The sequence below is a fragment of the Carassius carassius genome, chromosome 9, assembly GCF_963082965.1.
Source record: "Carassius carassius chromosome 9, fCarCar2.1, whole genome shotgun sequence".
In the NCBI taxonomy this organism is placed as follows: domain Eukaryota; kingdom Metazoa; phylum Chordata; class Actinopteri; order Cypriniformes; family Cyprinidae; genus Carassius; species Carassius carassius.
Genome location: NC_081763.1, coordinates 12,024,821 through 12,080,049, shown reverse-complemented (window position 1 = coordinate 12,080,049; position 55,229 = coordinate 12,024,821). Strand labels below are relative to the sequence as shown.

General features: G+C 38.2%; 4 protein-coding genes and 1 pseudogene across 4 annotated transcripts; 3 read left to right on the top strand and 2 right to left on the bottom strand.

Moving 5' to 3' along the window:
- Positions 1-7,859: 7,859 nt before the first annotated feature.
- On the top strand, positions 7,860-10,620 carry LOC132148961 (somatotropin-1). The gene is made up of 5 exons (XM_059557798.1): positions 7,860-7,908; positions 8,219-8,358; positions 8,561-8,677; positions 9,475-9,636; positions 9,742-10,620. Exons 1-5 carry the CDS (start codon positions 7,899-7,901, stop codon positions 9,943-9,945), a joined length of 633 nt encoding a protein of 210 aa, XP_059413781.1. The 5' UTR covers positions 7,860-7,898; the 3' UTR covers positions 9,946-10,620.
- A 401-nt stretch (positions 10,621-11,021) lies between these two features.
- Positions 11,022-13,279, top strand: LOC132148561 (RAD52 motif-containing protein 1-like; annotated as a pseudogene).
- Positions 13,280-15,703: 2,424 nt separating this feature from the next.
- Positions 15,704-17,247, top strand: ifnphi3 (interferon phi 3). The gene is made up of 5 exons (XM_059557253.1): positions 15,704-15,908; positions 16,002-16,088; positions 16,169-16,315; positions 16,866-16,961; positions 17,056-17,247. Exons 1-5 carry the CDS (start codon positions 15,783-15,785, stop codon positions 17,146-17,148), a joined length of 549 nt encoding a protein of 182 aa, XP_059413236.1. The 5' UTR covers positions 15,704-15,782; the 3' UTR covers positions 17,149-17,247.
- A 5,981-nt stretch (positions 17,248-23,228) lies between these two features.
- ifnphi2 (interferon phi 2) lies at positions 23,229-24,351 on the bottom strand. Its single transcript, XM_059557252.1, has 5 exons — positions 24,115-24,351; positions 23,933-24,019; positions 23,644-23,790; positions 23,451-23,549; positions 23,229-23,334 (listed from the first exon to the last, which is right to left on the bottom strand). The coding sequence occupies exons 1-5, from the start codon at positions 24,241-24,243 to the stop codon at positions 23,248-23,250; spliced, it is 549 nt and encodes a 182-aa protein (XP_059413235.1). The 5' UTR covers positions 24,244-24,351; the 3' UTR covers positions 23,229-23,247.
- An 8,901-nt stretch (positions 24,352-33,252) lies between these two features.
- LOC132148558 (interferon a3-like) lies at positions 33,253-39,452 on the bottom strand. The gene is made up of 4 exons (XM_059557251.1): positions 39,218-39,452; positions 38,804-38,872; positions 34,783-34,932; positions 33,253-33,348 (listed from the first exon to the last, which is right to left on the bottom strand). Exons 1-4 carry the CDS (start codon positions 39,344-39,346, stop codon positions 33,253-33,255), a joined length of 444 nt encoding a protein of 147 aa, XP_059413234.1. The 5' UTR covers positions 39,347-39,452.
- Positions 39,453-55,229: the final 15,777 nt, after the last annotated feature.

Here is a 55,229-nt window from a genome sequence, read left to right as displayed (position 1 = left end):
AATGCAAACCAAGAGAAAAGGGTGGAGAGCAGAGAGATGGAGGATTACTTGGACAAATGCAACCTGTACATAATTCAGTTTGTTCATGCAGTAATAATGTGACAGAGATGAAAATGAGAATGCACAAGCTGACAATTTCCATATTTGCATAATAACTGAATTCTAGTATTTACAGAGGCCAAATGCTTTCAGAAAAACATTTTCATTTATAATTTTTTTAATTAAACTGTATGTGACAAATTAATAACAATATTAATCAAAATGTATTTAATGTTATGCAATGATCAAAATCTTGATGATTATTTAATTTTCTAATTAAATCAAATTGTGGAATTTTTGTTTAATCATTTTTAGATGTTGTTTAATGTTCTTCTTACCGGCACTCTTTTAAGTGCACTGAATGTATTGACAATTTGACACCTCACAGTATCTGCCACTTGCTGAATGCATGTAATAGATCTTGAAACATTTGTAAATGTTATTGTATATTCTTTCTCTGTTTACATGACTGAAATAAACTTTTGTCTTTGAGTCTTTTTTTTAATGTTCTAACAATATATCACGCAATTAATAAATGGTAAATTGAACTGTTACATTATCAAAACTGAATATTAAAAATAGCTATATTTTAAAGAGGTCATATGATGTTCCTAAAAATAACATTATTTGGTGTATTTGGTGTAATGCAATGTTTATGTGGTTTAAGGTTCCAAAAACACATTATTTTCCACATACTGTATGTACATCATTGTTGCTCCTCTGTGCCCCAGCTTACTGAAATGTGTCGATTTTTACAAAGCTCATTGGTCTAAAAAACGCGGTGTGTTCTGATTGGCCAGCTATCCAGTGTGTTTTGATTGGCCGAATAACTCAAGCCGGTAATGGAAATGTTACGCCCCTTACCATACTGTGATGCCGTGTGTGCCTGATAGGTAGGATAAAATGTCAGAACACTGGCTCGATGACACAAAACCAATAAAAGCCATTAAAAACAAGGCATTTGTTGCATCCAGTTGGGACATAATAACTGACTATATTGACTTATACTGTCTTTTTATGCATTGCCTTACATATCGCACTGCATACACATAAAACTATGTTTGCATTTGTGATCGGATGAATATCTGAATATTTGTGTTGGACTGTTCTGGAACAGTGTTGTATACAACTTAACCACTGATTTCTAGTTGTGTAACTTTGCTTTCACAACAAAACACAAAGTGTCTCCACAACATGGCTCCAGGGGCAACAGCGAGAATAAAAGATACACCTTCTTTCTTTGCATGAACATTTGGGTGGTGTTATGCAAATCGTTTCAGTTACGATTCGGTCAGCACTACGTAACCGTAACGGAGATGTTATGTCAGAAAGAGACTGATGAATGGGATCTTGCCCGAGATGAATGGAACGCCGCATACCTTGGTCTGTGGAATTTGCATCGCGAGCTCCACCCCGCAGAGCGGGTATATAAGGAGCAGCGCGAGCAACTCGCATTCAAGTCTTCCCTGAGGAGTCGAGCCAGTAACCCGGCCGTTGAGCGGAACAGCGATGTGGCAAGGGGACGTAACGAGGGTTACATACGTAACTGAGACTTCCATTTCAGTTGGTCACGTTCTATGTTACGTCACAAAAGAAACTGGAACCCAGTTGGCCTGAAGACCCAGTTGGGCGAGGTGTCTGAGCAGGCCCAGCGGCCAGCTGTGTGCCAGAGCGTCCGTGCCAAGGGTGCCCTCGGTGAGGGAGTACAACAACTGGCAGTGGGAATTTTCTGTAGAGGCAAACAGGTCTATCTGAGCGTCTTCGAAGCGTTCCCAAATCAGCTGAACCGACTGGGGGTGGAGTCTCCATTCCCTGGGGCGAGACTGCTGCTGTGAGAGCCGTGCTTGAGCAGCTTGGCCTGGTAAATTGAAGGGAGGCCATGGCGTGCAGGGCAGAAGCGGCCTGGGCCGCAGCTCTGTAAGCCTTGGCCACAAACGTGGATGAGAACCTACAGGCCTTGGAGGGCAGCTTGGGACCACCACACCAAGCGGAGGCACTCTGCGGACACAGTTGCATCGCAACAGAACGCTCCACTGGGGGAATCCCAGCATACCCCTTGGCCGGTCTGCCATCGAGGGCAGAGAAGGCGGAGGAAGTACCAGAATGGTTTCGGGCAGTTAAAGGTGTCTTTCACGAACTGGTCACTTCCTGGTGCACTTCTGGGGAGAAAGGAACCAGAGGGGGGTGCTGGCGGTCAGCATGAGCTGCCCCCAGGAACCAATCATCCAGCCTCGAGCGCTCGGGACAGGGTGGAGGATTCCATTCAAGCCCGATGCTCTCCGCTGCCCACTGCCTTGTGATGCGGCGATCGACATACGGTCCTCTTCCCGAGCCCCGAATGAGATGTCAGGAGCCTGAGAGGGTCCACCAAACTCATCCAGAAACTCAACCGGCTGCGGCGTTTGTGAGGGGGGTGTGGCCCGAGGAGGTTGGCTCATCGGGGAAGCCCACACAGTAACCCTCAGATCACCCTGGCCACCAGTCGAAGTAGCCCTCTTACGAGAAGAGGAGCTAGAATGGGGTGTGGCAGAGAGGACGCTACCTCTTAAGGTAATCAAGTCTCGATCTTAACGCCGAGATGGTCATGTCCCCGCAATGAGAGCATGGGTCATCCACAAATGGGTCATCCACAAACGCAGTCTCAGCGTGCTGAAAGCCCAGACACGTGACACAGCGATCGTGGCCGTCATGAGGAGCGATATATCGACCGCACCCAGAAACACACGGGCGAAATTACATCTTTAAAAAGACGCAGACTCAGCCCGTTCTCTTTTAGTCTCAGAGGAAATAGCTCTTTTAGGTGCTGAAGCGCTCAGGGGAACGCGGGAGCTGACGCAGGAAACCCAGACGAACCGCTGAATCGCGCCATCACACCAACACCAGTTGATTCGTCTTTAACCACTCCGATGAAAACAGCAAGCGAAGTGCTAGGCTCTGAAGCGAAAGCTTGAATGCGAGTTGCTCATGCTGCTCCTTATATACCGCTCTGTGGGGCGGAGCTCGCAGAGCATCACCAAACCTATACAAGGTACTCGGCGTACCATTGGCTCGTTTTGTAACCACTCGAAGGTGATTGGGCTCTCGGGCGAGATCCCATTCATCAGTCTCTTTCTGACGTAACGTAGAACGTGACCGACTGAAAGGGAACTTCCCACATAGTGAGGTATAGACATGTGGGGGTATTTTTAAATGAGATGTTTTAGGAAGGCGTGGCTAACTTTTATAAAGAATATCTCTTTGGATTTGAGACTGTAGTATTTGCAACTTTATAGATCTTCTTTACAAGAGATTGTAACACTCCAAAGAGAAAGGAACATTTAAAAATCGCATCATATAATTCCTTTAACTTCCAAACTGCTGTTTGCTTGTCACTTTTTCTGTTGCAAATTGTTCAGCTTATAGGGCAAACGAACGCCATCCTGTGTTCAAAATACTTTCTATTTATAGTATTGAGATGCCATTTAAACAGGTTTATTATATTAATTTTACAGTCCATCAGATTTAAAATATAATTTGGATGATTTTACCCCAGAATACACTTTAAAGACTAAAGTCAAAAGGCATAAATATCTGTTGAAATGAATAAACTGCATGTACTGTAGAAGTAAATAAGGCTTCAAGTACTTCAGACAAGGCATTAGTGACTCTCTAGCTCTCTCTCTCACTCACACACACACACACACACACACACACACACATTCAAACCTATACACATAGGCACACATGCCACTCACTGGACATCGTAGAACTACCTCGGCATCTCCTGGATCACAGCAGCCCAAGTGCCACGCATACAAATCAGGTCAGAGGTCAGCTGTGAAGCGTGACCTCAGGACAGGCGGTTCAGTGTGTTCACTCTGACGAGTGGAAGCCGCGTGGTGTTGCTATGCTCATTCATTCTCACTGCCATCTGAATGACACACTCTGTGTCGAGGGTTTATTACTGGAGAGAATATTCTTGAAATAAACCCTCATAATTTGCAATGTCACTGAAAGTAGATATTTTAAACCAATTTCAACTTGCATTTGTTTTGTTTCATGGTAACCAGTGAGACACACATATGGCATAAAGAAATCATTATAATCAAAATACATGTACACCGTATTAAACATTTACTTCCTTTAACTTTCTTTTTATTTCATTTATGTTTTGTCATCTTCTGTTGTTAACTATAACTTTTTAATAGTCAAAATCTGAATACATTGGTAGTTTCTTCTCTCTCTCTCTATCTCTATCTCTCTCTCTCTCGCTTTCTGTCGGGCTTTATTTATTTAAGGGCTGTTTATCAATAGAAAAAGGGGGCAGGACATTATTGTGATGAAAGGATTGACACACAACACAGGCCAGAACCGTATTAATCCAAACAAACACCATTGCGTCTGGAGGATATGCACTAACCGCTAAGTCACAGATCCGGTCTATATTAGGTAACTTTTCAGAATGAACATGTTGGAGGTGATTACTGATTACTGAATGCATTACTCAGTCCTCAGCACTTTTAGGATGCAAAAACCTTTGTTCAGGTCAAGTGTGCATGCAGCCTTTATGTAAGCTAAGGAAGCACTGGAGAAGCTCGTCCAGTCAACGAGTGGTGCCTCCAAAGCAAAGAAGCCGCAGCTGCCTGAAGAGATGCAACATGAGATGACTCAAAACTGTGATGAGTAGCCTGTGGAATCAGAGAGCGGGTGGGATGGAGTCAGTACATTCCAGGGTAGATGTGTAACATCGCCCCCTTTGAAACAAGAGTTGACGAGAAGTGGGAACAAGGTGGAGTTTGCTTTAAAGGAAGAGCACAGCTTATCCTGGTCCCCAAACCGTTTAAGGACACAGAAATACAGGTCGTGAGTTTGTGCAGAAAAGTTAACGCCAGGAGTGGATCAATGATGTCAAAAGTTCAAGACGAGTTTACAACGAAAGGGTCAAAGGTGAACATGCAGCAGGTGGCATAATGGTACCTTACATGTGCAATGACAATAAAGTTGAATCTAATCAGGGCCAGGTGCCTTCTCTTTGCCTAAAGGTTGTCAAGTGTATATTATGGTGCTAGTAACACCAATGCCGTCGGTTCAGTCTGACTTTTTCTACAGACTTTAATCTAGCGGCCAAGATTTTCATGCTTCCATTACACTATTTCATTTTTGTGTGTCTGATTGTGACAACGTCTTACTAAAAAAGCCAAAGTTTTAAAAAAGATACATAGTAAGTAGAGGGTGATATCCCATATCCGTTCTGTCGGCCAGAGGAGCGGAAGCGAGTCAGTAGACAGAGTTCTCTTTACAGAACTTGTCATATAAATGTGTCCAGTATGTAAAGCTGTCTACTTAGATATGTGATCGTAGCAGTATTGCGCCAACTCACCTTAACTTCAGATGGAACTATCTTCATTTTCTCCATTACAATCACTGATAGGATACTTCAAACTAATTGCAAACATTCTTTTAGAGCCCTTCAATGCTTTAATCAACATTTCAAGGTGTTCACAGTGCTATCCACCTTAGTTTTCAAAGCGGAAGTAAGCTATTTCTTGTGAATGTCAGAGACTTCCGATTCATTAATGGCTATTTTTGTTTCGGTAAAAAAACTTCTCAAACATGAAATTTCATTCAAGCTCGAAAAATGTACTGAATACAGCTTCTTTAGAAAATATCTTGAATTTAGTGGCGCCATGTTGTGGCTAGAAATGAAATGACAACCTATTCCCACACAAAACGCAGCACTATATAATATTTCTCTTACTATTCCTTATCAAGTTGGTATGTGGAGGAATGATAGTGTTCCTAGATCCACCCGACAAAGCTTTCTTCGAGGAGTTTTGGTTTTTTCACACTTGACTGACAGGTACCAAGTTCAGGCAGTAGAGTTCCCCGTATGAACAGCTGAGGCATCATGGGGGATTTTTCTCTGGCACCTGCTTCCATTCCGATTGTAACCACAGGGTGGAAGTAACTTACAGTCTTTAAATGTCTGTGGTGCCTCTCAGTTCTGTTCTCTCTCTGTAGATGTTTCTCTGGCAAGCTGATCTGAAGAGCTCAGTGTGGCCCAATGGAGCGGGTGTCTTATAAATCATTATCTTACCCATGAGGGAAAACACTTATATAGACATCTTATATGGAAAAAGAGTAATATTACATGAATATTGTGTGAATCTCACAAAGCGGTCATATCTTATACCCCAAAATCAAAAGAAAATGAATAAATTAAATAAATACAGTAGATAATAAAAATAGAAAATGTATGTAATATATATTCACACACACACATCTATTGGTGGTCAAAAGTTTGGATGTTTTTGGACATTTGTATTTTGCATGTTTTTGCAAAAAACAAAACAAAAAACGAATGTTATTGTAATTTAAGGTTAAGTTGGGTAGGTCATTTTCAGCTGTAAGTCCCATTAAGGGGGGTCTGGTTAACAGGTTAAAAGTATTATTTTACATTTCAGTATATTTAATGTAATTTATTCCTGTGATGGCAAAGCTGAATTTTCAGCATCATTACTCCAGTCACATGTTTCACAGGATGACAAAATCGTTCTGCTGATATGCTGATTTGCTGCTCAAGAAACTTATTATAATCCATTTTTAAAAACAGTTGTGCTGCTTAATATTTTTGTGGAAACTGTGATGCACTACCATTCAAAAGTATGTGGTAAAATATTGAAGAAAGAAAGAAATGGATACATATCTTTATCATACGTTAAATTGATTAAAATGACAGAAAAAAATATTTATAATTGTATAAAAATTATAATAAATTATATTCTTTGGAACTTTTTTTAATTAAATCATGAAAAAAAATCACAGTTTCCAGAAAAAATATTAAGCACCACAATTGTTTTTAACTGATTGTTAATAAGAAATGTTAAGTGAAAGAAAAAAAAAGTAAGTGGAAGGTATAATGTTAAAGGTATAATCAGCATAAACTGACATGATCAATTTTAACTATAATACTGTTTATATTTAAATAGACAGTGGGATTTTAAATGGCCCTAATTGTCAAGAACATAAGCTCCCAATGAAGAAAAATATTATGTTTTTCAACAGCATTCATTATCTTTAGGCAAATTATACTTTTTATTTCTTTTGATTTGTTAGTAAAATATGACCCAGATGTTTCTAATCTGTTATCGAACTAATAAATGTCCTTTACCGATAACCTAACGTGACAGGCGAAACAGCCATGAGGTTCAGATAAACAGATTGTATTCTGTTATTTCCCACAAGGGATTAAACTATGACATTTCACACCCCCAAGACTGCTGAATATTACACACAGGCCAACAGCTCCCGCATCCCCACAGTGACAGCAAACACGTATATGACCTGATTTCCTCTCATATATATTGAGAACATGTCCTTTTGGAAGAAGATGACACCATTTACCGGTGACGTGGCAATGCTACATGCTTCTTCTTATTGTATAGACTAGTGCTGTGCCAATGACAACCACCGGATTCAAATATAAAAGTGGTTTTTAAAACATTTTCAGAAAATAAGATAATAAGACTGCAATTTTCCAAATTTTCACATGGAGAGGAAACTTGCTGTTGTATTTCTTTCATATCAATATTATTTCTTTCAATAAATAAAATGATGACCTTTCTTTGTCTCCAACATCATCCCAGAGTCATGGAAATAGCCATACACATAAATGACCGGAACCACTGCACTGGTTCGTATACACGCAGCAATGCTTAATAAAACATAGTTCTCATGGAAACTCTCATGTTTCAACTCTCATGCATTAAGATGAATCAAAACATGTTCATGCCACATATAAATATCAGTACCTGAGCCAGAAAAGCAAACATTCACAAGCTTTTAACTTAGCCTGCAAGAGTTTGTCTACCCTGAGCGAAATGGCTAGAGGTATGTCTGTGATGCTTTCTGTTGCATGTTATTTGTAGTACTTAGGACATGGATATCTTATCTTATTTTTTAAATATCCCTATTTAGTTATATATTTAATTCATTTATTATATATGAATTATATCTATTTTTCTTACCTGTAAAAGTAATTTTATAGTTTTAATAGGATAACAAAATTGGATAAAAATGTTTTATTTCAATTTTTTTTCTTCAAAATCTTGATTCCATTGGTTATTTGGTAACTTTTTCAGGAGCTTTGAAACAAGACTGTTTCAGATGAAAAACAAATCTCAATCTTTTCCTCTCCTAGCATTAGTGCTGTTGTCGGTGGTGCTGGTTAGTTTGTTGGTGAACCAGGGGAGAGCATCAGACAACCAGCGGCTCTTCAATAATGCAGTCATTCGTGTGCAACACCTGCATCAGCTGGCTGCAAAAATGATTAACGACTTTGTAAGATTCTCATTCAAATCTATTCAGAACTAGTAGCTTTAAAAGTGAAATTTTAACTAACTAAACTGAAGCTTAGGACTTCGAAAACTCATCTGCGAACTTCTGTCAGATGCAATTATTTAGTTATTTGAGTGAGTTAAATGTATTATAAAGAATCAATTTTAAATACAACACTAAATACAGTTTGCCTTTTGTTATCAAGGAGGACAGCCTGTTGCCTGAGGAACGCAGACAGCTGAGTAAAATCTTCCCTCTGTCTTTCTGCAATTCTGACTACATTGAGGCGCCCACTGGAAAAGATGAAACACAGAAGAGCTCTGTGAGTAAACTATATCAATAAAAATTCAATCCCAACATGTTTTGTCCCAAGGGTTTTCGAATTGGAGGGTGCCGCAAAGGGGATTTTGAAAAGTCTGGAGAAAAACAGTATAAAAATATAAAAATACATAAAAATAATAATAAGATTTAACTAAGTACATTAATATGATTAAAATAAGTAATAACCAGTAGAATAAAGTAAAATAATAATAATAATAATAATATTAGAAAGTTGTTTAAATAAATGCATAAAAATACATATTGTACCACAGTGAGCAATAAAAGTAACAAAATATAAGTTAAAGATTTTCCAAATAATATTTTATACATATTTATAATATTAATTTTCCATGTGTTTGGGTCTTTATAAATATAAATATATAGCTGCCTTTTATATTTTAGGGTGAGATCCCTCTTATGAGGATGATCATATTTGGGGATTTGTGCAATCTGAAATATTGAAAACCCCTGTTTTTATTTAACTATATACAACTATAAAACAAACAGTATCAAACAAATTGAATCATACAATACATGCATGATGCAGGTGAAATATTTTAGTTGTTTTCACACAAGTGGATGATAATTTTATTCGTAAATGGCTTATAAATCAAAGAAATCGTTAAGAACATAGTTACCAACCACAGTAGATGCTTAGAGATGAACTGTTTCCATCACATTTTGCATATCATAGTTTGGGAAGCATTTGGAATTGATCAAATATGGGCAGCATAAACATAAAAAATAGCCAGTGGTCTGAAGCCTTCCATTTTATTATTTATTTTTTTCTCTCTTCAGATGTTGAAGCTTCTTCGCGTCTCTTTTCGCCTTATTGAGTCCTGGGAGTTCCCCAGCCAGACCCTGAGCGGGACCGTCTCAAACAGCCTGACCGTCGGCAACCCCAACCAGATCACTGAGAAGCTGGCCGACTTGAAAATGGGCATCAGTGTGCTCATCCAGGTGAGAAAGACAAGCAAGTGTCTAGTGCTCGTACCAGGAGGTGTGACAGCATCTTCACATTTTATTAGACAGCTATAAGATCATTTTACATTTGTTTCTGTACAGGGATGTCTCGATGGTCAACCAAACATGGATGATAACGACTCCCTGCCGCTGCCCTTTGAGGAATTCTACTTGACCATGGGGGATAACAACCTTAGAGAGAGCTTCCGTCTGCTGGCTTGCTTCAAGAAGGACATGCACAAGGTCGAGACCTACTTGAGGGTTGCAAATTGCAGGAGATCCTTGGATTCCAACTGCACCCTGTAGATGGCGCCGGTGTATAGCTAGTCAATACCTGGAACACGTTTGTGCTTTGCTGCAAATCTAAGACCAGTTTACAGTCTGGTCTTATATATGCAGGAAATGTCAACCAGGCATGCCTAGGTCTGTGTTTTCTTTTTCCCTCCTATATTTAAACCTCACCTATGTATTTATTCTTCTCATTGGGGAGTGCTCAGAAATTAAAGCCGTTCCTTTAAAACGTGAAAGGCTATAACACTTCACAGTGGTGCTAAGCAATTTCTGGCAATATTTTCAAATAATGTGGCCTAATTGACTTGAGTCAAAGTGCTGACAATGTGTTTAAAAAAGGGCTAACTATCAGTGTTACGTCTTAAATTGGATTGGTTCACTCTTCAGTGTATGTATGTAACATTTGTCTCATAGATTATGCTCTTATTATTAGCGCATTCGTATTCTTTTCAAGCGCTGTGTCTTTCTCCATTAAAGTTTTAAGTTGCATCCAATATTCTTTTTCCGTGTGGTTTAATTGTCCTGCCTGTCTTAACGTGCACACCTAAAAGTAAAAATTCAGATCAAAATCTGTTGCAGTTCCCTATCATGAGCTGTAATGCGTCCCAAAACAATGAGCAAGATAAAATTGACCGACAATTTTACTGATGCTATTAAGCTACAAACATTGGCACATTAAAACAACACATGCCAAAAAGATACATTTAAATAAATAATAAGAAAAATAAAAGAATTGTCGACGCAATGTTGCAGATCTCTACATATCAACCGGATGAGACAAGATTACATTTTTAAAATGTTTATAAATTATGTTGTTTTATTATTGTGGACGCTTTCAGAACGTTTGGAACGTGCTATTACGTCACCTAGGAAACTCCAGTTTGTTCAATCCTTTCAGAATCCTTCCACTGATCCAATCACAGCGCATTATGTAGTATGACGTCCAAGAGCGCGAAATGCGATTCTGTTTACGGAAGTCGCAGAGGGCAGTGTGATTATTCAGTTTTGTCTAGCGTTTTAAATTCAGTCATATATTTTATGAGGTAACCACAACGTTGCCGAGTTGAGGCTTTATTTAAAATTCATATCTCATGGATATTGAAGTCGATATAATCGAGTTTAAAGTCCCTCTCGAAAACAATAACACTTTTTTCTTTTGGGACATTCAGCCAACATTTTCAGAGGCTTAAATTTATGTAACTTAAGTGTATTGTGTTATTATTATTATTTTTATTAGATTTCATCGTACTGTTCCCTTTTATCTAACTAATGACCAATAATATGCCTTTAACTTGCTCTTCAAGTCAGCTTACGTTTAACCTTTGCCCAAAAATGTACACAAGCATAATGTTTGCATAACTCAGAGATTGGTCAGCTTTGGACTTTTAGGTATTTTTAGTGCAAAATCACCTGACTTCTTAGGAGTCCCTGTGGAGCATGTATTCAGTATTTGGAGCTCTTTAGCTGTTGAAGGTTTGTCACGGTGGCAGAACCTGGTGTTCTGTGCACTGGTGAAGTTCTGCTCATCGGCACTGGCCTCCAAAGCTCAGCAGGCCACTGATAAGCACTGCCTTTTCCTAAGTTCTCCTTAAAACATAGCCTAAAGTGTTACAGCTATAGATAAAGCTGCAATGTGATGTGCTACTTTTTAGATTTATTTTTAAGCAGGTTTGAGTTGAAAGTTGTTTTGCAAATATATTTCTTATTCTCTTTTTCAACCTCTCCTTCAGGTCCGATTGAGCACGGAGCAGAATCTGTCTTTCTATAGCACTAAACCTCTCAGCCTTTCCAAATGTCGCAACCTGGCTTATCACTATCTGGGCTTTAGCGGCTGGTCTACTCTCTTCATTTTTTTCCCTCAAGACAAACTTTGCATCTGTTCACGGCTGGTTTGTATTGTAAACCAAACATTAACATGTTTATTCATTTTTTTATTTCGGTTTTTTAAATAGCCATACATGACAACATGCATAAGCCGCAACATCTGCTAAAATGTTGAATTCTTTAGATCCAGAGGAAAAGCTGATAAAAAGAGAGACGCTAATGAAATGTGTCAAAGACAAAGCTGTGGTGGCTGCATTTGAAAAGGTGCTTCTCATGATCTTGGGTAAATACTTCCAACAGCCTACTGTACACAGCCATCACACAACACATTGCAATCCGTAGTTATATCCATTTCATGTCATTAATTTCTTATAGGAAATGGGAAAGTAGCGATTGTGATCAAGTACGATCCAGATGAGATCCTTCCAGAGGAAAAGTCAGAAGGAGTCATAAAAGTAAGTGTTCCTTAAAGATCTTTGAACATCCTGATCAATAATGTATTGAATTTATTCCATTTGGAAAAAAGTAAATGTATAAAAAAATCTGGTCATCAGCTCATAAGGTTATTGTTTTTCAGGGTCAGTAATGTTATTAACCATTGCAATGGGGAACTAGCCAGTCACTTTCAGTTCTTATCCAGTTGGTCTGTGGTTTAGCAACAGCCAATCAGACAGCTATCTAAAAGCCAATTACTTTATGTGGTAGGTAAATGACATCTCCTGGAATGAGTTTAAAGGTGCTGACAGTAATACTGAGAAGGATTTCCCATGGGACCTCACAGTGGACCTCCCTGACACCCACTCAGCTTTCTCAACCCACACAGTTGCCAATGTTTTCCAGATAAGTGACCACTGAAAATTATATAAGTTTTCTCTTTAATGTTTGGTATTGACCATAATGTGTAGCAATTCCGGTCATTCTCTGTGGTTAACCTCCCAATTTCAGTGCAATTCTCTATTTCCAAAGCAATTCTCAGTTTTTTTTAATGTGGCTGATACTACCAAGGTCACAAAGGTTGAGGTTTAAAGGTCAGGTCAGATGTCAAGCCAAAAAAATCATCTCATTTCATAAGGACTTCAGCAATCCAAAATGCATCTCTTTATCACTTAAACAAAATCTCTTGTGTGCAATGTATAATCAACCTCTTTGTTTGACATATTTGCATTACCTTAGAATACAGGTTTTAGTATGTTCTCATTAAAAAATTTTTTTTTGTTTGTTGTGTTAAATAAAATATATTTGGGGCAGTGGATTTTAATCATATGTGCCTCTCTTTTATTTATTGCTTTTGCCTTGCTGTATTTGTTTGGTTGACTTGCTTTTTCTTTGTCAAGTAGATTTTTTAATGCATTTTTGATCCAGGTTTAAAAATAATATCAGTAGATCCTTAAAACCAGGTTACACAGTTTACCTAAAATACCCTGTGTCTATTCATTTGTGTGATGATAAATTCCTTTTTACACACTGACAGGCGCTTCTAAAGTTAAAAGCCAGTAGGTGGCAGTATCTGTTGCAATTCAGTTGCAAAATTTTTTGTAATGTAGTTTTGTTGTTGTTTTTGTTTTTTCTATGTCTGTATTTTTTTAAATTAATTTTTATTTCGTTTTTTGTTGTTTTAGTACGTCAAATTAAACACATCGGAACAAATTCATCTTGATAATGATAGATAATACTTAAGCAAAATATAGTCAGATCAAATTATATTTGTTTCCAAATTTGTATCAATTTTACTGTCCACCGTATAAATAATTTTTGGGTATAATATGTCACAGTTTACTTTATTTTGCTATTCTAACTTACATGACCTATAGGGTCCCTCACTCACTAGTAAAAAAAGTGAAAAAGCATATCTGCTGTCTGAATAATTTTTGGTTTGACTGTGTGTGTGTGTGTGTGTGTGTTTGTGTGTGTGTGTGTGTGTGTGTGTGTGTGTGTGTGTATATATATATATATATATATATATATATATGTGTGTGTGTGTGTGTGTGTGAGTGTGTAATTAATATGTCTTTTTATGTAAACCTTTGTTTAGGCTTAAAAGTGCACATATTGGTTTGTCTTCTTTTTTAATGCTTGTGGTTTTAAGCATTACTGTATTGAGTAAGAGATCGTAAGTTAATGAACATTTAAATAAATAGAACAGGGGTTCATTTTAAAGTGTCCTTATTGGTTAGGTCTTAAATGGTTGCTGTTTAAATTGCTGATGAAAGTTGTGAATTTCCACATTTTGGTAAAATAAGGAAGTTCTCAAAAAGAAATCAAAAGTTCTGGCGTGAACACAGCTCTGTTAAAGATGTTGAGATTTGTATGTTTGACTTTATAAAGAGAAGGACACTAATAACCTCTTGAGTCACAAACCTAAGTTAATTAGTATTTTATTGTTTGTGTCTCTTTCTGTGTGTGTCTCTTTCTGATTTGTAGTCTGATTTGAGGCATCTGGCAGAACCAAAAGCACAGTGCTTGGTTCGCACACACTTTCGGTTCCCTGTCCTCATTTTCACTTTCTAAGGTAAGATGCCAGTGGGGGTCTCTCCATGTACTCACGAGGTTGAAATTTGCCAGTCGTTGCATTTCATTAGAAACCAAACCAAGAGTAATGAAAAAAAAATTTTTCTTAAAACCACAAAGATTGTATGTGGTTTTGTGCACAGTGTGCACAAAGATTCAAACACACACATACACATCATCTTGGGCAAATCCCAGTCTGTTATTGTGGGCACAATTCTTCAGAATTCTTATTCAGCTTTCAAAATAAAATACTCATATGAATACAGGTAGATCTTATTACAAAGGCAACATAAATTAATTGTTCCAAAATTTATTTGTGATATTTATGTTATACAATTTACTAAAGTATGAGGAATTTGTAAATTATATCTTGGGGGTAATTCTAATTATTTATTAATAATATAAACAATAGATGATGATAGGTTACTTTTAGACCAATATTAGTTCTATTTATTAAAGCTAAGTATTAAAATGAAATAAATGAGCATTTGTTATTCTGGTCTGATTTAAAACTACAGGCGGAGGCCAAGAGCAAAACTAGAGGTAGGAGGCTTGAGACCAGGAATATCTGAGAAAGGATCTATGATTATCACACATTTGTTATTGGCCATAGAGTAAGTCACAAATATAAAGTGTTATTAGCATACACTGTATAACCTCCCAATTTATCTCTAACTTATTTCTCATCCCTTTTTTCTACTTCCAAGAGAGCGCTGTTTGTTTGTTTGTTTTTATATGACAGGACACAGAATTGCTTTAGGTGGCTTTGAGTACACTTTACACAAGGGAATTCATATTTATAAGAATCATCTTGAATATATCTGATAATGTTTTAACAGGAACATATGCTATTTTTGTCGAGCTCATCTGTTTCAAAGCATTCAGATGTAGCACAGTAAAATAGTAGCCAAGTTGTCGACAACTAGTTCTGTCTTGATAAAAACATGTCAACATGCCACATTTTCAGTCAGCTGTATAGTGTTTTGCAGCTCAAAATGTATCATTATTCATATGTCATAATTTATTCATATTCACTGGAATGTATTTGTTTGTTCTATTGGGATTCGATTGTACCATGGGCTCTCAGATACTAGGCTACATACATCTTACAAAATTAATTAAAACCAATAGTTGCGACTCAAACGTGAGATTATGACATATGGTCTTAGCTTCAAATGAACGTTGATAAGGGGAAGTCGAGATGCACTGAATGAGACGTAGGCACAACAGCAGAGGTTCAAGACTCGAAAACACAAATTGAGCCCATTTTTATTTTCTGATGCAGAAAATGATCGTCAAAAATTACCACTTTCCTTTTACGATCTCCAAAATGCAGTATATAAGATGCCGAGCTAAAGTGAGTCTTTACTCTTACGACAATCAAGTTGTGAAGGACAAATTAACAAAGTAAGCAGGCGAATAAGTGGCTTATTTAAATGAATCGGATTATTTATTGCTTGAAATTGATGCATTCTTGTTTTAATCTCGCAAGGTCTCTGATCTTTTAGGCATCTGTCAGAATGGACCTTCATCGTGTGGCCCTGCTGTGCAACTTTTTCTGCTTTGCGCAGGTTTGGTCCTTGCCAACAAACTGCATCCTTCGTAATGACTTACTGAAGAGATCCTATACACTGATAGAGACTGCGGTGAGAATTGCTGAGAATCTTCACAGGTACAATTCAGTAATAGGCGAATATACATATTCATTGAAGAATATATTGTTTTGTATTTTGTCTCAGGGGGGATTTTTCCCCGTGCAGTGCCTGAAGGAAAATGTTGCCATACCTTTCCCGCAAAATGCGTTCGAGTCTGACAACACGGATCAGGTAAAATCTTTGTAATACAATTTTTAATTATTTGCGCATGACTTTTGTGCACATCTGATTACTTTCCAACTCTTGTTCAGGTTACTGGGGTTGAAAAAGCTGTTTACCAGACACTTAAAAGTATTGACGCTTTGTTTGAGAACTACAATGATCCAGACCAGTGGGATGCACAGAAGTGGACTGAGTTTCGAGGCCTCCTGTACCGCCAGATTGTGGACAGCAAATGCGTGAGAAAACTGATTTCTTATTTTTTTTTACGTTGATATCTTAACATTTTGAGATGTTGTCTTCGTTGAAATCACATGTGATTAAAATATAGGCTACTATTAATAATATGAACTGTTATTATTCTGCAATAGGAGTGAATTGTCTTCATTTATTTATTTCTCTCACTCATCCAGTCATTTGTCGGGTTGTAGGCCTAGTTCATCATAGCAATCTGTTCGTTTTTTTTTTCTTTAACTGGAGATTCCAGATATTTCTATATAAAAGGAGAGAGAGATGAGAGATGAGAGAGATGAGAGAGAGAGAGAGAGAGAAAGAGAGAGAGAAAGAGATATGAGTAGTACGTACTGTAACAGACATTGAGTAACACCATGTCACTTGTCACTTGTACCGTGTTGTCCTGGATTATGGCCACACAGAAATATTTGACAGCTGGATGCCTCAACTGAGAATCAGAATCACGTATTGCCAAATAACTGTGTGATATTTGTATGACTTGTAATTTCCTTTTGCATTCAATATTTCATGTTTTCTGGGTCTTGGCAAATATAGATCATGAGCAAGTCTGAAGCTGCACAGGATTTCCCCAACAGAGAAGCTTCACTCAAGGTTTACTTCGAGACTTTATCCTCAACTCTGAAAGAAAAGGTACGCTCGTCTCCTCAACCTATAACTTAGTCCTAGCATATCTCTTGTGTTCTATAATAAACATCCTAATGCTGAATGCCTTTTTTCTGTGCAGGATTTCAGTTTTTGCGCATGGGAAATTGTCAGAAAAGAGATTGTCCACACCCTGAAGTTCATACTGGATCACAACCACAACATCATGTTATAAGTTTTAAGATTTATAAATGCGTCCCTATTTATTGATTATTTATTATTTATTTATTTATTTAATGTTTGTTTTGTCTGTTTATTCTGTTTCTAATCGCTGTATCAGATATAACTGTCAGATTCACTTTTAAATTGCACCATTTCCATTCAGCACTGGACAGTTCACAGCCTTCATTATTTATTTATTATATATATATTATTTATTAAGGTTGTGTGTGTGTGTGTGTGTGTGTTTGCTTGTTTGGTTTTTACATTTTACATAAGTTTTAGTATTTTTTGAATAATAAATGCATTTTGAATACTGACCTCTCATCTTGTCTTGTTTTGTACAATCTTGTTTTATGAGATCTTTGCAATATTTGACTTTTTGTGAAATTAGCTTAATTGAGTTTTGAGATTAATAATAAGTGTGTAAATTAACAAAAATGGGATGGAGGGTGGGTTGGTGAGGATAAGGCAGGTGGATGACTAGTGATGAATGTGAAATGTTAACACAGGAATGGTTACACCAGGTGTAGTGAAATTGTAAGGTTGATATTCAAGTGAAGTGACATTCAGCCAAGTATGGTGACCCATACTCAGAATTTGTGCTCTGCATTTAACCCATCCGATGTGCACACACACAGAGCAGTGATAACACACACACACACTGTGAACACACACCCGAAGCAGTGGGCAGCCATTTATGCTGTGGCGCCCGGGGAGCAGTTGGGGGTTCGATGCCTTGCTCAAGGGCACCTAAGTCATGGTATTGAGGGTGGAGAGAGAACTGTACATGCACTCCCCCCACCCACAATTCCTGCCGGCCCGGGACTCAAACTCACAACCTTTCGATTGGGAGTCCGACTCTCTAACCATTAGGCCACGACTTCCCCTTCAAACTGCATCTCTCTTTCTCAAACCTGTGACCTTACATATTGATGACTTGACCTTATACATTTGTGCATCTATGTGCTGTTTGTTCCAGAAGAAGCTATTTCTATTTTTAGCAGACATTAAATGAGATCTGAATAGACCTATCCTTATGATCACACTTTAACCACATATCCTGTGTTTGTACATTGCTGCAAAAAAACATCCTGTTTTTGTCTATGTCTAGAGCGAATGCAAATTTGTAGTGTAATAGTTCAGTGAACTATTAGAGAAAGTTTCTTAATACACATTTAAATGATTCAGAAAATTTAACATTGATGAATCATGACGAAAGTAAATTTTAAACTTTAAAACCACCACTATAAACGGAGCCTATAAGTGCTCCGAAGCTTCTGTCACCTTTCTACTGTGGTCTGGGCTCAATCCTCGCCTGAAAAAGATTTCAAAACACTAACAAACATTGATAATGATAAAAACATATATTTTGAATGAGAGTTAAATCTGGAGACTCAACAGTCCACTTAAGTACATCCTATGACTGATCCCTGAGCTAAGCAGAAGTAGATTTGGATGTGTACTTTGGGATGACTGTCCTGCAGGAAAGTCCATTGATCATCAGCTTCCGTCTTTGCTCCAAAGGCATCACAATTATTGCCAAAATTGCCTGATACTTCAAAGAATCCATGATGTCCTTCATACAGACATGATGTAAACAGCCCCATAACAGGGCTAGTCCACCTCCAAGTTTGACCATGATGGGGTTCCTCTGTTTATAAGCTTCTCCTTTCTTTCTTTTTCTTTTTCTTTTTTTTTTTTGCACCAGACATACCGCTGATCCATGGGTCCAAAAGCTTGGTCACATCACTCCATAAAACATTCTTCCAGAACTCCAGAGGTCTACCCGAATGAATTTTAACATGTTCAAGTCGGCTTTTTATGTTCTTCTTGTTCATTCGGCTCTGACACAAAGGTCATAGTTATCTAGAGTTTTTCTTATACTCTGCATTGAAATGTTTTTCCTCCTTTCATTGGGTCATCTTGCAAATCTTTGGCTGTACATTGTAGGTTTTCCTCAGTTGCTCTGATAAAATTTATTATGAAATTGTGCTTTTTCTTCAACACCCTCAAAGTTTTTCTTGTTCAACACATGTTTAGCTAAGGAATAAGGCTGTATCTAGGAAATCTTTATTAGATTTTCTAATAAAACTGATTCTTCTAGCTTTTGAGAGACCGCTGTTAAATTTGTATATTTGCTACTCTTCAGCACATGGATGGGCAAAGTATATGCATGTGTAACAGCTAAAGCTAATTCTGTTTTTAATAGAGATTCTAAGACGATTTTGTTCCCCACCATTAAAAAGTGACTAAAAAAAGCAATGTTGAATAGGAATTTAATGATTATGACATAGCTATGTGACATAGCTGTGTTAAAATTACATTGTATTGACATTGTCATTTTTAATATGCCAGTAAACTGATATAGATAGGGGTGTGGTCCTGGTCAAGACAATCTCCTGAACTCCAAACTGAATGTCAGAATGGGAAAGAAAGGTGATTTAAGCAATTTTGAGCGTGGCATGGTTGTTGGTGCAAGACGGGACGGTCTGAGTATTTCACAATCTGCTCAGTTACTGGGATTTTCACACACAACCATTTGTAGGGTTTACAAAGAATGGTGTGAAAAGGGAAAAACATCCTGTATGCAGCAGTCCTGTGGGTGAAAATGCCTTGTTGATGCTAGAGGTCAGAGGAGAATGGGCCGACTGATTCAAGCTGATAAAAGAGCAACTTTGACTGAAATAACCCCTCGTTACAACCGAGGTATGCAGCAAAGCATTTGTGAAGCCACAACACACACAACCTTGAGGCGGATGGGCTACAACAGCAGAAGACCCCACCGTGTACCACTCATCTCCATTACAACTAGGAAAAGGAGGCTACAGTTTGCACGAGCTCACCAAAATTGGACAGTTGAAGACTGGAAAAATGTTGCCTGGTCTGATGAGTCTCGATTTCTGTTGAGACATTCAGATGGTTAGGGTCAAAATTTGGCGTAAACAGAATGAGAACATGGATCCATCATGCCTTGTTACCACTGTGCAGGCTGGTGGTGGTGGTGTAATGGTGTGGGGGATGTTTTATTTGCACACTTTAGGCCCCTTAGTGCCAATTGGGCATTGTTTAAATGCCACAGCCTACCTGAGCATTGTTTCTGACCATGTCCATCCCTTTATGACCACCATGTACCCATCCTCGGATGGCTACTTCCAGCAGGATAATGCACCATGTCACAAAGCTCGAATCATTTCAAATTGGTTTCCTGAACATGACAATGAGTTCACTGTACTAAAATGGCCCCCACAGTCACCAGATCTCAACCCAATAGAGCATCTTTGGGATGTGGTGGAATGGGAGCTTCGTGTCCTGGATGTGCATCCCACAAATCTCCATTAACTGCAAGATGCTATCCTATCAATATGGGCCAAAGAATGCTTTCAGCACCTTGTTGAATCAATGCCACATAGAATTAAGGCAGTTCTGAAGGCGAAAGGGGGTCAAACACAGTATTAGTATGGTGTTCCTAATAATCCTTTAGGTAAGTGTGTGTATATATATATATATATATATATATATATATATATATATACAGTACAGACTGAAAGTTTGGAAACATTACTATTTTTAATGTTTTGAAAGAAGTTTCTTCTGCTCATCAATGTAATATTGTGATATATTATTACAATTTAAAATAATTGTTTTTAAATGTATTATACTTTAAATTATCATTTATTTCTGTGATGCAAAGCTGAATTTTTAGGATCATTATCACATGATCCTTTAGAAATCATTCTAATATGATGATAAAAAGTAAAAAAAAAAAAAAAAAAAAAAAATTTTTAAATATAAATATTTTGTAATAACAATATACACTACTGGTCAGTAATTTGGGGTCGGTAATTTTTTTACTTTTTTTTATTTTTTATAAAATCAATACTTTTATTCAAATATACTATATATGTGTTAAATTGATAAAAAGTGATAGTAAAGAAAATATATTATTAGAATATATATTATTAGAATTTTTATTTTATTTTGAATAAACGCAGTTCTTTTTAACCTTTTATTGATCAAATATTTTAGACAGCAGAACTGTTTCCAACACTCATAATAAATCAGAATATTAGAATGATTTCTAAATGATCATGTGATAGACTGGATGTTACATGTGACACTGAAGGCTGGAGTAATGATGCTGAAAATTCAGCTTTGCATCATAGGAATAAATTATTTTTATATTCAAGTATATTCAAATAGAAAACTATTATTTTAAGTTGTAATAATATTTCACAATATTACAGTTTTTTCTGTATTTTTGATCAAATAAATGCAGGCTTGATGAGCAGAAGAAACTTCTTTCAAAAACATTAAAAATAGTAATGTTTCCAAACTTTTGGTCTGTACTGTATATATATATATATATATGTGTATATATATATATATATATATATATATATATATATATATATTTATATATATATATATATATATATATATATATATATATATATATATATATATATATATATATATATATATATATATATATATATATATATATATATATATACAGAGTTATTAGGTTGTTTTCTCCTGTTTTTTTTTCAAACTGGCGACAGTCTCCTTTCTCAGCAGAAAATCATATATCCGCTCAACCAATCACAGCACACCATTCCACGCACTCTAGACAGTAGCTTTGAATACACCTGGCATCCTAGTTTTCCTCATCTACTTTGTACATTTTGATCAACAAACAAACTAAGGACTGCATGATAAATTGCATGTGATTGTCATGGGCATCTCGTCAGTAAAGCTGGTTCAGTACTTTCAGATGGAGCGGCTGGGTGTTGCCGTGACCCAGATCAAACAACTCAATGTTTGTGAATAAAGAATAAAATATTTAAAATCAGGTAAAAGTTAAATAAATACCAACACATACATTTAGACATTTTCTAAAAATGTGTGTCCCTACTCAGACATCATGTTATGATTTATTTTAGGTAAGAAAGTTTGCCTGTCAACTCGCAGTGGAATTCAACATACAGCATCCACAAACATGGGATGAGAAGAAAATGACAGGGCCTGATTGGTTTGGCTCGTTTATGAAGCGGAACCCCAGACTTTTTTTAGTGATTTTTTTTGTTCTTGTCACCATTGTGACTGATAAAGAATGCATTTAATTTGTTCGTTCTCTGGAGTGAGGATAAACCTACGTTTGTTAATTTGCTCTCACTCACACACACACACACGTTTGTTTTTGTGAAAAGTGGGGACATCCCATAGGTGTAATGGTTTTTATACTGTACAAACTGTATATTCTATGGCCCTTCACCAACCCTACACCTAACCCTCACAGGAAAATTTGTGCATTTTTACTTTCTCAAAAAATGTAAGCGTTTTGAAAAATGGGGACATGGGTTATGTCCTCATAAGTCACCCTCTCCTTGTAATACCTGTGTCATACCCGTGTCATTATACAGAGTTGTGTCCTGATATTTCACAAAAACAAGAACACACACCCATATGAATGTGCACGTACAGACATGCACACACAAACACACACACACAAAGGCACACAAGCACAAAAACCAACAATATGCTCATACACTCCCCATATTCACACATATTTATTGTTGCAGCCATTCATTGAAAATAAAACTGTTGCTGTGGCATATCACTTGGAGTACCCTTAGTTTTTGTATATTTTGTCTACCTGTTACAACTTACCCCAGTATGTGTTACAAAGGACCAACTTGTATTTGTCATCATCTCACAAAGTATGTGATATAGTTGAATAAATTTAAATTGTTGCCATTTGTAGTAGACAAATGTGGGTACTTTGCCTAAAAGTTTCAAACATGTAGCCTAAAAAAAAAGGTAATTTTAGGTGCTGAAGAAAAAAAGTGTTACAACCATACCCGGTCTCCTAAACAACTCTTGTTTTTGTGATATTGTTTGTTTGTAAATCGCCGCTTGTAAATTATACTCTGAGATATGCACTTCAGTGTCTTCAGTTTAATTGAGTGTTCAGTAATCATCTTGAATAATAATATCATTATTACAAAATTTAATCACTCAGTCAAATAAATAAATAAATACATAAAATAAATAATACGAATAAATAATAAGAATAAATAAATAAATAAATAGTCCACGAAAACTGAACAATTTAAGTAAATGACACAAGTTTAAGCGTAAATGTAAGAACACGCAGGAGCTCCTTTCGAACCACCTCCCATGCACAGTAACTGTAGTCCTGAAGGAGAAAAAAAGACAGCAATTTATAATAGCCATGGGCTTGAATAACAGTATTTTGTTAGGGTGCTTTGTAGACTATATTTTATGCATGCTGAACAATGAGGGTTTGTGTACCTTGTTTCTGAGGAGAGTGGCCAGTTTATCAAAGTAGGTTTTCAGTGCACCTTCTCTTGTGGGAAAATCATCCACGGGTCGCTGCTGTCTCCTCATAATCTACACACCAATGATAAATATGAGACACTTACAGGCATGTTCATATATTAATCTATAAAATCCTATTTTAAAAGTAAATGTAATATTCGCTTACACATGTGTACTCGTCAGTAAAACGATAAGCTATGTCTTGGAAATCCACCACTTTCTTCTGGTTCCAGGATTGTGGATGACTATCGTTAGCAAACAGGTAGTCAATGTGCTCCATGATCTTATAGATTGCCTTTGCTACACCAATGTTCTGCAAAGTAAACATATAACAAAGAAAACATTATGCCTGGTCTCCTTCATAATTCCTGGTTCTAGCAAGTGTTCAACAGAAACATGTAGACAGTCATGGAGCTAATGTGCATGGAATGACTCTTGATGTGTCTATAGTTTACCTGATTGGAGTCATTTGATTGCAGTGCAGATGTCGGGAAGGTTATTTTGACGTTTTCTTTCAAGCATTTACGAGGAAAAAGACCTCCCTGTACGGAGAGTGCGAACATAGGTGAAGACAGCCTAAATATATACAACAGGTAAAGGAATAAAAAGCAACCGGGAGGAAAAAAAAATAACTTACCATATTCTCAAGTAGTGTGTGAGTTTTTTTCACCAGGTCCCGCCGCAAAGTGCATTTTGTTGGCATTGAACAAATTTGGGCGAAAAAAAGAAATGGACACAGCAGAGCGATACATTTCCAAAGTGCCATTATATTTATTTGAAGCCAAAAACCAAAAAGATCAGAACGATTATGCAAAAAGTCAAAAATTAAAAGAGCTGTAAAATAGCACTCGGTCACAAACGGTGCTGAAACCTTTTGAAAATCTCCTGATATTTCTGAAGACATGGATGCAAATGGTCCGTTTTATACTAAACTGAGTGATGAATGGAAAGCGTGTGTTCGCTTTTGGATTTTCTGTAGACCGCAGCGCACTCTCTGTATGTTTCCCTCTATGCGCCTCTCTCTGCTTTGTGGTTAAGGATGTGGTCGGCCTATAGATCTATCTATCTATCTATCTATCTATCTATCTATCTATCTATCTATCTATCTATCTATCTATCTATCTATCTATCTATCTATCTATCTATCTATCTATCTATCTATCTATCTATCTATCTATCTATCTATCTATCTATCTATCTATCTCATTCCGGTGCCCACAAGATATAAATTATCAAATAAAATCTGCAAACAAGTGATTCTCTTCTCAGAATTGAGAAAAGCTTGTCTGTCGCAACAGAGGATCATCATATTATTTATGAATATGTTCTACAAAGTTTGACAGCCAGAAATTGTCCATGACTTTTTATTTTATATTTAGATTGTTTCATATTCTAAAACCTCTCGAATTTCGTTTTGTGAAATGCTTTGATGGAAGTGTATTTATGCCACATGTGTTTAAAATAAATTTATTTTTTGATCATTTGTGACATAATGCATTTTTTGTTATATAATACATCTAAAATTGTCTTCTATTAGACAAGCACACGACAATAATGTTGTCTTTACAGCTAAATAATCTTAAGTATCTTATCAAGAAAACTATAATTAGTGTAAAGGCTATTTATTAAGAATGAATTAGTTCTTTGGTTATCAATATAACTGTCATCTTGGGTTTTCTTATGGGTCAACTCTAAACACGCAGAAACCATCAAATGAAAGTTCACGAGTTTCACGTCAATAAAATGTTCATAACCAAACAGATTCAGCGCTCTGGCCTGTATGACTAAATTATGTAATGACTCTAAAGTACAAATTAAGATATTTTCATTACATTGATTAAATATTGGTCAGGATATGTCATCATTATCAGAAAGACCGCAGGGTGGTGTTACATGCGCCCCAGTGGCATATTCACTTTTCACTCTGAACTCGAAAAAGGCTACGTTGCCGGGCAAGTCCCGCAGTTCTTTCTATGAATGAACGATTGCTTTTTTTTTTCTTTGAAAAAAATTATAAGAACAAACCTTTGTTTTCAGACAAGTTGGAAAGCGAAGCACCCATTCGATTTATACTCCAGCTAACATAAGCGTATCAAAACTCCTAACGCCTAACCGCATGCACTATTCACTTCCCACACACACAGACCACACGAGCATTTAAACCCAGGTTCTCGCGCTCTATGAACTCAGTTCTGTCGATTCAGCGCGTGTGGCAGGCTGTGTTCCACTCATAACTAATAATGACTCTGCGCTATATTAATAATACCCACACCGTCATCATTAATGGCGGAATATTCCGTCTTCGCCACTGTTCACGTATGAAGTACAATTCCCTGAAATAAGCTATTGTGTTCATTTAGCCTCTGCTGCTGAGTATAGCCTATATCTGGAAAAAATAAAATAAACAAAGGGTTATCATTATGTGCATCATTATGGAACTGAGACTGATAATTTTCCTTTAAATGCATCATTATGGAACTGCCTAACCTATAGGGCAGTTAAAGTTGAGCCTGTTGTATGAGTCAAATAGTAAAATGACGAAAATAAAGATTGCACTGTTGAAATGGATCTTCACTGAAATCTTCTGAATCAGATGGTGCGAGTAAAGTACAGACACAAATCGTGAACGTGACGATTAAACAACAAAAGGAAAAAAATGTGAGCAACAGCAAGGGTGTTATATAAATGTATATCTGAGAGGAAACAATTGTCTACAGAAACGTTCAGAAAAGTTATTTTAATTTCATTCTACCTCCATGAAAGGCCTGATAAAGTTGCGTTTATGAGCGCAGTACTGCTACCAATAGGAAAAACACCATTTTTAACCTTTAAGCCCTTAATTCTGCTGTTTTTGTTCAGACCAACGCGAAAATCGACCCTTAATATTTAACTCTAATAGTTGTAAATGTGAACCAGTGGATAGCGAATATGCAAAAAAAACAAAAAAAAAAGTATAAATATTTTAACACAGTGTTTCTCTTTATATTTTTTTTTAGCTTTCAAGTAAATCCTGTTCACTCCTTTATCACATTTAAGATGCAATATAGAACTACTTAATGTGTTAATAGACGGCATTAAAAAAAAAAAAAAATAACTTTAGGCCTACACATCTTTATGACGAAAGTGAAAGTGACGTGACATACAGCCAAGTATGGCGACCCATACTCAGAATTCTGCTCTGCATTTAACCCATCCAAAGTGATCACAGTCATTTATGCTGCGCGCCCGTGGAGCAGTTTGTTATACATTTCACTTGGTCTTAAAGGGATAGTTCACCCAAAAATCTAAATTATGTTATTAATAACTCACCCTCATGTCGTTCCAAACTCGTGAGACCTCCGTTCATCTTCTGAACACAGTTTAAGATATTTTAGATTTAGTCCAAGAGCTCTCAGTCCCTCCATTGAAGCTGTGTGTACGGTATACTGTCCATGTCCAGATAGGTAAGAAAAACATCATCAAAGTAGTCCATGTGACATTAGAGGGTCAGTCAGAATTTAAACTTACAACATATTTTGGAGAGTTACAGCTGTCAAAAATTAGTCGGTAGTGTAGGGGTCTTGCTTTGAATGACTTTAGCACATCTGTGGCCACTGGACATTTCTTATACTGCTATGGTGTGCCATGTAGCTCTGAGAAACTCATGCTGCAGAACACTACCCCCAAACCATGACACTTCCTCCTCCAACTTCTTTTCACAATCTTGGTTCAGTCTTTCCTCAGTTTGATGCTGCACATAGTCATAGGCGTAAATTCTGCCACTAAATCACATGCCTAAACAGGAACTAGAGAAAGCATGAAAATAAACACACTTAGGCCAAACTAAATCATACAAAATACTATTTAGCATCAAACAAAGGCACCTACATGGTCAGTTGTTACGCAGTGATGAAATATACTCTATAGAAGAAAACAGAAGAAGTTATACTTTGCTTGTTTGTGAAAGTTAGTTTAGCTACCTCATATGTGAGCTGAGTGCATTTGAAGGCCTCAAGGCCAAACTGACTATGTATGCCTCATGGAAAATACAGAAGAAAGAACCGAAGAAGGGAGATGCCACAGGGAGAGATAATGTGGAAGTAGATAAGGTGTGTAAAACTCATTAAAACCCTGACAGCACTTTTAAATCCTAAAATGTATGTGCCTCTGCAACTTTGGGCACCCGTAAAGTGGTAGATAAGTTATCTTATTGAAAAATAGACTAGCAGGTGGTTTTTTACAATGAAAGCAAGCATTGTGAAAACTAATAAGCAATTATGGAAAAGTACTGGGAATGACACATGAAAGAATGGTCTGTACGCTCACTGGACAGTGATTTATATCGAAATTGTACAAAAGACAGATTCAGATGTTCTGCATGCATCTCGGCTTTGCTGTCTTCTTGCAATAAATTCTTATTTTGACTTCTGGAGCTCTGCCTCCTAAGCATAATTTTCCAAGACATCGAAGACTATTCTACACAACATGTGCAGCAAGAGACACGAAAGAAGCTCCGGTCTCAAATAGGCTACCCGCATGAGCTGGGTTATTCTGAATCGCTAATGACAACTGCTGTTTTCAGGGAATATACAGCAGTTCGTTCTGGTCCTCGATTCTGATTGGCTGAGAGGTCATTCCAACCATGAGATATTCATCTAGTATCGCTATACAAACCGCTTCACCTTTAATTCCACTCCGCTTGCAGCATCTCTCACGGTTCAATTCAATTCAATTCAAGTTTATTTGTATAGCACTTTTTACAATACAAATCGTTACAAAGCAACTTTACAGAAAATTATGTTTCTACAATATTTAGTAGTAGCTAGTAGTTTGTGCACTTTTAACGGTATTATGGCGGACGTCCAAACCCACTATAATATTAGAATATAGTTTTTTTTTTGGCGAGAATGTAAGTGATTAAACCTCAAATATATGGTTTGTTAATAAAGATAGAATTGAAAGCTTGAATTGAAAGTTCATTAAAACATGACAATTCAGTCAATGTTTAACTACAGTGCTTAATGAGTAAATCTCACGATTGGCGCCGATACAGGATGGCTGCCTCCGTGACGTGCTCTGCAGTTGTTTTTGTGTTTTTGTTAGTTTGTCCTGTCTTTAGTTATATTTCTGCAATCAGTTTCACCAGGGACACCAGTTTTCGACTATTCTGATGTTTTGCTGGACATTCTTGTCGGCGGAGCGGCTGCGCTGATCACACGCGTCAAGAGGACGCGCAGACGGGGAAAAAGAGCTGGCGCGCTCGTGAGACTCAGAAAACGCGAATTTCGAACGCCGTTGCCTAGCATCCATCTGGCAAATCTCCGCTCTCTACCCAACAAAACGGACGAACTGCTTTTGCTCTCTCGGACAAATAAAGATTTCTCTCACTCTGCTGCTCTGTGTTTCACGGAAACTTGGCTGAATGACACCATACCGGACAGCGTGCTCCATCTGCCGGACTTTCAGCTGTTTAGAGCGGATCGCGACGCAGAATCAACGGGGAAATCGCGCGGCGGCGGGACATGCTTTTACATCAATGAACGGTGGTGTACAGATGTAACTGTGTTAAAGAAGACGTGCTGCTCAAATCTCGAAACGCTCTTCATTAACTGCAAGCCGTTCTATTCGCCGCGGGAGTTTCACTCGCTCATTCTGGTTAGTGTTTACATCCCTCCTCAAGCGCACGTGAGCTCAGCTTTACAGAAACTCGCTGATCAGATCACAGAGACAGAACAACAACACCCAGACTCTGTTTTAATCATTCTTGGGGACTTTAATAAAGCCAATCTCTCCCGTGAACTGCCAAAATACAGACAGCATGTTACTTGTCCCACAAGAGACAGTAATATATTGGATCACTGTTACACAACAATAAAGGATGCATTTCACTCTGTTCCACGATCAGCTTTGGGACGTTCTGATCACCTTCTGGTTCATCTTATACCGACCTACAGGCAGAAACTAAAATCAGCTAAACCTGTATTAAGGACTGTAAAAAGATGGACTAATGAAGCAGAGCAGGATTTACAATCTTGTTTTGACCTCACTGATTGGAGTGTTTTTGAAGCTGCTGCCACCGATCTGGATGAACTCACAGAGACCGTAACATCATATATCAGTTTCTGTGAGGATATGTGTATTCCTACCAAGACTCAACTAAATTACAACAATGACAAACCGTGGTTCACTGCAAAACTCAGACAGCTCTGTCAGGCCAAAGAAGATGCTTACAGGAAGGGGGACAATGTCTTGTATAAACAGGCTAAATACACACTGGAAAAGGAGATCAAAGTGGCAAAGAGGAATTATTCTGAAAAAATAAGGACTCAGTTCACTTTGAACGACTCCGCATCAGTGTGGAAAAGCCTAAAGAAGATCACCAATTACAAGACACCACCCCCCAGCACTGTGGAGAATCAACGACTGGCAGACGATCTGAACGAGTTTTACTGCAGGTTTGAAAGAACACCCATCACCTGCCCTGAACACCTCCCCACACAACCATTCACACCATTCACAACTCCTGCAACCAACCCTGAATGCCTCTCCAAACAACCGTTCACACCATTCACAGCTCCTGCAACCCATCCTGATCACCTCTCCAATCAAGCGCTCTCACCATTCACACCTCCTGCATCCCCCCTCTCCCCCACACCTGCAATACAGATCAGCGAGGATGCGGTGCGCCAGGTCTTCCGGAAGCAGAAAAGGAAAAAAGCACCAGGCCCAGATTGCGTTACACCAGCCTGTCTGAAATCCTGTGCTGACCAGCTGGCCCCCATCTTCACACAGATCTTCAACAGATTGCTGGAACTGTGCGAAGTCCCTTCATGCTTCAAACGCTCCACCATCATCCCTATCCCAAAGAAATCCAAAATTACAGGACTAAATGACTACAGGCCTGTGGCTCTAACGTCTGTAGTCATGAAGTCATTTGAAAAACTGGTGCTGGCCCACCTGAAAGACATCACTGGACCCTTGCTAGATCCTCTTCAGTTTGCCTACAGAGCAAACAGGTCTGTGGACGATGCAGTAAACATCGGACTGCATTATGTTCTGCAACACCTAGACAGACCGGGGACCTATGTGAGGATCCTGTTTGTGGACTTCAGCTCTGCCTTCAACACGATCATCCCAAACCTCCTCTTGCCCAAACTAACTCAGCTCTCCGTGCCCACCTCCGTCTGTCAGTGGATCAACAGCTTCCTGACAGACAGGCAGCAGCTAGTGAGGCTGGGAAAATACACATCCAGCACCCGTACAATCAGCACCGGAGCTCCCCAGGGCTGTGTTCTCTCCCCACTGCTCTTCTCCCTGTACACTAACGATTGCACATCTAAGGACCCCTCTGTCAAGCTCCTGAAGTTTGCAGATGACACCACACTCATCGGCCTCATTCAGGACGGTGACGAGTCTGCTTACAGACAGGAGGTTAAAGAGCTGGCTGTCTGGTGCACTCTCAACAACCTGGAGCTTAACACGCTCAAAACAGTGGAGATGACTGTGGACTTCAGGAGAAACCCCCCTGCACTCCCCCCACTCACCATCATGAACAGCACTGTGACTGCAGTGGAGTCATTCAGGTTCCTGGGCACCACTATCTCTCAGGACCTGAAGTGGGACATTCACATTGACTCCATTGTGAAAAAGGCCCAGCAGAGGTTGTACTTCCTTCGCCAGCTGAGGAAGTTTAACCTGCCACAGGATCTGCTGAAACAGTTCTACTCCACCATCATCAAATCCATCCTCTGCACTTCAGTAACTGTCTGGTTCAGCTCAGCTTCTAAATCGGACCTCAGAGGACTACAGAGGGTAGTCCGGACTGCTGAGCGAATTATCGGTACAACCCTCCCATCTATTCAAGAACTGTACTTATCCAGAGTGAGCAAAAGGGCTGTTAAAATCACTCTGGACCCCTCACATCCAGCACACTCCCTCTTTGAACAGTTGCCATCTGGTCGACGCTACAGAGCACTGAGCACCAGAACGACCAGACACAGGAACAGTTTCTTCCCTCAGGCAATCCATCTTATGAACAGCTGATAATAACTGTGGGACACACTACACTATTTATATTTATATACACTACACTTTTTATCCAACACACATACTTAGCGTACACTTAAATCTTTTGCACATAATATACATGTACATACATGGAACACACTACACTACTTATATTTATATACACATACACTTATTTATCCAACACACATACTTAGCGTACAGTTAAAACTTTTCCACATAATATACATGTACATACATAAATGCTCATTTTAATATACCTGCCATACATTGTCAATTTGTATATTGTCAATCCTTACCCACCTATTTGTATTTTTTTGTATTTTTATTCCTTATTGTGTTTTTTGTTCTGTCGCTGTTATGTTGCACTGCGGAGCTCTGTCACGAAAACAAATTCCTCGTATGTGTGAACATACCTGGCAATAAAGATCATTCAGATTCTGATTCTGATTCTGATTCTGATTCGTTCCCATGTATGACCTTATTTATTTTGTGGAACACACAAAAAAAAAGTTTCAGATATTTTTGACTGACAACAAACAGAGACTTTTTTCCCAGCAAATATAATTTGACTCAAAAATGAAAGCTTTGTGACTTTGGCGCCCCCCTTCGAAAAGAGCTTATTTGTGGTGATCATTATAGTGAAGCATTTGCATTACAGGAGAAAAAAATAATGAAACACTTTTTACACTTCACAAAGAACAATCTCTGAAGACCCATAAAATGAATTGTAAACTGTACTTGGTGTGTGGAAGTTCAATGCGTTTATTAAACAATGTTAACACCTTAGATTCAATAATAGTTTTTTTTATTATTTGAAAGTACAAAATGTTTATGACAATTAGAGCAAATAAATAACATTAAACATGAAAACAATAAATATACTGGAATATAAAAATGTAAACAAAGATATCTAAATATATTTAAGTATACTTAAAACAATCCTGAAATATCCAACATGCATGTGCATAACAACATGCTGACTGACTGACAGTTAATACATAAGATCTGAAATGCATAGCATATTTTTACATTTACTTAGCAAAATATCTGAGTATAGTTTAGGCAAAGAGCCTTACTCTCACCTAAACCAGATAGAAAAGTTTTCACAGGTATTTGTAAGAAACAGAATTAGCTTGTTTGATCTGATTACTTCAAGTTTTCATAGGAAACACATAAGGTAAAGACTGTATTAAAGCACTGCCCATTAGTCAAAATAAGCTACTCTAATTTACATTCTAGGTTTCATTCATTGCAATTACATACAGACATATGAATACACAAATACATTTGTAACATTGTTTTTCTTTTTCTTGAGTTTTTGTTTGTAAGGCATTGTTTGCAGCATTTTTTTTTATGGAATGCGCCACTAGTCATACATTTTTTTCTGTCATTAGGTCTTTTTCTGTGATTGGTTGTCTGTTAAACTCTTGCCAGGGACTTGTTTGCATTGTTTGCGATGATCTCCATCCTCTGAAGGTGGGTTGTCACAGCTCTCCGGATCTGCTCCCATGCGTGAGAACTATATTTCTTAAACACAAGAGTAACATCTTTAGCTGTGTATCACTGACTTTATATTTTATATGGAAGAAAATAATTCCCTTTCCTCTTTACTAAGTAACATTAACATTGCAGAATCACAACTACAATATGCCTCATAAAGGCATTAAGAAAAATAAAGCTGATGCCAGAAATCAGTCAACTAATTGAAGAGTATAAAATCACATACAAACAATGGAATAAGCTGTGATATCATATTATACAATCAAACTTACTTCTTTCTTAAAATCTTCTTTAAAGTCCTAAAGTGCCTTATTATCTTTTTCTCATATGACTCCATATGTGACAGCTTTTGGTATTGGGCAACCTGATAAAAGCAAACAAAATATAAACAATGAGGGAAAATAACATAAATGACAAAATAGTTGTAGCAATTTTTTTTCTTCATATAACACATTTATTTAAATGCGCTTATTAATTTAGCCCTTTCATCTGAACATCAACATTTTTTAGATTAATGTCATATAACAGTTTTGAGGTTAAAAGAGGAATCATTCAATCTAAATTCATGGTATTTTACTATTATGACAATCCTTTTAATAAATGTGGGAACTGGGAAGTCGTGGTCTAGTGGTTAGAGAGTTTAACTCCTAACCGAGCACCAACCTCCCGCTCTCTCTCGTGAAGCCAATAAGGAAGTGACTAAAACTGCAATTCATCGACTGGCCACTTGAGGCTGGCTGCAAAAGAGAGTCAGTCCCATAGACTCCCCATGTTAAAATGCCCAACTTTACAGCAGAAAAAACATGTTTACAGCCTAGTGCAAAAAATAATTTTGGTCTAAATAGTTAATTTTGCCCTTCATGACGACTGTGAATGTCTTTCCAACAAGAATGTCAAATTTGGACTCGTCTGACCATAAAACACTATTCCACTTTGAAATAGTCAATTTTTAATGAGCCTTGGCCCACAGGACACAACGGCGCTTCTGGACCATGTTCACATATGGCTTCCTTTTTGCATGATAGAGCTTTAGTTGGCATCTGCTGATGGCGCGGCGGATTGTGTTTACCGACAGTGGTTTCTGAAAGTATTCCTGGGCCCATTTAGTAATGTCATTGACACAATCATGCCGATGAGTGATGCAGTGTCGTCTGAGAGCCCGAAGACCACGGGCATCCAATAAAGGTCTCCGGCCTTGTCCCTTACGCACAGAGATTTCTCCAGTTTCTCTGAATCTTTTGATGATGTTATGCACTGTAGATGATGAGATTTGCAAAGCCTTTGCAATTTGACGTTGAGGAACATTGTTTTTTAAGTTTTCCACAATTTTTTTTACGCAGTCTTTCACAGATTGGAGAGCCTCTGCCCATCTTTACTTCTGAGAGACTCTGCTTCTCTAAGACAAAGCTTTTATAGCTAATCATGTTACAGACCTGATATCAATTAACTTAATTAATCACTAGATGTTCTCCCAGCTGAATCTTTTCAAAACTGCTTGCTTTTTTAGCCATTTGTTGCCCCCGTGCCAACTTTTTTGAGACCTGTAGCAGGCATTAAATTTTAAATGAGCTAATTAAGTGGATAAAAGTGTAAAATTTCTCAGTTTAAACATTTTCTACGTTATCTATGTTCTATTGTGAATAAAATATTGGCTCATGTGATTTGAAATTCCTTTAGTTTTCATTTTATTAAAATTTAAAAAACGTCCCAACTTTTCCGGAATTCGGGTTGTACACAATTTATATGGAATTCTGATATTAGTTTCTCCTAAGCACAAAAACTTTCAGACAAGACTTACACATTCTTTGAGCTCAGATGACTGCCTGTGCAGGTCTTTTAGGAAATATTCCACTAGTTTCCATTGCTCTGGATTCATGTGTTCTTTGGCATCCATGAGGTTGATGATCTGATCTAAGGTCAAGACAAGAAACCTCACCTGGTCCTCCACCTGTAAGCAGATATAATGCTGTGTAGGTAACTGGTCCCATATAAACAATGTTGTCAAGTATGCACGTTTTGTAAGATTTTCACGTCATGAAAACCATATATAACTTTTGCTATTTATTTTGATAGCATATGTTTTATTTATGGAATGAAATGTTTGCCCTCTGCATTCAATCACAGAGAAAAGTTTACAAACTGTCTCAGGTTACGTATGTAACCATAGTTCCCTGAGTAGGGAACGAGACACTGCGTCCTCTAGGGGCAGCTTTGGGGAACACCTCGTCGTGACCCGTGTCTGAAGCATACATTGAAAAAACACCAACTTATTGTCCGGCGACAGCCTCCGACGTCACTACCTGCGCGACTATAAATAAGCACCAGGAGAGCAGGTCACTATCTTCTTCATCTGAAGCTTGCGTCCGAAGCATGGCAGGGAGCTAGACGACGCAGTGTCTCGTTCCCTACTCAGGGAACTATGGTTACATATGTAACCTGAGACAGTTCCCTTTCGAGGGAACTTCGAACTGCGTCCTCTAGGGGCCACTTTGGGGAACAGAATAACCACGCTGCCATGCGGAGGGGAGTGCAGGCCAGAATCATGGCGAGCACTGAGTACCAACTCTACCATTTCCATGGGAGTTGCCCCTGGGACGTTAGACGGCTGTCTGTGACAGTACCCCTTACGGCCAAAAGGCCTAAGCTACATACCCAACTTAATTGTTAGGGCCTCGGCCCAGGGTAGATCTGAAGGCTTGGAATCAGGAAAGATTCCTTTAAAGGGATACAGCTAAGAACCTAGTATTTCTACCAAGTCTTGCCTGTCACACAGGGGCTACCGCTAGCTTACGCATAAGCTTGCTGAAAGAGCTGTCTCGACAGTTCTCTAGTAGCAACACCCTGTTTAGATAGGTATCCGAGGATACATAGGTGGAGTGGCACCCAAGATGAATGGGGCTTTTACCAACTCAAGAAAGGGCACGAAGCAACCGCACGAAGCCCTCACCATATAGGATTTTAGAAAGAACACAGAATACTAGCGTGCAAACTTACCACAGTGTGGATTTCAGAAAGTGTGCAAAGACTTCACGTGCACACTTACCATAGCATGGATTTTCAAATACTGTTCTAAGGAGGGGCTCTCGTGGCTCTCTGATAGAGCAGCTCATAGATGGAACGATGCATCTCAAAACAGTAAGATTGAGGGTCATCAACTCGATCTATGGAAACAATACTGGAGCGCTCTGGGGAAAAACAGAGAACTCAGTCTCATATGAGAGGAGAACTCCGAGCTCAGAGTAGTGCGCTCATAGGCGACCCTTTTTTTTTTTTTTTGGAAAAAGGGGAGCGCTGCTAAGTTATCACGAGAATCACCCAAATAGCCCCTCATGTTGAGGGAAGCGATGCTTGAGGTGTATAAACAAATACACACTGGCTGAATGGAGCCCAAGGAACCAAGGTCTAATCATCTCAAGAAAGGGAACGAAGTTGAGCGCGTAACCCTTATCGTACAAGATTTCAGAAAGTTTGCAGAGTCTTGCGTGCAAACTTACCACTTGTGGATTTTTAGAAAGTGCGCAAAGTGTTAATGTGCACAATGACCACCATGTGGTTTTGAGAAAGTAGCTACACAAAGCTTAGCGTGTGTACTAAAAGGTTCCTAAGCATTGCAGAAGCGCTGAATCTCACGAGAGAAGCAAGCTCAATTTTACAAACCTAGAGCGAGGGGAGCATCACCTGAGGCAGCATATACGAGAAGACTTCTGTAACTGCCACCTCCACTTCCCGCTAGATGCGACAGCACCCCTAAGCGGCCAGGAGGCCCCTCGGGGTGACCTGGCTGGACATCCATGAAATTCCCTGCAGTGCTGTGCCAGGCCTGATGATCAAGGAGGCTCTTTCATAAACCTGTGATCTCAGCTGCCTAATACCGGAACATGAAGCCGGATGGCAGGTGCTGGCGAGTGTTTAGTAAACACTGTAACTGAGCACTGCAAAAGGAAACTCACAGAGTTTATTAGTAGACACGTAACCACCAGCAATTAAATACACATGTATATACAGAGAGGGTTACATTTACTCACCCACCCTCCTGCGCTGGAGCCCCGCTCAAGGGGCGCCTCCTTTTAGTCTGGACCATCAGTCAGGTGGTTGCTATGAACATAGAACCATAAAAACATTATAGGTCCAGCATAGGAGACTGTTATGCGAGAGGTTTCCACCTAACCTCGATCAGGTGGAGAGCTGGTGGTTACAGGGGAATTAGGAAGGGGAGGATAAAAGCAGAAGTTAACCCTCTGAAGTCGATTAACGCATATACGCGTTATGAGGCTATTTTTTCCTGATAACCTCTTAGACTCCAGAGGGTTAAAAATCCCCAAAGGGAACGAGTGGATACCTCGGTATCACTCTGATTCGGACGAGAACGTTGCCTCATCTAGATCATACCCCTTAGGTTCTCCTTACCTCCTCTTGACCCACGATTCCTCTAACCCCTGCCCGCAGGTGGGGGAGGAGCGCGAGTTGCGACACTAGCTTTCTGTGCCTGTCTTTGATCCTCAGATCGGGACAGGCCAGGACCCCTATGTTGTTCGGGCTCAGACCTGGACCTTCGTGGAACGAAGGATCTGAAAGCAGCAGAGTGCGCCTTCGTCTACCTGAACTTCTCAAATTGCCATCTCAATGGAAATATCGAAAAGCTCAGAAGGCTAAACCTGAGCATCGAGAAGAAAGCATTTTCTTTCCTCCCGATGTCTGCCAGATTCATCCACAGATGTCTCTCCACTGCCACAATGGCCACCATAGTCCTGCCCATGGCAGAGGCGGCCTGCTTGGTAGCACGGAGAGAGATCCATGGTGCGGCACAGCTCAGCTACCTGATCAGAAAAAGGCCCCTGCCTCTATCCGGGTCTCTTTGCAGATCAGTCTGATATGCTTGAAGCACCAGCATTGTGTGTAATAAAGCCACAGCCTGACTTGCTACTGCGTATGACTTGCCATTTAAGGAAGATGATTTTCTGAAGGGGCTTAAATGGCAAGGAGGGATATTAAGAGAGGATGTTTCCCCTGCAGAAAGAAAACATTTTCACAGATAAAAATTATTTATAAACTATTTATAAAAATTTTTGCTCTTTCTACAGGGGGCATTCCCTCATAGCCGCTTCCGCGCATCACCTCGATGTCAGCAGATTACTTTCATGCCGAAACCGATGGATGTGAGAAGAAAACGGCATCTTTCTTTTCTTTTTAATCTCTGTACGGAGATCATGCAGAAATAAAAGGCTCACCTGAGATGGAGGGTTATGGTTAAAAGGTAATTTTCGCTCAATAACCTCCAACAGCTCTACATACGCAGGGCAGGAGAATTGAGAAGGCTCAGCCTCAGCTTTTTCACCATCCTCAAATATCTCCTGCTTTTCCTGGGTAAAAACCCAGCAGAGCACTAACCTCAGTATCAGCAAGTGTTAAAGATATAACATCATCCTCCCGAGGCTCTCTCTCTTGTCCGCCGCCCTTCTTTCTTTTTTTTTTTTTTTTTTACGAGCGCGAAAGGGAAAGTCCCTCTTTAAACCATTCAGACAGATCCACCTGTATTCTCACATCGTCTAAACACTTGCTAGTTGTCGCCATGATAAACAGGGAAAGATCGCCCTTACCAGTTCTTTCAGATGCACGCTTCAAACAGTAAGTGAAGATGAAGAAGATAGTGACGTGCTCTCCCGGTGCTTATTTATAGTTGCGCCGGTAGTGACGTCGGAGGCTGTCGCCGGCCAACAAGTTGGTGTTTTTTCAATGTATGCTTCAGATACGGGTCACGATGAGGTGTTCCCCAAAGCGGCCCCTAGAGGACGCAGTTCGAAGTTCCCTCGAAAGGGAACCTTAGCATCTCCTATCAAGTTGTACAGGGGCCCTGGAAATCGCACCTTAACAGCCCCAGGATGTCCACCCTGTAAGACAGAGTACAATTTGTAATTTCTGATATGTTTCATAGCTGTTCATCCATATGCATATAATAATAATAATAATAATAATAAACAAACATTACTGTATAAATGCTGAACGAATCAGATTAAACTGACAGCATTCCTCAATATGTTAAAAACACGTTTAGTGCAGTTTTCCAGATAGTTGTGAATCATTCTGTAAGGTTTTAATTAACAACTACTAAGACAAAAACAAGACATAGCCTAGTCGAGAGCTTTAAGGACCTTGTAGAAAAGGGCTGTGGTTGTATTGTTTCTGATGAACATTCACAAATAAATCATGAAGCTTTTAAAGCGTAGGCTACTTACCATTTTCTCAAGCAGTGTCAGAGAATCGGCGTTCACCATCCTGTATCTGCCGAGCCATCTGCAAGCGGAGCATTGACTCAGAGCTACAAATATCACACAAATATATGTCCACATTTGAGTTTGTTTCATCTTTGTATACGTGCACTAGCTTTCTACTGTGTCGCTCGAGGGAATGATGCAGGGACATGGTGGAGTTTGCTGGATTTTATTCGGGAGTATATGGAAAGGGAAAACGCAGTGTGCAGGTCTGTACTATCCGGCTTACTTTCACTTCCTAGCTGTAGTTAATGTCCATAGACTACTATACAACATATCTCATCTGGTCTGCTATGATTAACAAAAACCCAGAGCCGGATAATCCATAAGGGCACTTGGGCCATTGCCCAGGGGCACCAACCATTCACAACAGCTAGGGGGGCACCACATGACACAAGTTTTAAAAATATTTTTCGTAAATTGTTTTATTATTAACTTGAAATTCTTGAAAGACCATACATAACTCGTTTATGAACACTAACTTAACAACAATAATAATAATAATAAATTATAAATAAATAAAGATTACCTGACCACTATCAGTCATATTTATATTTAATCTTTAATCGTCTTTAGCTCACTTGACACCAGCACACAAACTTTCGTCTAAAACACAAATGAATGCTATTAACATCTTCAATATAAGTTACAGCAATCCCCAAATAAAGCAATTTCTCAAAATAATTACCTGATTCCAAAGTATTTCAAGGTCGCTGACGTTTCCAAACGAGAAGGGGTTTATACCTGCGGGATGTGTACAGAAGAACACTTTCTGTTTGAGACGTAATGCGTTACGCTTTGTTAACGCCACGTGATGACGCAACCTCCTACAATCGCTCTCATTGGACTTCACCGCACTTTCTCTTGGCGCAATGAAATGCAATTTCTCATTGTCACTACTCAAGAAAAAATGGGCTAGCTTTGACCGTCAGTTTAAACAAATATTTTGCATTCAAGCATATCTTTCTATATTTGTTTTTACATAATAACACACATGCTACTGGGAAAAGAAAAAAGAAAAAAAGTAGGCTATAACCTGAATGCACTATAAAGTCGCTTTGGATAAAAGGGTCTGCTAAATGTAAAATAATATCAGTAATATTATTAATAATAATAAGAACAATAATAACTATTATTAAAATATTTTAACAACAACAATACGCCTAATAGGCCTAGTAATAATAAGGCTATAATAATAACTGCTATTATTATTATTATATCCTAATTATTATTATTAGGCCTATTGTTGTTGTTAAAATATTTTATAGCATTTGCTTATAGAACAGAATATATATATATATATATATATATATATATATATATATATATATATATATATATATATATATATATATATATATATATATATATATATAAATTAACCCAGGTTAAGCCATTTATAAAGCGGTGTTTGGAACAGGAGTAGCTAAAAACAAATAAACAGACAAAAAAAACACTTATTAACAGAAAACAGTAATTTCGAAAACAGTGTTCAATCAGCGAATGACCAGCTTGCATCTAAATGACACTGATGAACTTGTATAACAACGACAAGAAAAATCTATAAAAAAAATATAAATAATTGATAAAACAATCAGTAGGCGTGCAAATTTAAACAAATAAAGATAAAGGTTAACATGACAACAAGACTTCTTGCACTTACATATAGGTTGTATGAAATCTAACTTGGTTCTTCAAGTTCAGTGTAGGTGTTTTAAATACATATTCTCAACACTGTGGTTTCTCTGGTTCGTTATTACTGGCTGCGAAGTTGATGACTTGTTTTATTGTTAGAATTGTTTGTTTGAATCCTTAATTTTTCAGTATAGAAAAATCATCTTTAACCAATCTACATCCTCCACGCGTGATTTCTATCAACGAGAACTTGAAAGCACATTTAAGATGTTGCACCTCTTTGCCTGTAGATGGTAAGTTTGGCAAAGATGACTTTTCTAACGAGCCGCAAATAATGAAGCAGATTACAGGAGGTTTAATGATGTTTTGATCGCAGCAAAAACAAAAGTAACAGTGCAGAAGGTGCTTACAGTAGACGTTTTGTTCACGATATTAGATCTTTTAAAAGTGAAGGAATAATAGAAAGTTACGGGAGAAAACCTTTGCGTGAGAGTTGGCTCCGGGTTTCATTGTTCACTCATCGATACCTGTGTTTGATTTCTTTCGACCACAGCTGTCGCCTTGACCTTTTCTGTTGAATTTTGTGTGAGGACAGAGCCCAAAGTGATGTAAACAATACGCGAGCAACAATAAATGATAAATTATAATTTTCTTAGTCTTCTTATTACTTTTTTTGTGTCCTGCTTATTTTTTTGTTAGGAACTTTTTTTTTTATTAATATAGATATAGGGCTATATGTGTATATGTGTTAAATTAACGTTTTTTTTCTTTTCCCTCGAAATTACTGAAAATGTTCATGCTACATTTTCCCCAGTAATATGTCTATACCGAAATCTTTCCAAATGTAGTCAACCTGAAAAATATTTAAAAGTTGTGACAGCTAGACATATTGAACGACATAATGACCGATTTAAGAGACAGTTTACATACCGTAAGTATAATTTATTTTTTGTGAACATTGGTCAAGTGAGAAATTGTACATTTGTGACAAAGACATTTAGACATCCATTGTGTTACAAACAACATGTAAACGAAACATTAATTCATAATAACAGCACATTCCCGAATAAACAGTGAATTGTAGCCTACAGAACAATAAAAGTTTGTTCGCTTATTGTAAACCTTTTAGTGTAGTCTATAGTTCTGCTTAATAAATATGTTTAGGCTATATAAATAACAATTCCAGAGCCGTTAAAGCCAGTTTAGATTATAACATATTAAACATTCATGAATCTGGAAATTCATTGATTCATTTTACCATATCGACTTCATTGGAATATTAACAGTGCAGATAAATAAATAAATACATAAATAAAGATAAAAAACAAAAACAAAATTAGCGTATTAATAAATTAACAACATTTAATTTACGTCACGCAATTTATTAAGTTGATCTTCTTCTCGTCATTTTTATCCAGTCTTTCTTCTAGTCATTCTCCTGAAGTGGTCCATAACGACCAGAATGTCCTGGCGCACAGTTTCCCACGCGCAGCAGCTGAAATTCTGTCGGAAAGAAAAGTCACAGTTAAATGATGCACATTTTTATATTTGTGTTCTTTTTTCGGTCTCGTTTGCTGAGTTTCTCACCTGCTGTGTAAGAAACTGATCGAGACTTTCGAAGTTTTCGACCAACGTCTCAAGTTTAGAGCTCATCACCACCGGGACCTAGATATTGACAATACTAACGGTTAACTTTATATACAACATTGTAAATAATGAAAGTAAATGTTGACTCAGTCCAACTACTGACTTACGAAGTTTACTTGAGCTTTTCGGTGGAGATGTTCCATTAGTTCTTGGAATGAATTGTTATTCCAGTGGCAGTGGCTTCTGTTCTTCTTGAAGAGCTCAAAGGTAGAGTTATATGCTATGTTCAGTGCCTGAGATATTTCTTCTTTCTGTCCAAGCGAGAAAAGAGAAAACATCCATTGTCAAACTAACAGGATGTATAACAACAACAGTCCTAAATATGTCTAAAACTGACAGCTGAACGACACCAGAAACAGCAAATCAAGTTCTTTTAAATCACTTGAAAGCGGGCAGCTGCACTTAATGCTACTCTCTGCGGACTTTTAGATCGATCTGGATCTAATATTCCTGTCTTGTATTTTTATACTGTTGCCTACCTTATCGGGAAGACTTGTGAACCGATTGGACATCACATTTTCCACATCGCGTGGGCATGCTTTATGACCCTTTGGGAAGAAGAAGAAAATATGTTTACGATTTTCAGCCATTAAATATCCTACATTCAGGCTTATTATACTGCCAGGCTTTTGTTAACATTAAACAATTAGTGTAATTAACAATATTTTGATCAAAAGGTAACACTAAGGTAAACTCATTATAAATATATATATATTAATCTTAATATTTATAGGCTATTAAAACACTGTTAACATGTTAACGTTCAAGTTGTATGAATTAACATTCGGCTAATAAAATGAATGAACGATGAACAAAGCTATATTTCTAAAATATAGATAAAAACCTAGATTATGTCAAATTGTTTTCCAGTTCGTGATACCTTGTTTTATATTGTTAATCCAGCAACTTTCCTCTAATAAATCTAGCAAATATTTATTAATATATTAATGTAGGCTAAGACTTACCAGTTCATGCAGAAATGTAATTGTTTGATAAATGTCTCTTCTCTCCTTTTCCCGAATAAAAGATTCTACAAATATGGACGAAGATATGATAATCCACAGAAAATACAAAAAAGTTCTCATTGTGGTTTTGTATTGACAGCTAGAGTACAGAGCAAATGTTATGACTACTAGGATGGCAAGACCCTGGCTATATATTGTTCTCCAAATAAAAAAAGAAAGATAGAAAGAAATTACCCTACTTCATTTGCATTCCCTTCAGCAGGTGACAGAGCGGGAAGCCGAGCGGTATTATTATTGGAAGTTTCAGAGGGAGAAAATGAAAGAATGACGTGCCTCTGTTCGTCATGGAGGGCGTTCTTTTTCTCACCTTGAAAACGCAGTGAGATGGATAGGATGGCAATAGCGCAGTTCACTCATCTTGAAAACACAGAGTCAAAAGCTAAATATATATTTAAAAAAAACAATTAAAACACGATTAAAAAGCAGCTGTAGCCTGTGTTTTTGTTCAGAGTGATATCATTATATACATTTTATTTAATAATTTAGCAGACGCTTTTATCCCAAGCCATTTACAACTGAGAACAATAGAAAAAATCGGACCAACAACAGTATACAATTGCCATGACAAGTCTCAGTTAGTCTAGCACAGAACCCATAGCTATGTTTTTTTTTCTCTCCAAAGAGTAGGATAGACAATAAATGATTAAGGTAAGTGCTAGTATTAGTTGGTCATGTGCTGGCGAAAAAGATGAGTCTTTATATGTTTTTTTGAAAATGAGTAAAGACTTGGTTGTTCGAATTGAGATTGGGAGGTCATGCCACCAGCTGGGCACAGTCCAGGAAAAGGTCAGTGAGAGTGATTTTGAACCTCATTGGGATGGCACCATAAGGCGTGGAGGGCGCATAAGTTTGAACTAGTGAGTTTAGGTATATCGGTGCCGTGCCAGTGGTCGTCTTTAAGGCAAGCATCACTACCTTGAATTTGATGCTAGCAGTTACTGGTAGCCAGTGTAACCTGATGAGGAGAGGAGTAACGTGAGCTTTTTTTTGGCTCATTGAAGACAACCCTCGCTGCTGCATTCTGGATCAGTTGTAGAGGCTTGATAGTACATGCAGGAAGGCCCGCCAGGAGAGCATTGCAATAGTCCAGTCTGGAGAGAACAAGAGCTTAGACAAGAAGTTGGGTGGCTTGCTCTGACAGGATGGGTCTAAGCTTTCTAATGTTGTATAAGGCAAATCTGCAGGACCGGATCGCTGTTCGGGATTGATCCATCACAATTACTAGGTTTCTGGCTGTCCTGGAAGGAGTCATGGTTGATGAACCCAGCTGTATAGAGTAGTTGTGATGAAACGATGGGTTAGCTGGAACTGCCAGCAGTTATGTTTTAGTAAGGTCATTCATCCAGCTAGAAATGTCACTTAGACAGACTGCAATGCGAGCAGCTACCATCGGATCATCTGGTTGGAATGAGAAGTAGAGTTGAGTGTCATCAGCATAGTAGTCATAGGAAAAGCCATGCTTCTGAATGACATATCCTAATGACTTCATGTAGATGGAGAAGAGAAGTAGTCCAAGTACTGAGCCTTAAGTAAACCCAGTAGCAAGAAGTTGTGACTTAGAAACTTCAACCCTCCAAGACACCCTGAAGGATCTATCTGAGAGGTAGGACTTAAACCTTAGGAGTGCGGTTCCAGAGATGCCAATCTTTCTAAGGGTGGACAGAAGAATCTGGTGATTAATTGTGTCAAAAGCTGCATACAGAGTACAGAGGATTTGGAGGCTGCTCCTGCCAGTCCCAGGGCTTCAGTAACTGAGAGCAATGCAGTGTCAGTTGAGTGGCTGCTTTTGAAGCCAGATTGGTTGTTGTCCAAGAGGTTGTTCTGAACAAGAAACATAGACAGATGGTTGAACACAACTCGTTCAAGTGTCTTTGCAATGAATGGAAAAAGGGATACAGTTTTCTAGAAGTGCTGGATTTAGAGATGGTTTCTAAAGCAGTGGGCTTACCAGAGCCTGCTTAAATGCTGAGGGAAATGTACCAGAGTGAAGAGAGGTGTTGATAATGTGAGTAAGTGAAGGTATGACTGAAGAAGAAATCGCTTGAAGGAGGTGAGTGGGGATAGGATCAAATGGACAAGTAGTAGGACGATTGGACAGGATAAGTTTGGAAACTTCCGTCTCTGAGAGTGGAGAGAAGGAGGAGAGAGAGTGTGTGAATTTATTCTCTGTCTGCGGTGTGGAGAATTGGTCACTGATGGTTCTTGTCTTATTTGTGTAGAAAACTGCAAAGTCGTCGGCTGCAAGAGTCAATGAAGGAGGAGGTGGACTAAGAAGAGAAGAAAAAGATTTGAAAAGTGAGCGAGAGTCAGAACAGTTGTTAATTTTGTTGTGGTAGTATGATGTTTTTGCAGTGAAGACATTTTCAGAGTAAGAAGAGAGGAGAGACTAATACACACTTAGGTCGGTAGAGTTTCTTGATTTTTGCCATTTCCTCTCTGCAGCTCTGAGTTTAGAGCGATGTTCACGGAGAACATCAGACAGCCAGGGGGTAGATGGGGTGGTGCGTACTGGTCTGGATGACAGTGGGCACAAGTTGTCCAAGCAAGAGGTTAGGGTGGAACTAAGAGTGTCAGTATCACTGTTCGTGTCCAGAGCTGAAAACTGAGTGAAGGAAGTGAGGATAAAACCATAGAGGATAGGTGAGATGGAGAGAGTGAGCGTAGGTTCCATCGAAAGGTGACCTGCGGTGGAGTATGTGCCACATCAGGAGTAAGTGTGAGATTAGCAGTTATGAGGAAGTGGTCTGAGGTGTACAGTGGAGCAACATGGAGCAACAGCGAGTGTAGATGAGGTCCAGTTGGTTGCTTGATTTGTGAGTCGCTGTAGTAGATGATTGCTGAAGTCAGCAGCCTAGGGTTTATTTAGGTGGATGTTGAAGTCCACAAGCAATACCAGAGAAGTACCATCCTCAGGAAAGTTTGATAGTACCACATCCAACTCCTTCAAGAAGTTTCCCAGTTGACCTGGGGGGCGATAAATGACCACAAAGTGGATTTTAACAGGGTGGGTTACAGTAATTGCATGTGATTCAAACGAACCGTTACCTGTAAGAGATGGTTGAAGGTCAAATTTCCATTCTTTTGAGATAAACAGTTTGTTTAATGTAATGATGTGAGTTGCCCTCAAGTCAACAATCACGAAGGTATTTGAGAAACGTATAAAGAACAACATTTGCCATCCCTGATACTTTTGACCCTCTTCAGTTTGGCTATGGCCCGACAGATCTACTGAAGATGCCATCTCTCATGTCCTGCACTCTACGTACACTGTAAAAAAAAAACGTTATTTTACAGGTAATGTTATGTATTTTTTTACAGAATTTCCCCTTTTTTTCATTAAAGAGTAAAATGCTGTTGTTTTACAGATATTTGCTGTAATTTAAAGTTTTACAATTAAAATTACAGTAATTCCTTGTAATTAGCAATTACATCAAAATTATGTTTTTTAAAGGTAATTCATACTATTTTTACAGATTAAAAATGTAGTTTTACATAAAATAACTGTTAATGTTTTATAGATTATTTTCCTGTTTAAGACAGAAATTAATGTAAAATTACTTCATTTTGATTAAGCACATTATAGCGGAATTAAAATGCTTTACACTGCTTGCAGCTATATTTATAATTATCATTAAAAATTAAAATGTGGTCTATTTAGGGTTTTACCATGCCCTGGCAGGAAAGAAATGCCCATGTCTCCTGGATCAAAATTCAAGCTTAACTTTTTGTGGTCCATGGTTCCTTCAGTGATTTTTAATGCCTACAATATCAACAAACCTGCATTACAATTTTTCAGAAATTAGAATCAGAAACTCCATATTTATAACATATTTTATTCATTATTACAAAAACATTGTATTACGCCAGCATCAAATGTGATGGTAACATTTTTGAACAGATCATCTCTTGTTTACTGTGCTAACATGTAATGTAGAATTCTAAAACCTTGGAATGTTAAAGGAGAACTCCGGTCAATTTTAACATTTACCTTTGTTGTTTGTAAATTTGTAGTGCTGTCAGTACAGAGAACAACGAAAAAAATCGGTATTGCCTACAGTACACCGTGTTATCCTCTTTTTAAAATTTGCACCCTGTTGACTTAAACGGGGCAAGTTTTAAAGCTGCTTTTAGCCTCTTAACATCCTCGATGTGTCATTACAAGTGCCCAGACATGTGAAGTGATTCCTTCAGAGTGAACACGGTGAATCTGACTGCAGTAGATGTGAAAGATATGCATAAAAGTGATTCAGCCAGTGCACATACCTCTGTTTACTTCCTGTTTTCCGGTGAAGCCCACAGTAGTCGATGTCAGACTCATATGATCCAATATTCCAAAACGTATTTTTATTTTTTCCCAAAAAAATTTTTTTTGCCGTGATTATTATATCTTTTTTAAATTAAAATGGTTATTATAAACACGGCAAATAGTTTTTTGTAGAAAAAAATAAAAATACGTTTTGGAATATTGGATTGTATGAGTTCGACAATCGATTACTGTGGACTTCACCGGAAAACAGGAAGTAAACAGAGGTATGTGCACTGGCTGAATCACTTTTATGCATATCTTTCACATCTACTGCAGTCAGATTCACTGTGTTCACTCTGAAGGAATCACTTCACATGTCTGGGCACTTGTAATGACACAACGAGGATGTTAAGAGGCTAAAAGCAGCTTTAAAACTTGCCCCATTTTAGTCAAGTGGGTGCAAATTTTAAAAAGAGGATAACACGGTGTAGGCAACACTGATTGTTTTCGTTGTTCTCTGTACTGACAGCACTACAAATTTACAAACAACAGAGGTAAATGTTAAAATTCTCCTTTAACATTACAAACTGTGTGTGAGGAAGAGGTCAGAAGGAAAATATGTGATAGATGACTAGAAGATAATGAAGAACAGTGCCAGTGGACTTTTTATATGTCTGTGAGACTTGAGATTCCAGAGGTTTTCTCAGACAGGCCAACTGCCGCTCCCATGCACATAATCCTCCTTGGGTCTCTAGAAAACATAACAACTTGTGAGAAAAAAATGGCATCCAGTACAGGAGTCAGGAGATGAGAAGTACAGACGGTTTATTAGAAAGATTAGCAATATGTACAAGCTAAAACATCTGCCTTACAAGACTAGGTTCAATCTTACTGAAATAAGTAATGTCTGAAGCCCAAAGTATAGTAAAGTTTGACGTGAAGGCTCAGCGTATGCGTCCAGTCGAACCCTGTACCAAAGTATACTCCATTTGACTGTGTGTGCAGACAGGTTTGACACATGCACAATAGCTTAGCTTAATTTACTCCCCCTTACATGCAGAAATCAATCATTTCTAAAATCAATAATCAATAAATCAATAATTCATATCCTGTGAATGATTACATGTTAAAAGCGCTTGCCATAAAGTCGGAAGTGAAGAAATGGTTGAATAAAGTCGTTATTTTTGCTGTTTTCATTTTTTGCTTAAAAAAATGAAGATTGAAGCACTGGAGTCACATGATCTACTTTAATGATGTATTTACTACATTTCTGGGTCTTGAAAGTTTCAGTTACTTAGGCTGTCAATGGAGGGACAGAAAGCTCACGGATTTCATTAACTCTTTCACTGCCAAACACAGAATTTTCCAGGTTTCAGGTGGCATACGGTAAGGAAAGCCCTTGCGCATGTTCTGAAAGAGTATGAGACTTCCGGATCATAGAAACAAGCGTCTGCAAACGTAGACGCGATCAGCACAAACGGGAATTAGTTAGGAGAGTGGTGATAAAATAAGAACAAGTGAAGATAAAATAAAACGTTTTTTTAATTTTTTTTTAAAGCAGAGGCTCAGATCTTTATTTTGATTTATAGTATGTTCATATATTCATACAACAAAATAGTCTGCAGGCCATCAAAGTTTAGTGAAAATCGTCAAAAACCCTGGCGGTGGCTGGCAACTTTTTTTTTTTTTCAAAACGCTGGTGGGGAAAGAGTTAAAAATATCCTTATTTGTGTTCTGAAGATAGGGAGAGTAATTAATGACAGAAGTTTAGTTTTTGGGTGAACTAACCCTTTAAGACAAAGTGTTCATGTTTACATGCATAGTATGTAAGGCCGCATTTACACTGCAGGTCTTGATGGACAATTCCGATTTTTTTGACGACCCTCTTACATCATCTTTTAAAAGTGACTCATATCCGATATCTTCATTTACACTACACTTGGCGAAACGAACAGAAAATAGCATTATATCACAAAATCAATTTCAATAGTACTTAGAGTTTAATGTATTAACATGACATTCATATAAACTATTTTAAATGCAAGTTTCATCCTTGCATCAGAATAATTATTTAGTACAAATTCTTCATGACAGTGATTCTGTACACAGAGCCGCTGAATGTGTGCGAGAGGAATAATAGGTGGTAGAACTTTTGTTAAACACGTCAGAGATTCTGGGTTTGATTCCACCCTCGTATAGTTTTTTTACTCATTAAAACCAAATGCGTTCATCAGTGATTGTATATCAAGGGCAGGGACATTTTTATGTGCATTTTATTTTGTGGTTTCACTGGAACGAATAGTCTCCACAACGGGACTGAAGCGCGTGTCTGTGCACGAGCCGCCGTCACTGACAAAAGCAACAACGAGCACTCAGCATGATTTCAAAAGCAACACATTTCAGCGCCAGATCACCTTTTATTTTACACAAATGAACGAAATTAATACTCTGCTAGTTGTTATAGATGTATCTGTACCTCGATCGGTTTCAAAAAAGTCACTTTTTCAATGACGTACGACTCGCATTGACGGGAATATCTGATCTGTCCGCATACATGGCAGGTGCAAATGCGCGTATCCAATTCATATCAGATTTATTTCAACATATAAGTGAGGCCTGAAACCGATCATGTGCTTTTTTCCTGCTTACACGTTCGCCGGTCATACCCGAACTGTGCCACATGGGAGGAAAAAAAACGGAATTGGGTCACTTTAACCATGCAGTGTAAATGCGGCCTAAGAGGCTTTCAGTTCAGCCAGTAAGCAGCATTCTCCACAACAATGTAATTTTTCAGTGACGATGACGTAAATAACCAACGATTACTTTGTACTGCGTTGTATTGTTTTTATATGTTTGTTTTCATCATTCTAGACGTATGTTCATTTTACTCGTTATTTTGGCTGCGTAACCTGTTGATGATGATTTGCGTCACTCATGCTGTACATTGTACACTAAGTGTTTGCTTTTCAACAAAGTATGTACTTTGGGCTTAAGAGCATTAATTCATGCAAAGTGACAATAAGCAACTTACTCATTAAGAACTCCACTCAAACTCCGAAATGCGAGTAATAAGCGTCAGGACTTTTGGGTTCACTGCATTGCTCTTCTTCTTTTCCAGACGTTCAACTTTGGAACCCTTGTCAGGATTGATCTTAAATATGCACCTGTTGGTAAATGAGTGGAATAAAAAACAAACACCTGTTACATATCAACAAAACATCAACTCACAATAACACACCAATCTAATCAATATCAATGTACCCACATGAAGTGTATGGATGAATGTTAGAATTGTTGTCTCAAAGAGGGCACCATAAGAGTCACTTCTCTACTATAGCCCTTGTTTGTAGTTCTTCTATGCTGTTTCTATCTCCTTGATGTCAACAATTTTGACTTTACTGAGAATTTAGGGGCAACACTGTGTCTGTACTTATGTAACTTTAAATATTTCTAACTTAAAAAGGTATTTGAGGAATAGAAAGGAATGTTTATTTGCGAGAAATGTCGAGACAGACTCAGCATATGCACAAGAGAGACTGAAACTGTGCAGAATGAGAAAATCAAATATGGTCTATGAGAGACTGAGATATCCAAAATGCTCTAAACACCTAGTAGAGGTGATATTACTTATTTAAAAGTATCTGGCCTGTTGTGAAAAAATAACTACAAAGTTAACTACATCAAGCATCTCTCGTCTCCTCTCCTCATTTGTGAAAGTTTGTGTGTGTGTGTGTGTGGATTGGGTGGGAGGGTTTACTGACTTGATAAGATAGTTACTGTTGTGTTAAAGACAACAGGTTCTTGTACCCTAGTAGTTTTTGTTATTTTGTTTTTCTTTATTTTTTTTAATTTGTATATGTTCTTAAGTTTGTTGGTTTTTAAATTTAAATTCTCTTCCTGTTCTCTTTTCCTCTCCTCTTTTCTCCTCTCTTTAGAACTACTGGTGGTCTATGGTATATTGGCTGATATGAGATTTAAGTTCTATCCCTTCAACAATCAGTTTAACTCATGGATGCCAGAACCATTGTATATGGGTGGGACAAGGACCACCCACTTTTTAAGACCAATGATATTGGACCCACTCACTTTTACCATCTCTAATTCAGCGCATGTCTGTTCACTTGTAAGAGTGCCTTCAGTCTAATCCATTCCACTTGAGGAATGCCCTAATAAATTAATTTCCATTCCGCGTTTTAGTTACAGCCTTGACTTCCTTGCTGTGCATTGAAGCACACTAACACAAATGTCACTAAGAGCGGAGATCGCGCTGCACACACACAGAAGCTTATCAACGCTGCCCTACAACTTTAAGTAATAAAATAGCTTTGCTACTGAATCGCTGCATTATATTTCTTAGCAACGAGGGGGTTACATCGCTATTTTGAAGTAATTCAACTCACAGCTTCGTTGTTAATAGAGTGAGAAGCTGAACAGATGCTGGTACGAATCTCTCTCTCTTTCTCATTAATTCAAATAAATGCTATAATTCGTTCATTCAAATAAATGTAATCTCGCAATACTTTATCCCTGTTTCGGATTCAAAGCGGGCAGAATGATTTAGCGAGCCCTGACGAAAATAACCGTCAGTTGTACCCTTCCGGTCAACTATTGAGCTGCAAACAACAATAACAGATTTAAGTTGTCAATGCTGGCAAATTAGAATATATAAGAAGGATAATAACGGATTGTGGATTGTCCCATAATTATTTAATTAAAATGCACCAGAATACAGGAAATGGCATCTAGTCGAGTCACATTTTTCTGGGGGAGGACCCACCCACATTTTCTTTGCTTCCGACGCCTATGCTTGAAATCAAAAATACAGAGACAAATACAAGATACTACTCTCAAGAATAAAAAAAAAAATCCCAATCAGAAGATAATTAAATTACATTTACCTTTGAAGAAACTCGAGTGTGCCCCCAAGTGCTGTTGGATAGTGCATGTTAAAGATGTAGTAACACACAAACATGCAGACCAGTGCATCTGTGAAGCTTGTCATGTTTTCCATTATCACCACCTGGTCCGCTCCCACCATGAAAGCTGCTGCAGACATTGGACTCTCTCCTGTGAAAAAAATTAAAATAATAATATTATCAGAGTCATACAGGAAAATCCATCAATTTAAAAGTCACTACTTGATTTTAGCACACAAAAATTCTGTTGCCTCTCACTTACCACATACAATAATACATGGTGTGGGTGGCAGGTGTTCTGTCTGAACCTCATCTGCAATGCAAGTTTTGTCGACCATGTGGAACATTCTTTCATGATCATCTTTAAAGTGTAAAAGTAGCATCAACACTGCTCCAGAGGGTCCACCACCAGCTTGGATTTCTTCTCTCTGTTTTGAAGCTATGTTTGACTTCTCAAGTGGAAGAGATTGGAAGTAGTCAAGAACTCTAGCAAATTTAGTTGCCATGGCCTCCTCAAATGCCTCATTGATGTGGACACCAGTTAAAAGTTTGAAGTGTTCCTTCAGGCCAACAAGTGAAAATAGATAGGGCCATTCTTCTTTAATGACCTGTGTGTCCTTAGGGAAACTTAGGGAACGTTTAGGGAAATCACCTTCCATGTTTGAGTGGCTTGGAGCTATATCGCTCTGAGCAGAGAGGACACCTAAAAAGCACAGAGACACATTCACTTAAAAAGATCAAAGTCACGCTTGGACATGGATTCATTTTTTACAGCGTAAATACACAACTTTGTAGAAATTGAGGATTTAGTACATTGATTGATCATTGATCGCTTATATTCAAAATACAGGCCCTTTGTCAATATATACAAACAAAATCAAAAATACATTCATATGTTCAAACTATAGGCCTTACTTTTTATGTGTGCAAGAAGCCTCCTTGCTTGAATGGGTTTGAGCACTCCAGCAAGGTCATCTGTCTGTACAAGGTTCATGTCATCAACCATTTCCACACCCAAGTCTCGGAGGGCATCCAAAATGGGTTGCATTGTAGCCGGTGTGCTATACATTGGAAGTTCTTCTTTAATAAGTGTGGCTATGTCATCCATGGCTAAACAGGGGAAATAAATGATCAGTGAAATGGAAACATAGCTACAGATCTAAAACACTATGCTTCAGGGATATTACTTTCATCGCAAACAGACTGTATGCAGCAAGTGGGTAAAAATCTAGACAATGATCAGCATGAATGCAAAGCATATCCCTTGCAGCTTCTCCAACTTTATAGAGCCCAAACTCCGGCATGTAAGATGATGAGTGTGGTGTCACAAGAAAATAGACATCTTTGTTTTCTTTCATAAGAACAAGCTCAATTTGTCCAAATTCCACAGACTCATCATTATTAAGGCATAGAAAGAAACCCTTTCTATAGAGAGTTCCCTTAAAGGTCACTTCTGTGGACACCAAGTCAGGTGTGACCAAGCTTGCCTCAACAGTATTGCGTACTTTACTGCTGTACAGCTCAGCATGGTAAGGGGAGGAGTCTTTCACCTGCAAAGCTGGAGGAAAGAAGGAGCTGGAGTTCATGTAGGATTGAAGGAGCTGATGATTGTTTGCCAGACTCTTGCAAACACTTTTGAAGTTTTGTGTCCTCCTCACACATTGTTTAAAGTATGAGTGTTTGCTCTCAAACCTCATTGTCCACAAGCGAATGAGTGGGCCAAACCTCATGATCAACCATGGATAGTGTAGGAGATAGTGATGCTTTGGTTTCAGTTTTTCAGAGGGAAATAGATGCTTCCTTGTTTCAAGATATTCTTGAATGTGGACCTGAAGGAAACTAACTTGGGCAGCAGATATCTTGGGGGAACAGACTAACTCCACTACTTCCTTTAGCATTATCACTAACTGCCATACCTGGTCCTGGGTGTCTTTGATTCTGTCCCCAATAATGATGGGGAGGAGTCGCAGCAAACACCAATTCTCAGCTGCCTGCCCACCAATCTTAATTCCACGTTCACTGACTTCTGAAGGAACTGAACTAGCATCAGAACCCATGTACTTGAATTGTTTGATTTGCCGGTTGAGTTGCTGGTAAGTCATCCATTTCTTCACTTTCACAAAGTACTGCAGGCAAATAGAAAGGTCATAGGCAACTACTCCTTCAAATAAGTCATGGCCTATGCAGGGTGGAAGGCCGGGCTGACAAACATGAAAATACTGAAGAGTATTGAAAAGTGAGTCAAACTTCACTCCATTTACAACTGTTTCTTCACTGTCTTGTAGTAGCTGCACTGCCTCTTTGTAATTTTCAACTGTCCTCACTGGAAATCTGACTGTCACATTACCAATTTCCTCTCTGTGTACCAAACAGAACCTACAACAGTGAGAGGAAGTACTGAAATTTTCAGTATAACCACCAATACAGTGGGATCCTAAATTGTCACCAGCAATGCACAAGACCGTTGCCCGTACAATATGACCTGAAGACGTGACTAGACCATTGTC

Coding starts and splice junctions, on each gene's coding strand:
- LOC132148961 (XM_059557798.1), top strand. Junction 8,359..8,560: donor CAAAAATGATTAACGACTTT/GTAAGATTCTCA, acceptor TTTGTTATCAAG/GAGGACAGCCTGTTGCCTGA. Junction 8,678..9,474: donor ATGAAACACAGAAGAGCTCT/GTGAGTAAACTA, acceptor TTCTCTCTTCAG/ATGTTGAAGCTTCTTCGCGT.
- ifnphi3 (XM_059557253.1), top strand. CDS start 15,783: ATGGACCTTCATCGTGTGGCCCTGCTGTGCAACTTTTTCTGCTTTGCG. Junction 15,909..16,001: donor ATACACTGATAGAGACTGCG/GTGAGAATTGCT, acceptor ATTTTGTCTCAG/GGGGGATTTTTCCCCGTGCA. Junction 16,089..16,168: donor AGTCTGACAACACGGATCAG/GTAAAATCTTTG, acceptor ACTCTTGTTCAG/GTTACTGGGGTTGAAAAAGC.
- ifnphi2 (XM_059557252.1), bottom strand. CDS start 24,243: ATGGCACTTTGGAAATGTATCGCTCTGCTGTGTCCATTTCTTTTTTTC. Junction 24,020..24,114: donor ACACACTACTTGAGAATATG/GTAAGTTATTTT, acceptor CTCTCCGTACAG/GGAGGTCTTTTTCCTCGTAA. Junction 23,791..23,932: donor AATCAAATGACTCCAATCAG/GTAAACTATAGA, acceptor TTTACTTTGCAG/AACATTGGTGTAGCAAAGGC.
- LOC132148558 (XM_059557251.1), bottom strand. CDS start 39,346: ATGAAACAAACTCAAATGTGGACATATATTTGTGTGATATTTGTAGCT. Junction 34,933..38,803: donor ACTTGATAGGAGATGCTAAG/GTTCCCTTTCGA, acceptor ATCTGCTTACAG/GTGGAGGACCAGGTGAGGTT. Junction 33,349..34,782: donor CATCTGAGCTCAAAGAATGT/GTAAGTCTTGTC, acceptor TGCTTTTATCAG/GTTGCCCAATACCAAAAGCT.